This window comes from Cupressus sempervirens, chromosome 7, assembly GCF_028749045.1.
Source record: "Cupressus sempervirens isolate cs-2001-9-10 chromosome 7, ASM2874904v1, whole genome shotgun sequence".
Classification (NCBI taxonomy): domain Eukaryota; kingdom Viridiplantae; phylum Streptophyta; class Pinopsida; order Cupressales; family Cupressaceae; genus Cupressus; species Cupressus sempervirens.
In genome coordinates, this window is record NC_143124.1 from 415,501,357 (window position 1) to 415,573,445 (window position 72,089).

Sequence of the window (72,089 nt, forward strand, 5' to 3'; positions counted from 1 at the left end):
TAGTTTTGAATTTATTTATGAAGATAAGGATAATAAAAAATAAATGATACTTATACATACAATGGGGCTCTCAATGCGAATGGAAATCCTTGATGCTCTACGATGCGAAATCTTTACATGCTCATTGCCAGTAGCCACGCCCTATATAGAATAAAGAATGTAATTAAATGAGATTACCACAAAAATGTTACAAGAATGCATAGATATTTAATCAAATAGAGAGCACCTAGTTACCTTTCCTTTGTCAATGTGGGTTGGCTCACCCTCCGCACTTTGTCCCCCTAGGACAGCTACTACCTGCAAGATAAAAGAAAGTTTAGCAACCATATATGCCACAATATCAAATTTTTTTAAAAAAGTGAACACAACATAATGTACCATAGATGTCTCAAGGCCAAATGAAATGGTCGAGAGCGTGGCATCATCAATCTATCTGATCTCCTCCTCGGTCATCAACTAAACATGAATGAAGATCACATACATATAAAATTCAATATGGCTTAAAAATTAAAATTACTCTATTATAAAAATTAACTTTAAATCGCATATGTCATAACAAAAAAATGTATACATGTACTGACACTAAAGGAGTCCATGCCTCTACATTCTCCCCCTCTCTTGCATCAGGGTCTATAGCCTCTGCACATGTGTTTGGTGTATCCTCGCCTAATACAAAATGATACTCAGGAAGATCACCTATGGGACCCAAGCAAATATTATTGCATGTAATGCAAGTGTGAGGCACACAAACATGTGATGAGCTAGCTGATGATGAACTGGCACTAGCATCATCAAAATGAGGAGGTAGGACTGACCTAGCCTGAGATATCATTAGGCTACTCAACCTATGAATGGCTCTAATGGTCTGAGAGCTAGCCTTTGTCATAATATCTGGATGCTACACTTGAGGAGGAGTGGAGATATCAGTGGGGGGACAAAAATTCTAGCTTTCTTCCACTGGGAAGCGGGTCTATCCTGAGGAGCTCCTAGTCCTAAGCCCACGTTGGGCTTCATGCTCCAATAGCTCACTTTAAGTTTCAACACAAATTTTGCATATAATTTTCTAAGAAAATAAAATGGTATGTCTAAATTTCCATGTGGAGGGATATCAAAGACCATCCACCAACGATCCCAAAAATTTTCACGTATGGCATCATTTGTGCACCATTTAATGGATAGTTTGGATTTTTTTGGGTCGACTAGTAAACCCATTTTTGGGTTTGGAAAAAGGCTAACCAAAACTTCTTTGGTTATGTTGAGGGCCACAATCTCATCATAGTCCAAACCATCATCAAACATCATGTGCATTTCATTATGCCAATGAAGAGCGGCATTTTTTTGGTTTGTAAGGGTTTCAATGTTATCCACTATGGTGTTTAACATGGATAACATAGGAGCCAATGTGGGTACATTATTATATGTTCTATGCAAACCTCTCAAGTTGGTGAGATTCTCATTTATCAAATCCTCAATTCGAGGAGGGTTTTGAGGGGGTAAAGGATCATTTGGTGGATGATTTTGTTGGGGTACTAGATCATTTGGTGGAGGGTTGAGGAATATTATTCTGTGCCTCAGTGTCATCGTTTTGATCAACCATTCCTATTGAATTGCAAAATATAATATATATTTTTTTAAAACCTTAATTTTAACCAATTTTTTCAAAAAAACTCTAGATTCAACTAAAACAAACAAAATTATGCTAAAATCTATTCAATTTAGATTAAAAATGAATTAAAAAAACAAAAAAAAAACTTTCTTAGATATCTAATATCCGATATAGAATCTGATATCTGATGTAGAACCTGATATTGGTCGCGCCTGGCCTCAAAATCTAGAAAATACAAGGCCACAGGTCTGTATTTTTTTTTATATGTGATGGCAGGGATCGAATATCTAATATTATATTGGCTATCTGATTCAATATCAAATATCCAATACATTGGATATGATATTTTATAACGCAAATATCATATTTTATAACACAAATCATTTTACATAACATATGATATTTTATATTACATTATATTATATTATATTTTACATTATGTTAAATTATTATATTATATTTATATATATATATATATAATATATATCATTACTATATATTATAATATTAAATATTATATTATATTATTATAATATAATACATTACAATATAATATTGTTATAATATAATATTATTATTATAGTATAATAATAATATTATATTATATTATAATACATAATGTATTATAATATAATATAATATAATATTATAATGTATTTAATTATAATATAATATTATATTATATTATATTATATTATAATGTATTATATTATATTATACTATTATAAGGTAATATTTTTATATTATTATAATATAATATAATATTATTATTATATTAGACTCCCTGGCATATCGGATTTTTGATATGTTTTCGAATATCCGATAATATCAGATATCTGATCTGTAATCAAATATCCGATAAGGCTTGGCCTTACCTTCCAAGTTTAGTACCTAGATAGGTGGAAAAAAGTCAGAGTAGATTTTGAAGTGATTTTAGACGTCTTCAAACTCTATTTTTTTCACATCACCAATTTTTGGCACACCATGATCTTGCACATACCCACATCAAAGAATAATCATGAGTACAAATCCCTTTAAATAATAATACAGTCACATAAGATGCCACTTGGCATAATTAGAATGCATGATCATTCAATGTACATCAAATCTCTGATAAAATAAATACAATACAACATAATATAACCATCCATTAGAAAGACAAAATCATAAAGAAAGAATCAAGTGCACAAGCACATCCAACAATGGTATCTAGCTATCATGGAACTTAAATGGCCCACTCCCACTATCTTAAGGAGATAAAATCAATTTCCATATAGATATCGATCCACAAGTCATAATGAACATCTAGAACAAGGAAACACTTGATAGAAAATATCTCAAAGGTACTAGGACACAATTATCATCTAATCCTAGAGGCAACAAAGACATGTAGGAAATCTACTATGTAAGTGAGCAAGTGTCATCACATGAGCCAACTCTAAGGTTGTCTTGGTAGCCTCTCTAGACTTCAGCCCCCTATTATCTCTATGTAGCACCATTATCCTTTCATACAAACAAGGCATACTAACAAAGCAAGGTCACAACCAAGCATCCTCTCTACCCCCATCCTAGCCAGTACTAGCACTCAAGGCATGGGTGAGGAAAAACATTGACTCTTATTAATTCATTTAAAACCCACTTAATAAAATGTTATCACTTATTAAAACAACTTACAATGGGTTACCTAGGTAGCCACTCTGGGCTCTGACCTCTATTGCAAGCCACTTCCCAATGTACATATAGATTACCTACCCTAGGCTCATAAAAAGTATAACTCATGAAATGACAATTTTAACCTCTGTCCTTTACAAGAAACTAGAAAGAACCTATAGATAAAACATAGTATTCACCTTAGTTCTTTAGAAGCAACTAGAAAGCACCTAAAGAAAAAACATAACAATCACCTTAGTCCTACACAAGCAACTAGAAAGCACCACAAGAAAAATCACAAAAATCAATGTAGTCTCATGCAAGCAACTGGAAAGCATCAACAAATAACTGATTGAAGACTCAAAGGTTACACTAGAAAAGTCACACCATTCACTTTAGTTCTATACAAGCAATTGGAAAGCATCAACAAACAATAGATCAAATCTCATCATAGAAAACACATGACACATCACCATGTTCGGGTATAATAGATTGTATACATAACATTGTCATAGAACAAACCCCAAGCCTCTAGTAAACATCCTGATTTGGTCAAAGTATTAAGTCAAATCTAAAACCCAAAATAGTAAACCACACATCATATAACACACAAAACAATGCAACTTTCATAAATCATTTGGTTTTGGAAACACTAAAGTTTAATTTTTACTAAAGCTTTTCAAGTTTTCATTTTTGTTTTCAGGTATTATAGTGAACATGGTTTTAGTTTCCATTTCTCATTGCCAGATTTACTATGGTTTCTAAGATTACAATATTCTTAAAAGATCTGGAACAATCCATTAAAAGTCACTTAAATATTTAAAAAAACCCCAAATTTTATATAAAAATGAATTACCATTTGACAACTCCAAACTTTATTAAAATTTCCCAATTTTGATTAAATTTTCAATAATAAGAATATAACCAAAACTTTAAATAAACCATTATTACATAATAATTATATTAATTAATCTATTAATAATAATAATTACTAAAATTAATAATATAGTAATAATTATTATTAATAAGAATAACATTTAATAACATTTAATATTTAATAATTAATAAATTTTGATATGTTTAAATAAAATAAATTAAAATTATTTAAAAATATAATAAAAAATAAATCAAAAAATATAAGTTTATTTAAATACATTTAATGTATGTTGGCCATTTAATAAACTATTGCAATAGTCTGTTCCAACCACAATAGAGTATTGTTGTGTATGCAACCAGTGAAACACCATTAGTGGAGGGGAGAAAAGGAAGGAGGGTGGGTGGAAAGGTGGGTGGTTGCCCTGGCCCACCATGTTTTATATATATATATATATATATATATATATATATATATATATATATATAACAACCACAAACATGCCCCACCCCCATACCACCCTACAAAATAGTAATTTATTTTTTAAAAAAATTATTTAATAATGTAATTACCACAGTAATTACCAATTACTATGGTAATTATATAATTTTATAAATTTTACTTTTAATAAATTTCCAATACATACCTAATAGCAAAAATATGGTTAACCAATCAAATTTCACATCCCAAATTTTGATTTCTTTCTAAACTCTACCCTAAAACACAATTTTCTAAATTGATCCAATTTACCAATTACCAAATTAATCCAACGAGTGTTCTGGATATGAAATTCATTCACAAATGTTCATGAACAATACATTTCGACACACGGGTTTCAAAAAGATGAAATTCATTCATAGACATCTTTGAAAACTGTAACGCCCTACCAAGGGATCCAAAGAATAAACCTAAAGTTTCACAAGTTTAGTAGCATTTTTTTTTTTTTTTTGAAACATGAAAGTAAAACCATTCATAACATACACATAGTAACAGAAGCAATAACAAACCTTCAACTAAAAGTATACAAATTAGGTTACATTCCTTAAGGATCCCTTAATGTTGAATCACATCTAAATTAACTATTAATGATTCTGTCTAACATCACATCCTCGTGAAATAATAATAATAAGACTAATGTTCTTAAACAATGTACTTTGTTCCAAATGTCTATTAATAAATTACATTTTTAGAATGCTCAATCATCCACTGTACATGCCACATGGTATGAAAGGCTTAAAAGAATATACATGCACTAAATAAAGTATTGTAGGGCCCATTTACCGTTGCACCAAAAGCCATGAATGTTAGTGAACATGGAACACCACATAATTAACCACCTATGGGCAGGGGAGCGCATAGTATCACCCAACAATCTCCCCCTCGACACACATACCAGGTGCTTACATGGGTCGGGAAGGCACCGGGGAGATTTGAACCCATGACCAAGCCAAAACCAGGCTCTGATACCAATTGTAAGGAAACTTGGTAACAAAGAATATAACCGTTTCCACATAACCCATAATAGATCTGAAAATGAATACGGAATTAAAATCCACATGCAAGAGAATAGACAACATACCCACAAAATGTGACACAAGATATACCTTGGGAAACCCTCATTGAGGGAAAAACCCAGCCTCCAAAAGCATCCATCACCATGTATTATTCAACAAAAAATACCATTGCCATACAACCATGGAAGCCTTCATGGCCGTAGCCACAACTGAGAAAACTATGTGAACAAGCATGAATCCACACATCCCATGCCATGCTTTCAACCTTCACAAATGCTCCCTTGGCTAACCTGTCAAGCCTTGTCCCACTCGACTCTTGCCTTTTGTCTTCTCCTTGTCACTCTCTTTTTTTCTCTCTCTATCACACTACAACAACTACCCTTGTGGCTGCTTATATAGTAGCAAGTCCCACAAAACCACTAAGTGGTATTACATAAACCATGTGCTAAAACCATGTGCTGCCTAACCCACTGACCCCACATTTAATATTGGGCATTTAATTCTTTTCCCCAATATTAAATAATTACATAAAATATTTTCACAATGTTACAATACAACTCATCAAGAATATTCCATGGGAATCTTTACATGTTGCACGTCCATCTAGGTACAACATTACATAATAAAATAAAATAATAAAATATAACAATATTATGCAATGTGTGCAACAACCATTATCTTCAACAATCTCCCACTTGTTGTATACATTGCATAGGGTCAATCCGTAGCTACATAAAATGAACAAGGGAACAATCCCTCCCAGCACATCCACCATCATGGATCAAAATACACCAAGTGCTCCATCCTGGTACCCTCAACAAAATCAAAGTATCCAACATCTCAAACATGAATGATCTCACCTTCTATTATGCCACTCCCACTGGACATACATAGAAGCCATCCAAAGAGAAAACCACCCAACTTGTCGCATTAGAAGATCATAAAATCCTGTACCAACTGAAATGCCAAGCACAAAAAACTTGATCCAAAGGTAATCGCATGTATCCGTAGTTGTCAAAATATCCATAGCTGAAATAACACCCACAGCAAAGTGTCAAACCCACCCAACTATCCATACCTCAAAGGTATAACAAGTGAATCTTATATCACCAACATATCCAATCTATAACCTGCAATCATAAGCCTCAAGAGCAATACCTGCCACATATATACCAAGAAGCTCCCACTGCAAAAGATAATGTCAAATCTATAACCAATCCACTCAACACATCTCAAAGAAGTGAATCCATGTAGTATCAAGGACATCCATAATACATAAACTAATATCCTGCAAGAACAACTCTCATAACAAGTCTCCAATAGTCTCCCAAAATCTTCACAACCAACAGAAGAAAGAGATAAAGTAATAACCATGTCATCTCTCGCATGACATACATGAGCACAAACTAGTGATCACAATCTCTAACCATTCTCAAATCCAATGTAGGCAAAACTGAACATCCAGGAAGATAACCAAGACCAGAGAAACCATGCAAATCATAACCTATATCATGTCCTTCTACACACACCTCTAGATGTAAACTGTGCAAGTATGATCTCCTCCATAAAATCCCAACAAGAAGCCTCAACAACACCCAAACCATACCATATAACTCATCATGGATGTAAGCCTCTCACAAGAAGATCAAACTCAATAAATCTATTCCTAAATCAAGGAATAACCATTCCTAATCCAAGGAATATGCCCAATATAAAACCATCTCCCAAACTCAACCAGCATAACAACATATGCACATGGAGATAACCAATGCTTAACCATCTCTCAAATGAACCCTCCAGAACTAACTCATGTACCATAGCTCAAGATCCATATCCATGAAAGACAAGCATAAATATAATGCAACTGAGAGAAACAATGGGCTATACCTCTCAAGTAGAAAAACGCCGAGTAGACCAAGAGTGGGGAATGAGAATGCTCATCAAGATACCCAAGTCTCCAACCAAGACTCATCTAAGAACAATCTCCTCTCAAGTCCATATCAGGTGATTGCCCCTCAGATTTCCTGCTGAAACCATCAACCGTCCCAACAAATACTTCTCTAATCCAAGAGAAATCAGCATCACCACCGTCTCTAAGTATCCATGAGCACCTGTAACCAATCAATCCATGCCAACTCCAAATGCAACATAGCAATATCATGAAGTATCCAGCTTATGATCAGTGTACTCAATACCAAGAAACTAAACCAAGATCAATGTCAAAGTTCCAACCATGGCCTCAGGAACATAAACATGACAACATGATCTTACCATCTCAACTAAAGAGATAACATGCTCCATATGAACATACTATAACATGTCACAACTCTAAACGCGTATCAAGAGTATACCATGACATAATAATGAAACCATCCTCATACCAAGGATAACATGCCAAATAAAAATATAAACCACACCTTTACCAAGAACCTTGTGAGTCCTCAAGATGCAACCATCTCCACACACCATGAAGAAAAGCATCTCTACATACCATGAAGAACCATCTCCACACACCATGAAGATAACCAAGAACTCCATGAGTCCTCAAGATCTAACCATCTTCACACACCATGAAGATAACAAGTGCACCATGCAAATGTCAAAGACGCTTCTGCAGCAATAGGATCTAAGACAAACCTCCAACATCTGCAAACACTCAATAAATATATCAATGCCAACAACTCCCACTCAACTGTGGTACCAAGTCACCTATGGCATCATAAAATCCATCTTCTCCAAACCAAGAAGATATAAACCAAACCAGGAACTAATCTTGTATATCCAATCATGTCATGCCAAAATCCATGACACCATGATCACATCCATGAACCGAGCATCTGGCTCTCAAAGTGTCCAACCTGTCAGCATAAAATAGTCAACCACAATCTTCCACCATAATTGTACCTGGTAACAACATCTCATCCCTTCTACATGAAGAAAATAGTAAATCATGTGACTTAGGGCATAGACAACCCAAATCCAATCCACCAATCTAAATATGCATCAATAATGAAAGATCAATGGGCAAAGACAACCCATAACCAAGCTATAAATGCAACCTGTAAGTATAGATCGCTTACAACACTGCACAACTTGTAGACCCAACAAGTCATCATACATATCCAAATCCAAATATTGATAACCATATCATCATAAGACCAATATGAATATGAACTGAGTAAACAATGACATCAAAACTTAAATCTCCAATGCCATAAACTCACAATGTTACCATAGTCAAAATATATCTATAAACTATTCAAATCAATATTTCAACAAATAAATTATGCCAAACCTGCACCAAATCTGAACCAATGTGTAGATCTCTCCAAGAGCTTTCCGTTGACTACTCAAAGTCCAAAATCCGACTCCGTATGCACAAGTTATGCCCTAATCTGTACTCAAAATAAACAACATCTGACTTTAGGGCTCTCAAAACCTGACAAAATGTCAAAATCAGACAACCAAACCTACACCATCTCGTAGTGCTCTGAATTATCTTTCCAACATCTATAAGAACTCTGAAATCCGATATTCTGAGAGAAAGTTATGGCTGTTTTACTAAGACAGTCTTTTTACCATTTTCAGTACGATTTTTCATTTTTTATTTTTTCAGTGACGAAAATTCTGACGGGATTAAATTTGATGGCCATCATGGGCTGAAACCAAAAAACTCTTTCATTTTCTCTTAACATGGCCAAACTAGGGCATATTATATATCAAATTTTATGGAAATGTCGACCCGAATCCAATGGTGAGGTCTGTTTTTTACCCAGGAAGTCATTTATGCAAGCTACCCCCCAAAACCCTCATTTTAAATGAAACATCCGAAAAAATATTTTTGTCCAACAATTTCACATGCCCAAATCTTTTAACATCCCATCATAACAGCATACCCAAAACTCTCAGATCTGCAATAAAACATTCATATATCTTGCCTTTTTCTTTTATCCTCTCATGCATTCCCATGGATTCAATCTAGGGTTACAAGTGCATCACCCAACAAGTACATCATCGTATTTTAATCCATGATGCAAGTGCAATAAAGTAAATGAAATTGTATGTCATACATGATACGTCATCATAGAAGATAAAAACATCCATTGTAAAAGATAACCATAAATCACTACATAATTATCTAACTGCATGGTTCCTCCCAATCATAAATAGTATCATTAGACCATCATGGGTCCTAACCATCCCTTCGTGTGTAACATCCCAAGTTACTAAAGAGATCATCAGTATTATCATATTAGGAATGTCACTCCTAAAACATACTACATCATATGCAAAAAGAAATCTAACATACTACACCATATGCATGAGAAATCTAATCATGCAAAATAAAGCATAAGATAACATCATCTAACATATGCTAATCATCAATATAAGGATACGTGTCCACCATCATAATCCATGAACATAATGAAGATAGATGCCAACAAAGAATGCATCAGCCATGGTGTCTCAAACGGATCTCAAATGGTGAGAGTGAAAAAGCACTACCACTCGATCGCGTGGAACCTAAATGGTCCACTCCCTCTGCACTAAGGAAATAATCTCAAAGGCACAACAAAGATATGTAGGAAACCTACTATGCAAATGGGAAAGTGTCATTGCACGGATCATGCTAGAGTTAGCCTGGTAGTCTCTCTATAGACCTTGGACCCCTAGTGATCCCTATGCGGCCACTAGTATCCTCTCATACTGATGAGGCATACTACAGAATGCAAGGTCACAACCAAGCATTATCTCTACATCCCATCCTAGTATGTACTAGCACTTGAGGCATGGGCAAGAACAAACAGTTATCTTATTAGGTTCATTTAAGTTAGTATTAAGTGTAATGTTTTCACTTATTAAAACAACTTACAATGAGTTACCCTGGCAGCCACTTAGGCCCCAACCCACATTGCAAGCCACTTCCTGACACTACATGTAGATAACCTACCCTAAACTCATAGAATCATAAATCACAAAATCACCACAATCCTATACAAGTGACTGGAAAAATACCGAAAGATAATCCACAATAAGAGTATCAAATCTCCATGAGCAACTAAAAAGCATCCATAGATAATCATGACCACAATAGTTCTCTATTGGCAATTGAAGGTATCATTGATAATCACAATATCCATTGGTTCTCAACAAGCAACCAAAAAGGCATATCCAAAAAATAATACTGATCGAAGACTCCAAAATGGTCAAGTCAAAACATGTCACAACATGACATCATCAAGATCAGATAAATAATTCAATCCCATCAAAGTGACTAGAAAGTAATCCAAATACAATTGATCGATAACTCATAAATGGTTACATATGTCATAGCTTACACAAGAAGACTAGAAAAAATATCAATCAGTAAACCACACACACACCATAGAGCATGCCATCACATAACCATGGTTGTGTCTTAAAAAAAATTGAGATCAAATAACATCAGCAGGACATCACATCTCATAACCCCCAAGCCTTTAGTAGATGTCCTATAACTGGTCAACCAACTAGTCAACCCAAACTCAAAACAAGAAGCATAGAGAAAGCACAAAATACAAGCACATGTTTTAGTTTGCTAAAATAACTTAGTTAAATAAAATATGGGGTTCCAATTTCACTTCGGGTTTAGACGTAAAGTGGAGGAAATTGTACATTTTTTCTAACCCATGTTTTTGTTTGATAGATCAAAGTTTTCCTCCATAGCTCTTTTTTAAAACAAATTTTTAAAATGTTTTAAGAATATTTTACTTAATCACTATATTGATAAACAATTCCTCCTTTTAAAAGATCAATTTCCTCTAAATTATTCTGGGAAGAATTATCTATTTAAATCATTTGTTATTTTTAAATAACTAATTTTATAATCTCAATCATTTAAAAACATCCTCACAATTTATTAAACATCCCCATGTCTCTTAAATAAATTCTAATTTATTTTAATGTTTGATTATAACTACATCTTTATTTGATATCTTAATAATTAAATAAAATATCATTAACAAATTATATAATAATTATTAATTATAAATTATTAATATATAATAATTATTAATTATTAATAATAAAATATTTAATATTTAATATTTAATATTTATTAATATTTAATAATATTAAATATGAAAATTGATATATTAAAAATCAATTTCATATCACATATATAACATAAACATTTTTTTTAAAAACGTAATCAAATAATAAAACTCTGTTGTCGCAGGGCTTGCATTGATAGCAGGTACAAAGTACCCCTATCATCGCAGTACCTATGACGGTAGGTATTCTGCTACTTGCAGAGTGCATGGGGCATGGGTCTCGTCCCTCCCACTGCATTTAATAAATTATTTTTTAAAATATTTTTTAACAAACATCTGGCCCAAATGCGATTTGGAATTTTTATAAAGAATTCCATTAAACGATTTTCCACTAAGTCATTTTTTTTCTTTTAAATGCAACGTTTTTAAATATAAATACATACATACATACATACATACGTACGTATGTACGTACATACATACATACATACATACATGCATGCATACATACATACATACATATATATATATATATATATATATATGCAAGTTTTTAATAGACACCATAGCATTTTTAATTATGCAGATTTGTAAACATATATATATATATATATATATATATATATATATATATATATATATATATATATATATATATAATTTTAACCAAAATGGCTTTCCCAATAAGAATTTTCACCTATAATGATCATTCTTTAGATTCGCCTATTTAATCCTTCTAATAGGTTTGTCCATAAGCATTACAACCCTAATCCCCATATATTCCTCAGATCTACGCATGTGGGGTTTCTCATATAGGAATTTAAATATCCAAGACAAGAATGAATATAACTAGTACATTCATGCATAAAATCTTCAGAAAGTATTCAAAAAACACGAAGAAGACAGGAAGTACAAGAAGCAAAAATAACATAGGCAGAATCACAAGTGTCTATCTAGACACTGATGCTAATTCACTTCTCCTTAGATTCTGCAAAACAAGCTCCTTCCTTCTCCAACATTCCTAGATCCAGCAAACATTCTCTCCAAGCTTCTAGGAGTGCTTGAATATAAAGAACTCTTAGGAAGCACCTAGAATGTCTCTAGAAACAACCAAAAGATGAGATAAGCGTTGACAACTAAGCATGCATCATTTCCAACCATTTAGGTGAGTCACAAGGTTGTAGACACCATGTGCTTAATTTGTGCACTAACTCTTGCGTTATAGACATACGTGCCAATCAAGGGGTGTGCTTACTCCTAGGTAGACTTATAACTTTTAATTTAATTCTTTTATTATTTCTATTATTATTATTTATTTATTATTTATTATTATTTTTATTATTATTATTAACTTTAAATTTCTTTTATTTAATTATTTTCTCAATTAATTCCATTTAATTAATTAAAATCAAAATATCAAAATATCATAACATTATATTAATTTTTTCCAAAAAAACTAAATTATTAATTAAATCTTTTAATTTTAGACTTAATTAATAGAATATTCTCCAAATACCTCCAAAATAAAATATGAAAACCCATCATAGAACAATTCACACAAAATTAGTCTAAGGGGTTAAAAATCATGAATTATGTCATCCAATGCATTCGGTGGGTAAAGCATCTTAGATACTTGTCCTACCTCTCTAGGGCAATTGGATTAAGGGTTTAAGATTTGGACTTGAGAATTTATCTCCCCTCTCTTACCATTGAGATAGTGCGATAGGGTACGCTCATCTTGGCAATTTAGGAAAGTCGATACCCGGTACCTACAACCTACATAAAATACCATGCATGTACATACTATATATATATATATATATATATATATGCTAAGCTAAACAAGCAATGGCAGGAAGTGGTGCATCGTGTAGATCCCGACAAGTAGGTGACTATGACTCCCTTCCTTAACCACATCAGAAACATCATACATAAGAAACAAACATGCACACCATACACATGCAAGTATGGGGTAACTATATGTAAGAAAACACATGTGATAATAAACCATCTAACTAATCATCATCAATACTGAGAATAATGTAATAATCATCGTGCATACATGAAATGTAGAGTCTAAGTAATCTCATCATATGTAAACTGAATCCATAGCACAATATCTGATAGTCTCAAAACAATGCTACTAACCATAAATATATAACTAGTCTAACAGAGTTCGACCATGATAGCAACAATGTATCTAGAAAGATGTAAACGAGTGTGGGCACTACAAAATCAAAAAATAATAGGTTCACAAAGAAATGTTTCAACCCAAAATTAAAATTCTCAAAACAATTGCATTCAGACACAGAGAAGAAAAATATATTTAATGAAAGAACTATTGAGCAAAATCCACAAGATCCTACCTAGATTTGATGTTAAAACAACAAATGCATAGAGCTCGTGAGCGAATCCCTTTTTCTTTCGGAAACCCTCTCCTCAAAAAATTGCTCCTCCAAACCTATGTGTGGAGAAATGAACTCTAAATTCCTAATAAAGTGTTTTCCTCAAATTAGGGCTTCAATTGTGCTATCATGCAAAACCCCTTTTCTTTTATTTTTATTATTATTTTGATTTCATGTGCAACCTTTTTAGAACTTTATTAAATTATTTTTTCTCTTTTATTAAATCACAAGACATTTTAATAATATATTTATTAATTTAACTAACAATTTTATTTAGAGTTTATTATTAAAATGAAACTACTAGATAATTATAATTAAATTTAATTACTCCAAAATTAGAAGTTTAACTATATCCTTAAATTTCATTCCTTTATTTAATTAATTTCTCAATTAATCAAATATAATTAAATATTGAATTTTCTTTATAAAATTTTCATTAAATTAAATCATTGAATACTCTTTTAATTTGATTTAGCTATAACTGAAAATCACAACAGACCCACATAACTAAATATGAACACTCAACTAAAGGACAAAGCACAAAACCAACTCCAGGGTCAAAATCATGAATTCATGTCACTTGAAAAATTCGGATGGATAAACAACTCAGATATTTGTCCTACTTTCTAAGACAATTGGTTTAGATTAGGATTTGGACTCAAGAATTATCTCCCCACTTATACCATTGAGATACTATGATAGGGTACGCTCATCTTGGTAATTCAGGAATACTCATACCTAGTACCTGCAATCTTCATAAAATTGAAACTTGTACATACACATATAATCTAAACTAAATAGGTTATGATGAGGAGTGGTGAATCATGTAGACCCTGACTAGCAGGTGACTATGACTCCCTCCCTTAACTACATTAGATACATCAATCATAAAGTAAAACATACAAGTACACCATATACATGCAAGTACGGGGCAAGTATCTATAGAACCACATATAAATTATTCATCTAACAAATCATCATGAGATAATTATATTCATTATATGAACATACATGTATCATCATAGAAATAATCATAAACAAATGAAATAAAATAACTAAGTAACTCATTACATAAATCAACTAAGTATGAAATAACATCTAAACAAATCTGGTAACCAAGTACTGATAATCATAAAATTGGCCTAAAAGAATCCAACAATAAAACCAAAAAGTCAACTAGGGGTAGGCATTATAGCTTCTGTACCAATGGTTTAAGAATGAGTAGGGGATTTATGTTCTAAATTGTCTCAGATGTTAATAATTCCTTATGGAAAATAGGTTTCTAGCTTAGGTGTTTGATGTAGGAGCATCCTTAAGCTGTTGGTAATCTTGCATCCCCAAAATGATTTATGCTTGTTTTCTATTATCTAGTTATCTATCTATTAGTTTGACTCAAATAAAACATGTTTCTCCTTTCTAGATTTTTTGAGATTATTTTAATATTGTGGACTTGTCATAGATCATTATCCATGTGCACAAAATTTAAAACTACATTTCGTAGAATCTATGCTTCATTTTCCTAGGTGTCAATTTCCTATGTTGTTCTACATGCAATGCCTAGGATTTAATCGAGTGGGAATGTAAAATAAATATTTATCTTATGCACTCTTTGATCTAAACAAGTGGTTAATGTGTGGACCTATATCTAAGCCAGGAGAATTTTTTATGACATATTTTGTATTTGGTTATTAATTCATTAAGATTTATTCCTACATTGTATAACACGTTTCTTATATTGGATATTGTGAACCCAAAGCTGACTTGTGTGTCTTGACAAATATTTATGTAATGTAATTGAGTCCAGTAAAGTATCATGAGATGAGATGTAAGACACAAAGGATAACTTGAGAGTTTAGAGTGTAGCCTGTAATCTAGAATGTATTGGTAGTGATCAGCAAGGCCTTACAACCTGACATGCATGTGGTTTCTTTGACATAATTCAAGGTTTTTTTCAAAAAAAAAAACATTTTCAATTGTATTCTTTTTTACTTCCAGGTGTTAGGTCAGCTCCTAGGAGAGTATGCCCTGCATTTTACTACAACATGATAACACATAGAAATATGTGCAATTAAAATATATTTTAAGTTATCAAATGAACTATGTATACATTTCCCAAAAAATCAAAATTAATTAAACTACATGTAATTACGTTCTTCAAGAAAAATTAATTAATATATTGAAATATATAAATGCACAGATAAATTGAAAATAAAATACTACATTTTAAAATACTAGCGACATAAACAATGATATTGATTTGTGATAAACAATAATCTTGTATATAAATTCTTTTTGAAATGTACAAATAGAAAAAAGATGACTTCCCTTGTTATAGATTTTCAATAGCTACATCTCTATTTGCATTTTCTATGCATTTACTCAGTGCTTAAAAAATACCTGAAATTTATTCCAGGCCCATCTCCCCAATTCAATGTCTCATCATTAAAGTATGAACAAGAAGTATTGACAATAAATACAAGCTCTTAACTATTACATTATCTAATTCTAAAATGGTTTCATGTTTCAATATTTGATTTAGTAATATTTTCCAACAGTAATTCCTTCGCATTCTGAATTGTCACCATCAAGCACATCGAATCATCGAGTTAGAGTCTCTAACATCAACATGCCAATTCCATAGCTATCTTCATCACCTTGAACTCATTCCCACCTACATATTTACACCATCAGCTATCTTCATTTGTCTTCGCACATATTTTGGTCAAAAATGGAATATGATTTTTGAATTATTCTCTGACTTCTGTGGCATTTTCTTTTCCTATTTTGAAGCTAAATCTAACTTTTAATACAACCCCAATTCTTTTCCAAATTAATTAGTATTTTATTTTGCTAATTTATTTATGATTAGAGATTCTAAAATTAGAAATATATTTTTGGATAGTCTCTACATTTTTTTCATTAAATTAAAATAGCATAAATGTTTTAAGACATATTTTTCCTTATGAAGGGTTCAGATCTGTTAGGGCCTTACACTCAGCAAGACTAGATCCTAGATCCCTCGTAGGCTCTTTGTGAGCCATTCAATTTCACCAGTAGATTAAAGTAGATAAAAGAATGAATTGACTAAAAGGCACATATTTGGTATATTCTTCTAGAGAAAAATTGAATACATATTCAAAGAAATGATCCAATGAAAATAATAGTCTAAATGACACATGTCAGATGGTATAATGCAAACAAGGATAAGCATTACGCATGAGGAGATTTACATCCAACTAAGCATAATTTGATGTTCTAATGCAGTGGCTATAGATAGTTTGAGAGATTATATCTTTTTTAGAATGAAATACGTTCCATTTAAGATTTTTGGAGTTGGTTATATGATGAGGAAAGCTATAAAAAAGCTGTGATGTGAATATCAGGATTTAAGTGTGTGATTTTTGAGTCAAACTCGATGACCCATGTTTCATGAGTAGTGATTCAACATGAATCCATCTCTCATGAGAATAAATGGAACACTTAGCACTCATTGGATCTAGGTGATGCTCATAGGGGTGAAGCACCGGGACTTCCCCCCTGTGAGCATCACCTAGATCCAATGAGTGCTAAGTGTTCCATTTATTCTCATGAGAGATGGATTCATGTTGAATCACTACTCATGAAACATGGGTTATCGAGTTTGACTCAAAAATCACACAGTTAAATCTTGATATTCACGTCACAATTTGACTAGCTGTGGAAATCATCTCCTACTTATAAAAAAGCTTTCTGTGGTTTTTCTGTTCATAGTCCTCTTCGTCTCTAGTATTAGTGATTAACTGATCCTAATTTGAAAGCTATGTATACAGTATAATTAAGAATATAGGTATCTGAGAGTATCAAAACTATAGTTACTAATTATTGTTGTATTTGGTTAATGATTCAAAAAGAAAAGCAATTAATGTTTGGATTACTTATAGCATTTCTGATTATTGTCCTGTGGAACCGAACTGATGGCGTCTCTAATGGGATCGGAAAGACCCCTCCAATGGGGTATGTCTTTTGCATTGACTGTTCTAATTATTGTTTTGAAATTCTAACAATGGTTACACTTTCACTGTTTGTTTAAGGTTGGGTCCTATGGGCACCAGCCTCCTTAAAAATACAGTGGGTGTTGAGATATTTAAAAAGGGAAGTCATCTTATGGATTTATATGAGAATCTATTTTTAAAAATGGCAAATGGCAAAATTCTTCCCTAAGCTAGTGGGGCTAAATCTAGTTTCACCCCTTTTTCACTGCCTCTCAAAGTTGAAAATTCGGCAGTGGCTAATCTCCCTACACTAAAGATTTAAAAAAAGTCAAACATAACACAATGAATTTTTCACAAAATTTTCAGATCATGAAGATCAAATGCTGAAACTTTTTTAAAAATTTGGTCAATTGTTCATTTTGTATGGAGGATAGGGCCACCCTTAAACATCACACACTAAGGAAGAATTAAGCTTGTGAAAAAAAGTCAACTTTGACTATTTAACACTTTTGGTCTAGGAATTAAGCCATTCCAAAGGATGGCATCCTAAAACTTTGGCCTTCCTATTTTGTAGGAAAAAAATTCAATTAAACCTTTAACCCCTGTAAAATATTATCATGGCATCTGTTCGACAAATATTGAACCAACCCCTTGTTAGAATATTTATTGTTGATAGATGTTTGTCCCTAGAGCTAAACATCAACCTACCACCTGACAGACTCCAGAACAAATAGAAACATTAAATGCTGATAGGTGAGTTTGAAAAATGGGGGGAAAATTTTTTGCCAGTAAGACAAAAGGAATGTCTAGCATTCATTCATTCAGACAGAGAGTGAGAGCCAGTGGAAGAGCAAGAAGTGGAAGAAAAGGAAGATCAACAGATCCAGTCGTCAGAGTGCAGAGAGGGAAGTTCATTTTGTGCTTGCAGTTGCACATGTTTCTTCTCTATTCATTCTATAAGTTTTTTATTGTTGGTTTTTTCCTGTTGAAGTAGTGATTGCTCTAGGCACCATTGTATGTAGTCATTAGAGCTGTAAGTTTAAATATTGAAGTTATTTAAAGTTTTAGGGTTATTTTAGGGTTTTTTGGTTGAAGCTGAATGCTCCCAGATTTTGTAATACTTTAAATCTCAATTGAATAGAAAAAAAAGCACACATACTTGAATCTATTGTTCTTTCTCTTCTATTCATTGCATTTGAGAAATTTGGTTGAAAAGTTAAAGCTTGGCTTTCTGGCTTTAATGGTGAAAGCATTCACGTTAGAATTTTTCTAAGTTATATTTTCTCAGTTGGAATCGAGCTTACTTGACATCCATTGTTGCTGAGCATTTTTTCTGAGTGCCGAGCTAACTGGGCACCTACTGCATTCTTCTTCAAGTGTTGAGCATTGCCTTTTGCGTGCCAAGCTTACTTGGCTTCCTTGTGCCGAGCTAACTTGGCACTTATTTTATGTCTGTCACTCGGCACTTGTTTTCTTTCTGGCACTCGGCAACTTCATGTGCCGACCAAAATTGACACTCGACACCTTCATGTGCCGAGCAAATATTTAAGTGCTGAGTGAAATTTTTTGTTTAAAGGTTTACATTTTTTACTTTTTTTTTCTCTCACATGGTATCAGAGCTTTGAGGCCGCACATCTACAGTGAGTTAGGGCATTTTTTTTTTTGAGATATTTGACATGGCAAGAAATGCAAGAAAGATATGGTAGCAGCCACCACCATTCAATGGAAAAAATTATGATGCATGGGCAAAGAAGATGAAAACCTTAATGGTTGCAAGTGATTTGTGGGAGTTTGTAGTTAATGGGTTCAATGATGTAACAAACCCAACTTAGTATGTTGCTCTCACAAATGTACAGAAGACTCATTTGAAGGAGTTAAGGAGGAAGGACACTAAGGCATTAAGTCTTATTGAAGAACCAATGATAGAGACTATATTCCCTAAGATTGCAACAACAAATTATGCAAAAGAAGCATGGGATATCCTTAATACAAACTTCAAGGGGACTGATAAAGTCTGTACAGTAAAGCTACAAAATATAAAGAGGGAGTTTGAGAACTTTCAGATAAAGGAAAATGAATTAGTTGCAGACTTCAATTCAAGTACTTCCAGTGTGATTAACCAACTAAAGTCAAATGGAGAAGACTATCAAGAGGAGAGGATAGTGGAAAAGATATTGAGGAGTTTACCTCATAAATATGAGAATTTGGTCATGACCATAGAAGAGGGAAAAGACCTCACTATTTTGACAATGGATGAGTTGATGGGTACTCTTCAAACCCATGAGCATAGGATCAATATATTTACTTCTTCATCTTCCCAAGAGCAAGCATTCAAGGCTTAGTCAAATTCAAGAGGAAGGAGGAGAGGAAGAAATGGCTTAGGCAGAAACTCCAGAGGCAGAGGCTAAGGTAATGGAGGACAAAGAAATGTTGCAACAAAAAGCTCAGGAAGAGCAGATGGAGCAAGTAGCTCACAAAATACTTCAAAAGGAGGTAAGAAAAACTACAACTCAAATAAGAGTAATTTAGAATGCTACTACTATCATAAATATGGGCATTATGCAAATGAATGCTAGAAGAAGCAAAAAGATCAGTCAAGACAAGAAAATGTGGCTAACATGAATATGGGAAGTGAAAACATTGCCTTCATGAAGAAGGAAGTCCTAAGGTTTGTACCTCGACAGTGGATGTAGAAACCATAGGAGTGGCAATGAAACCTTGTTTTCATTCATTGACAAGAGTTTCAAATCTAAGATTAAGATGGGTAACAATGGAACCCTACTAGTTGTGGGCAAAGGATCTATTATGGTCCACACCAAGAAAGGTGAGAAGAAAGCAATACAAAATGTGTATTTTGACCCTGGTATGAAGCACAACTTGATGAGCATTGGTTAGCTTATTAAAAATGGATACAATGTGTTGATGGAGAATGACACGTGTCAGACATGATTCTCATCTCAAGTTGGTGTTGCACCACACACAATCAGCTCTAAGGAGTGTGATTGAAAACCCCTCACGGCTATGACACCTCAGGTATGGTCATCTTGGCTATGCTGGTTTAAATTTATTATCAAATAAAAGAATGGTAGAAGGTTTTCCATGCATAGAAAATTCATGTGACAGGTGTGAGGCTTTTATTTTGGGTAAGCAACATAGGCTTCCCTTTAATTCTAAAAATTCTAGGAGGGCTAGATATCCATTAGAGTTAGTGCATACTGACCTAGTCGGTCCTATGCAAGTTACTTCTATTGGGGGGAGTACTTATTTTATGACATTCATAGATGATTTCAGTCATAGGACATGGGTGTATTTCTTAAAGAATAAATTTGAAGCATTTGAAAAATTTGTAGAATTTAAAGCCTAGGCTGAAAGAGAATGTGGACACTATATTAAGGTCCTTAGATCAGATAGAGGAGGGGAGTATACCTTCAATTATTTTGTAAATTTTTGTAGAAAAAATGATATAAAGAAAGAGCTCACGGCCAGCTATACACCACAACAGAATGGAGTGGCTGAAAGAAAGAACATGACCATTGTTGAAATGGCAAGGAGCATGATGAAAGAGAAAGGTCTAAAACAGAATGGAGTGGCTGAAAGAAAGAACATGACCATTGTTGAAATGGCAAGGAGCATGATGAAAGAGAAGGGTCTCGCAACTGAATTTTGGAGAGAGGCTATGACAACAACAGTTTACCTAATTAATAGGTGTACCACAAAGGCAGTCCGTGATAGAATTCCAATGGAAGTATGGTCACAAGGAAGATGGACAGTTCAACACCTAAGGGTGTTTGGATGTGTTGCATATGCACATGTGCCTAAAGAGCAAAGGCAAAAATTGGATGACAAAGATCTGAAATGTATTTTTATAGGATACAACCCAGAATCTAAGGCATACAGATTGTATGATCCATTAAACAAAAAGATGATTCTCTTAAGAGATGTGGAATTTCTTGAAAATCAGTCTTGGTATGGTCCAACTGATGAGTCATCGAGCACTTCAAGTAAAGTGTCAATTATGAATGAAGAGGATGATGATGAACAACAAGAAGAAGGAGTAGATAGAAGAATAGGCAAGCAACCTCAGTCATTGCCAAGCTCCTTTAGGCATGATTGAGTGTCAGTGTTGAGTAATAGTGAAGACCGAGCTGGTCGCCAAAGTAGCAGCAGTGAAGATTATGATCCCACACTTTCCTCCCTATTACCAAGAAAGACCAAGAGTCTTAGGGAGATATACCAAGATGAAAGGTATGAAGATTATGATGAGAGTGTTAATTTTGCATTATTTTCTCATAGTGATCCAGTATATTTTGAAGAAGCTATTAAAGAGAAGAAATGGTGTAATGCTATGGATGTGGAAATAGATGCTATAGAAAGAAATGAGACATGGGAGCTAACTAAATTACCTTCCAAGAAGCAAGTGATTGGAGTGAAATAGGTCTATAAGACCAAATGCAATGCTAAAGGCAAGATTGATAGGCATAAGGCAAGGCTGGTAGTCAAGGGCTACAAACACCAGTATGGAAGAGACTATGATGAGACCTATGCCCCTATTGCAAGAATGGAAACTGTGCATGTTGTCATAGTAATAGCAGCTCAGCACAAGTGAAACGTATTTCAAATAGATGTGAAGTCTGCCTTCCTAAATGGTGTATTGAAAGAAGAAGTATATGTGGAGCAGCCACCTGGTTATAAAATTGCAGGTGAAGAGAACAAAGTATATAGATTGAAGAGAGCTCTTTATGGGCTCAAGCAAGCTCCGTGGGCATTGTATAGTAGGATTGAATCATATTTCATGAGCAATGGCTTTAGCAAAAGCAATGGTGAGCCCACTCTTTACATCAAGGCAACAAATGGCAATGTATTGATTATTGTCTTGTATGTAAATGACTTAATTTTTACTGAAAATGACAAGGCTCTAATTGGTGAGTTTAAAGAGGCCATGAAAAGTGAATTTGAAATGACAAACCTAGGTCTCTTGAAATATTTTCTAGGCATAGATGTAAAATAAATGCATGATGGCATCTTTATCTCTCAAGAAAAATATGCAAGGCAGATCTTGGAGAGATTCAAAATGCAGAACAGTAAGGTAGCCCCCACACCAACAGCAGTAGGTCTGAAGTTGAGCAAAGAAGACAATAGCAAAAGAGTGGATCCAACACTATACAAGAGTATGGTTGGAAGTTTAATTTATTTGACTGGAACTCGGCCAAACCTAATGCATGCAGTAAGTTTGATTTCCAGATTTATGGAAACACCAAAAGATTCCCATTGGCAAGTGGGAAAGAGGATCCTAAGGTATGTGAAAGGTACCAAGGGATTTGGAATTTTGTATACTGCAGCAAATGAATTCAAGTTGGTAGGTTATACAAATAGTGATTGGGTTAGAAGTATAGATGATAGGAAGAACACTTCTAGATACATGTTTCATATGGGATCAGGTGCAATTTCATGGGCATCCAAGAAGCAACCTATTATTGCTCAATCTACAGTAGAGGTTGAATACATAGCAGCAAATGCAGCAGCATGTCAATCAATTTGGCTAAGGAGGATCTTGATAGATTTGAATGAAAGGAAAGGGGATGGAACCACAATCTATTGTGACAACATCTCATCAATTGCATTGTCCAAGAATCCAGTCTTCCATGGTAGAAGCAAACACATTGAGATTAGATATCACTTCATCAAAGAGTTGGTGGAAAATGGGGATATCAAAATAGAATTTTGTAAGTCTGAGCAGTAGCTAGCAGACATATTTACTAAGCCATTAGGCATTGGAAGCTTTGTACACCTAAGAGAGTGTCTTGGTGTAGTTGATGTGGATCAGCGATCCTTTTTTTTGTTTGGCTCGAGACAAAGAGGGAGTGTTGGAATATTTATTGCTGATAGACATTTGTCCTTGGAGCCAAATGTCCACCTACCACCTGACGGACTCCAGAATAGATAAAAACATTAAATGCCGGTAGGTGAGTTTGAAAAATGTGGGGAAAATTTTTTGCTAGTAAGACAAATGGATTGTCTAGCATTCATTTGTTTAGACAGAGACTAGATAAAGAGTGAGAGCTAGTGGAAGAGCAAGAAGTGGCAAAGAAGGAAGATCAACAGATCCAATTGTCAGAGTGTAGAGAGGGAACTTCATTTTGTGCTTGCAGTTGCACGTGTTTCTTCTCTGTTCATTTTGTAAGTTCGTTATTGTTGATTTTGTCCTATTGAAGCAGTGATTGCTCCAGGCACCATTGTATGCAGCCATTAGAGCTACAAGTTTAAAGTTTGAAGTTGTTTAAAGTTTTAAGGTTATTTTAAGATTTTCTGGTTGAAGCTAAATGCTTCCAGATTTTGTAATACTTTAAATCTCAATTGAATAGAAAAGAAAGCATGCATACTTGAATCTATTGTTCTTCCTCTTTTATTCATTGCATTTGAAAAATTTGGTTGAAAAGTTAAAGCTTGGCTCTCTGGTTTTAATGGTGAAAGCATTCACATTAGAATTTTTCTAAGTTATATTTTTTCAGTTGGAATCGAGCTTACTCAGCATTCATTGTTGCCAAGCATTTTCTCTGAGTGTTGAGCTAACTCGGCACCTACTGCGTTCTTCTTCAAGTGCTGAGCATTTCCTTTTGTGTGCCGAGCTTACTCAGCTTCCTTGTGCCAAGCTAACTCGGCACTTATTTTCTATTTGTCACTTGGCACCTATTTTCATTCTGGCACTTGGCAACTTCACGTGCTGACCAAAACTAGCACTCGGCACCTTCATATGCCGAGCAAATATTTAAGTGCCGAGTGAAATTTTTTGTTTAAGGGTTTACATTTGTTTTTTATTATTTCTCTCACACCCCTGCCTAAGTGATTGGATAGGATTATTATATATTTCCAAAATTTTCTAACTTATGTAAATCAATTTATTGTATGGCAGTATTATTGTTGGGAAACAGGTGAATTTAGTTTTTTTTTGAAGATGAGATTTAAAGAAAAACAAATCTAACAGATATCCATGCTCATTCATCTTGTTATTTGATTTTTTTCTGAATTCAGATGGAACAGCTAGAATCATTTCGCTTGTTCAATTAATGAAAGCATCATTCATGGAACAGGTAACTATAGAAGTAGTTATTTCTCTAGTGCAGCATTCAATGAAGTGACATTACCTGTCCATGAAAGATCAGTATTTAGTTTGTATTTGTATCTATTAAGGTTACATTCGAGTAGTTTTAACTCTCAGGAATACGTGTCTAAGTGATCAAATTGTTTGATCCATGTTCAGCGTTTTCCAAATTTTAGTGATTATTTGAAATGGAATTTAATACATTTAAAAAAAAATTTAAAAATACACAATGCAGTTGATGCACTGATTTCCACTGGATTATCCAAGGTTGGATATGATTATGTAAACATAGGTAAGGAGTGTAGCGTTCTCTGTTAATTCAATAGCTAAAACTTTACATTAAGGCTAACTCGTTTTGTCCATGAAATACCAGATGATTGTTGGGGTGAGAAAAACAGAGATGTTTAGGTATGTTATAAAATAATTAGTAAATGATATGAGAATAAGAATTCGCATTATTCTTTATTTGTAATATAGTATGGAATTACGAACATTTGTTGAATAACTGTAGTCAGAATAAATTTCTTATCTGTGATTTAGTCATATCTATCGTATAAGTAATTTAGTCATTTATGGGTTTGTGCATTTGAGTTTCTTCTGAAAATATTTGACCAGCATTGATAATTAAAGCAAGCTTCCTGAGGAATTCGGAATGTTCTTATTCGTTCGCATGGCAATCTGGTTCCTCGAGCTACAACATTTCCTTCGGGCATCAAGGCTTTGTCAGATTATGTTCATTCTAAGAGTCTCAAATTTGGAATATATTCTGATGCAGGTTGAGCATCAGAATATGTCCCAATTCAGAAATGTCTATATATATATATTACTCTTTTGCTTAATATGATTTTTTTGATTTGCCTATTTCACCAGATATTACACGTGCAGTAAAACCATGCCAGGCTCCATTTTACATGAGAAACAGGATGCTAAAACATTTGCTTCACGGGTAACCTTTATTTAATATGATTCTCTTTTCCAGTAATCAGATTCTACTATGTATACTAAATGCCACTATCAAAGTTGAAATAGTGATATGCTGAATGTTCACTTGCAGGGGGTGGACTACTTGAAATATGATAACTGCAACAATGGTCATATAAAACCTCAACAAAGGTTCATACATTTGTTCGCTCGTTGGCCAATTGCTACTAATTTGGGTCTACTCTTTGCTTGGATAAATTATTTGAATGCTTACACAAATTCACAGGTACCCAATAATGAGTAAAGCACTGATCGAATCTGGCCGTCCTATTTTCTATTCAATGTGTGAAGGGTAAGAAAGCTTTGCAAACAGGAATCTCCAACAATGGAATAATCAAGGACCCTGATGATCCCTTCTAATATAACTTTAGAATGATATCATTAGCTTTTATTTGACAAGCAGGGGTGATCAAAATCCTGCCACATGGGCACCTGCCATTGCAAATAGTTGGAGAACAACAAAAGACATTAAAGACAAATGGGAAAGGTAGTATTGGAACATATATTCTTTTCAAATTGAAAAAGTATTGAATGAGGATAAAAATTCCTATTTACGTTTTCTTCTTTCAGCATCACATCTAGAGCTGATCAGAACGATAAGTGGGCATCTTATGCAGGTCCTGGTGGATGGAATGGTCAGTTTCTTGCTCCAATCATAACGCTTCCGTTAATTTTTGCATCAAATTCAAACTGCATGTCCTGACATGTTGGAGATTGGAAATGGTGGGATGACCGCGGATGAATATAGATCACATTTCAACATATGGGCTTTAATAAAGGTGGGTACGTAACACAAGCCTAAAAACAATTTAGAAATTAGGAAATCTCTGCTTGAGTTTTAGTTTGAAAACACACATCTATTAATGAGGAGTTATCCTAGTATCTAGTTTTATTTCCTCTAGGCACCATTGTTGATTTGTTGTGACCTAAGGACTGCTGGCAATGAGACTTTAGGGATTCTGAGTAATAAAGAAGCTATTGCTATCAATCAAGGTCAGTTGATTGAATCTGATAAAATCAGATCAATTTATTTCGGTAGTCATGTTTTGGTTTGATTTTATCTGAATCTTCAACTCTTCTGGCTATGTCCAGATCCATTAGGAGTTCAGGGGAAGAAAGTCAGCAAACAAAAAGAGCTTGAAGTATGAGTTTCTAATGGATTGATGATTTAATTTAATATGAAACGAATTCATTATCTGTAATCCAATTCTTTTCAGGATATAAGATCGGCTTTTGTATTTACAATGCGCCTATATTTGGTAATGCTTAGGTTTGGGCTGGGCCGCTATCCAACAAAAGAGTTGCCGTAGTCTTATGCAACAGAAGTTGATCGACATCGTTTATCACTGCAAAATGGGAAGACATTGGTCTTGCGAGAAATATTCTCGTTCAACCATATGAGCAAACATTTGGCGGTATTACGCGAGCTTAACGTCAAGGATTTCAGTGCAGCAGTCATTGAGGTACACTACTTGTAACTAAATTTGAATGAGAGCAGTGATATGTTTCTGGTTGCAAATTATGTTTAATGTCACATTGCATTTATATTTCGCTCTCTTTCCTCGCTTCAAAGCAATCCTTCTCTTGAGGCCTCATGGCTTGATATTACGGGAAGCATATTAGTTTCTGTCCATTTAATATTCTAAAATCTTCTAAATGGTATATTAGATTTGGATGAATTTTTTTATTCTTTAGAATTTAAGTTTCTTTTGAACATCAAAGGAATTCTTTGTAGTGATGGTCAAAAGGTCATTTATTCAAAAAATTAGTTCCAGACTAAAATGTTTAGTACTTATGAGCAAATGTTCTAATAGGTGTAGACAAATCTCCCAATACCAATGCACAAAAGGACTAATTGCCAACCAAAATAACTAAAAAATGATCGACTATTAGTACATGTTTGATAACTTTTGAGGCTCCTTTGAAATTAGTAACTAGAGATTCATGTGGACAAAAACATAATGATTAGCCCCATGTTAGTTTATGAGTGTTCTTCCCCTAATCAATATTAAAGATTTTTTGAAGAGTCTTAGAATAGAAAGTGATTCTCAATTTCTCTAAAGCCAAAAGTTGGTCAAGACTTTGACTATATCCAAGACCAATTTAAATTTATAATATAATTGTAGACTCTCTCTTCAACATTAATGGTTGGGCTCACAATGATTTCATCTTTGAGTAGAATTTTTTAATAAAATTAGAAATTCTACATGTTCATCTTACACCATGAATTATTTACACTTTATAACAATTATTAATATATTTGAATTTTAATCCTTATTTTATCTCATTGTCATCTATAAAATCAAGGTTACAAAATTGAGTTCCCATAGAGATATGTGAAATTGAATTTAGATGTTTCATTGGCTAAAAATGGGTAGAGTTCACAAGAAATTTTACAAAAACATATCATAGCATATATTTTTAGAAAGAAACAAGCCATAACCCAATTAAATGGGTCTATTTTCTATTAAAAAAAATGAAAATCCCTAAATTACCCTTTCATCACAATTTGACTCCAAACATTGTAGTTAACTTAATTGTATTTAGGACTTTTAGTTTGAAAATAGAAAAATTGTGGTTGAGGTTCCTACTATTGAAAGACAGTTATCTCATCTTGTGATTAAGAGCATAGGAAGAAGAAAGAAAATTTCTAATAAGATGAAGGCTTGCAACAAGTATGATTCATTTGATCCTGGTAGTTGTAGTAGCAAGAGAAGAGCTGATTTAATTCTCCTATTAGTACTCTTACTATTTCTTCTCTACTTGTGAGTGTTCCACTTGCTTCATTTCCTATCTCACAACCTTCATACAATAGTGTTCCTTACACTGGTTCCTAATATCCCACCTATAGCACCCTCTATTCCAACCAATTTTTACACTCTTCATAGTGTGTCAAATGTGTCATTGCTACCTATTTCCTCTATTGATTTGGCTATCAAATTAGTATTTCTCAAATTATTTCTTCCTTTCAATAACAACTTGCTTCCCTTGGTCAATTCAAGTTTAATGTGTCTACATGTGATATGGGTACTCCTGCACAAAAATAATGAATACCAGGAAAAATGGGCAAAGTTGGCAAGAAATTTTACAAAAACATACCATAATAGATATGTTTAGAAAGAAACAAGTCATAACCTAGTTAAATTGGTCTAGTTGTTGATTAGTTGGGTTGATTATAAATTCCTGTAGAATTGTCATCATATTAGGTACAATAAAATGAACAATTAGTTATTCCCAACTAGTAGGATCAAATACAACTTTCTAAGGTGATAAAATTGCATATGCATATGAATCACTTACATGCTAGGCATGAAGCGCATTCCCAAATTTATAATGAATGGTTGGGTATGAAGGATCCATACATTGACCCAAAAATGGAAGCCAAGGATATAACCATGCATGTATTAGCACAGTCTCCTTGTGGGGATCCCAACTATCTACTATTGTTAATTTGGGCTTCACTATACGATTCAGAATGTTATGATGTACTAAAGCTTGTAGTAACTTCTCCCCTGTCTCCAGAAAATGTAGCATAGGTTCAAGATCCCTTGGCTCCTTGGAATTATTTGTAGCTATTCTCACTGCTGGAAGAATAAATTAAGTGAAGAGTTGAGTATAAGGAGTTGTCAAGAAAAAAGTTCTACTTCTATGTAAATGTTATAATCATGAGGCTTATTCCCTTGTAGAAGCCTCGTTCCCAATCTTGAAACACTATATATATATATATATCTCGAGAGAGAGAGAGGTCATTTTAAGGTGCTCATTAAATATTAAAAAAATAGAAAAATTGATCCAATTGCATACATATTCCAAAATCCAAATAATAAAACAATAAAACTCACTCAACCTGTATTAAGTGGCTTAGCTCAAGATCTTACACAAAAATAATGCAAACTAGGAAAAATCGGCAAAGTTCACAAGAAATTTTATAAAAACATACCATAGAAGATATTTTTATAAAGAAATAGGCCATCACATAGTTAAATTGGTCTAGTTGTTGATTAGCTAGGTTGATTACAATTTTTTGTAGAACTGTCATCAGATTAGGTATAATGAAATAAACAATTAGTTGTTCCCATCTAGTAGGATCAAATAAAATTTTCCAAGGTGTTAAAATTGTATATGCAGATGCATCACTTGCATGCCATGTATGAAGCATAGTCCCCAACTTATAACAGTTGGTTGGATATAAAAGTTCCATAGGTTGACCCAACTATGGAAGCCAAGGATGTAACCATGCATGTATTGGCATAGTCTCCCTATGAGAATCCCAAGTATCTATTGTTGCTATTAATTTGGCCATCACTATATGATCCAAAATGTTATGAAGTACTATATCTAGTAGTAACTTCTCCCATGTCTCTAGAAAATGTAGCATACATTCAGGGTCCATTGGCTACCAAGAATTTGTAGCAATTATTCTCACTGATGGAAGAATAACTTTAGTGAAGAGTTGATTGTAAGGAATTGAAGAGGCAAAGTCTGCTTCTATGTAAATGCCATAATCACGAGGCTCATTCCCATATAGAATCCTTTGTCACAATCACATTACCTCTAAACCATGCAAAAGATGTTTAAGTAGTTCCCAACCTTGAAACACTCTTATAATCAATGGCAAAGAAAATGCAGATGCAATACATATATTACTATTATTGATGTATATGTATGTATGTATGTATATATGTATGCATGTATGTATATAAATATATACATATATACATGTATATACATATATACATATATACATGTATGCATGTATATACATATACATGTATATATGTATATACATGTATATATGTATATACATATATATATGTATATATGTATATACATATATATATATACATACACACACACACACACACACACACACACACACACACACACACACACACACACACACGTGTGTGCCTATGTATGTATATATAGAGAGATCTTGGCACAACAAAAAATTGATCCAACCACATACAGATTTTAGAATCAAAATAATAAAACAATAAAATTCATTTAAACCATGCTAAGTGACTTACCTCATGATCCTACACAAAAATAATGCAGTCTAGGAAAAATGGGTAGAGTTTGCAAGAAATTTTACAAAAAACATATAATAGCAAGAACAATCAGTCGTTCCTAGCTAGAAGGATCAAAGACAATTTTCCAAGGTGAAAAAATTGCATATGTAGATGTATGTATGTATGTATGTATGTATACAAATCTTGTGGATTCTAGAGAGTAGTGTAGATCTATGATTTTATTGTCATGTCCTTGTGATCATTGCATTTCATTCTTGTGCCCTTGTGATCTCTACATCTCATTGTCATGGCCTTGCACGATCTATATATATGTATGTGTGTATATACATATGTGTATATGTTTATACATGCACACAAATATGTATGTGTCTATGTATATATGTATGTATATCAACAAAGAGATCTTGGCACAACTAAAAAACAATAAAACTCACTCAACAGGTAGCATGGCCATAGATGCAATGGCAATGCCTAATGGTAAGTAAATTCCTCTTTTGTTTTTCATTTTTTGTGTGTTTATTTGACTTGAACTATTATTTCATTCTATAATACCACACACTCATGTGATCTCACACACACACTCCCACAATCACACAAACACACACATGTGAAAATTTATGGAATCAAATGTGATAGAACTTAGATTAAATGGTATATGAAAAGTTGTATTCTTCCTAACGAGGTTTTGGAACATATGATGAGGTGGACCACAAAACTTTTTGTGTCCATGATTGTAAAACTCCTTATAGCTGAGGACTTGTTGAGCATTAAAATAGACTTCAAAATTGAAAGCTTCATTGTCATCTTTTTCAATTTTGAAGACTTATTCTACGTTTAAATGAAGATAATTATTTTCTACTTCTAACATGTATAAAGTCAATTAAATTATTCTTGATCTAAGAGTTGTAGTGATGATATGATTCTCTCTCTTTCCTAAGTGCATGTTGTCTCTATTAGCATTAATTTTATTCCTAGATCTAGGGACTTTGCATGCATAGATGGTTGACTCTTTCAACCTTAAAAGCTAATAGATTGTAATATTTGTGTGGATGTAACAAAGTTTAGTTTCTATATTGGATAATCTAAAGTTATTATAGTTGTCTCAACATATTTGTACTTTGTCAATATAGATCAATGTATGATAGAAAGAGTATCTATTAACTAGTTTATTTCCTTTTATTAAATTCAACTAAGACTATCAAAAGGGAGCTCACTTGAGCTATATCTCCATCTTATTTCCTTTTATGCATTATAGTTTAGTGGTTGATATTTTAAGTGTGTTTTATTCCTTTTATAAAATATGTTGAAGATTGTTGTATAAGTTATAAGACTCTATTCTTGTGACTTCAAATGGTATCAATGGACTAGCTAATATAGATATTTATTTTTATTTTCTAGTGTTTAGATTTATTTACAATAACATAGAGAAATATTTATTTTAGAATCATGTTTTATTTAAGTAGATTAGGTATAGCTTTAGAAAATTAACAAATAATTTCTTGTTGCATTCCTTTCAATAGTTTGATTGAATTTTAAATATAATGGTGATTCATAGACTGTACCAATCCATCTCAAGTATAAGAATCTGATTTGATAAAATAATAACCATTTCCAAGAAAAGTTACTCCAATATAGTATTTACTTGGAGAATTTAAGATTATAGTCTATTTTATCAAGAATGATTATTGTAACTCTACATATTGTTTTCATTGCCAATGATGGTGCTAAATCATCATTTATTTTCATTGATTTTTCTTCTTTTAAGTACAGTTTTATTTCTTAGTAGAATAGATTTAGAATCAATATTAGAATATGTTCTTGTGGAACTCCAATTCAAGTTAGATCTTTAGGAGATAAAATAAATAATTGGGAAAACAACGCTACTTTTTAAAACAAAGAAGAGGTTAACTAAAATTATCTCATATGTGATACTAAATCTGTTGAAGAGGAAACAATAAGGAACTCAATAAATTGTTGAATTAGACAAGAATATGTAGTACAAATTGATGATGTGCAAGTGGAGCAAGAGAAAGAAAAAGAAGATGAAGAAGAGAAAAAACTCACTAACATTACTCATGTTTATTTTGATTGGGATTTTTGAGGTATACACATTACTATTGATTAGAAGGACACCCAACATTTGTTTTCTCCATATTTTTTCTCCTCTAATCATTTTAATTTCTTCTCCTTTCCCATACAAGTCAAATTTGAATTTTGCATCTTTTTCCTCTTACCCTATGTATCTCCTATGTGGCTCTTATGTAGATGCCCTGTCATTTCTTCTTGAAGCTTCCCAAATCCTACCTAACTTGTTCTTTTTTCCTCTTCAAATTTCTATAAAAGGGATGCTTCATTCCTCATTCGAGCACTAAGCATTTATATTATTGGAGCAATATTAAGACTTTGAGCTCTTTAGCATTCTTAGCATTTTAATTTCATAGTTGTTGCATTTTCATTCATAACTTAGATTTGATTTCATAGCTTATTTTGAATCTTGCATTTCCATTCTTAATTTAACTTTCATTTGAATCTAGTTTGGTAATCTCTTGCACTTTAATTATTTAGAATAGATCTTGCACTATCATTCTACGAAGATTTAGGTAATGTTATTCATACTTGTTTCTTAAATAAATTCACTCATCTACAAGTGCATGAATAATATGATATAATCAAACACTTATATACTAAAAAATAGGACTATAGATGGAATGTAAGATGTAAAAATTAAGAATGATTCATAGAAATGACTTTTGATTAACAAAATTTCAAAATCATATGCTAATCTTATATAAGCACTTGTTAATACCTAGAAGATCAACTTAATTACCCTAAACCCAAAACATAAGAAGAAAAGAGATGAATATATGTTATTTTCACTATTAAAATAACATAACATTTAGTAATCCGAAAAATAATAATCTAACCTCAGATATACCTCAAAAATTATATCATAAAATTGACTCAAAGACTTGAAGTCCTCATATATTAGTTTGAAGGAATTCATAGTTTCCATGACAATGAAATAAGAGTTACAAGAAAATAAAAAATCACGCTGAAATTTTTAGAGCTCTAGAAAAGAATGTTGACATTAGCGCAAAAATCATAGCTTATGAAGAAAGAATTTTAAGGGACAAAAATAGAGGATCTGAATAAGAAGTTGGATTTAGGTATTGGAATTGTAAAACTTAAAAAAATTGATTTTAATTTTGATTATTCAAAGGTGCTAAGGTTTCTCTTCTTTATACTTCTATGAAATGTAAAGGTTTTTTTAAACTATAACCAAATAGTTAATTTTTCCAATTTTACTCTCAGTACCCAAAGAAATTAATTAAAAAGGTGGAAGTTATATCTATTATCATTTATAGTTCATCATATAAATAGTTCATTGTTTCCATAATTTCCATAATTTGTAGTTCAAAAGAAGTAGGTGAGACCTCTTGTAGATGGCATAGAGGATTACTTTTCTTGAATTGATCTTACCTCTTTTAAGCCCTAATATAGCAGGCAACTTATTTTTCTCAATGAAAACACAAAAGAAATGAGGAGCGGAGTAGGGCAATGGAACTGATATAGGAACCAATAGTTGTTATATCCCTTTTGCAATTTTGAATCCAAATCCTTCTCCATTTTTTAAACTAGCTCTTTGTTTTCACCAATATACATAATTTTGGATGAAGAAATGACAAAGGGAGGCAATAGATTATTTAACGAAAATGAGATAGATAAATGCAAATTGATTTATAAGCTATACTACTTATTTTATGAATGTGCGTCTTTGATGGTCCCTTGGTTGTCAGACTAATGAGTACAAGAGATGTTGCTAATTATTGCATATCAATCAAATGTTACTATGTGAGAAAAAAAAATTATATCTTTTGACTAATTAAAAACTTAAATCATCACTAGTACATATCACTCATTATAATTCCAAACCATTCATATTAGCCAAAAACCTATAACAAACAAATCTCCCATTTTCTAGTTTTGTATAATATTGATCTTATACCATGTAATCGATTGCACTCATTATACACTTGTTAATTACATTCTAACATATTGAGAGCTGGAAATAGCAATATGAGTTGAGAGGAATAGTGCTTGTATATCAGCAACAACGATGGTCATGGAACCCTAGTTGGTAACTAACATTAATGTCCATTGTGAATAGATATAAGTAGCAATGATGGTTGTGGAATCCTAGCCACGTGAATGGACAAGAATGTTGCCCCAAAAAGAGCTGTAAAATACCTAGTCGAGCTATGAAAGAAAACAATGTAGAGGTGATATATGGAGTGCATACTTGTTTAGGGGCAAAAATAGAATGTTTCCCAAAACCGTGTCAAAATGTCAATGTGAAAGAACCTACAGGCAAATGATTCAAGGCAAACATCGAGGCAAAAGGTAAATGTGTTCAATGGCCTCATGAAAATCAATGGTCTTAAAAAACTCGCTCACCTCAACTAGCTCTCGTGCGCGCAGACCTCCAAACCTCCCATCCACAATACCTAAACAATGAAATGATCTTAATTTTTGTTTTGTTTTGTTTATGAGTCTAATTTGGTCAAAATTTGGACCAAATCAGTCTAAATTTTGAACAAATGAGGCTCATAATTTTTATTTTCTTTTAACAATGCAAAAAAGGCCATGCTTGAAATTAAAGGTCAAAAATTGACCTCAAATGTATTAGTGCTTTGACATATTAGTCGAGAGATTGTATGTTCTAAATTTATTTTTCACTTCTCTTATTATTAGTTTTTTTAGATAGTTGTTTCTTATCATTGCAAAATGATTTTTTTAGAATCATCATTGGGAAATAAGGTTTTTGGAATGATATTTGTTACACAAATTTCATCCTAAGTGATTCATCGTCTGAATATAGATGCTATCATTTGCATCTTTCTCATGTTCGTGCTCTCATATTTATAAGATAGTGCCAATTCTTTGATAAATTTGTAATGAATATATACATTTTAATATTGTGACATTGCACCACTAAAATTTGTAACTAACTTATTATGATTGTGATATTATTTTGTAGGTCAAGTCAAACCAATTCTATTATTGTTTTGAGTTTTTATTTGTTGATCTTAGCATGTACTACGTCTACACTTTTGAAACACTCACAACTACAACATATGTTGAATTTTCAGATTTTTAGGAAGAATTAAATAAATAAAAAATGACTTAAAATTTACAACCTTATCCATACTTCTTAAACAGTAATTTTATAATTAAATATTTTGATTCAAACTTTAATGAATATTTTGTGTTGCATGTATCACAAAAATTAGTGTTATTTTGCATTTGTAACATTGTGATATATACATTCAATTTTAGTTTTTATCGATTTTCTTAATAATTTATTTAGATTCATATGTCAAATTATTTTCAAATTTTATAGTCTTTCCTTAGAAGATTAAATGGTATTTTTTTGTTTCATCTATCATTTATTATGTTATATACTAGTAAAAAATTTGACATATATCTAATCAAATACAAAAATGTAAAAAAATTTATAAACTTAAGATTGTTAAAGATATTTATAAAATCAAATCACTTATAGACCCATTATTGAAGGCTCTTCTAATGTCAAATAAAATTAAATACAAAACTTGTTAAAACTTATTTTTATAAATAACACTCATCATTTAATTAAAAATAAAATCTATTTATACACATCTATTTGAAGTTTAATTTATATTGTTATTTTCGAAAGAATTCCAACTTTGTTAGGAAGAAAGAAGCTTACCCATAGTTGTGATATTTCTTCCAAATATTAGGTTAGTTAACTCGATCAAAGTTAAAATCAAAGTTAAATTTTATGACATACGTCATTCAAATTGCACTTTTTCCCACATTATAAAGTTGGGTGGAAACCTAAATTCTACGTTTTGAAAGAGGTGTTAAAAGCAAGCATTAAAGCATGAATAATGAAAGTAGCGAGAATATTGAGAGAAGCGTTCAAAACAAGCATCAACATTGCTTTAGATGTGCCTGCCTCACTTTACTTTAATCTCACATGGTGCTCATTATTATATTATTATTGTATTCAAAACAAATGAATGTATTCCGAGCCAGAACAAACCAAATTCAGGATAGTTGTTGCATTTTATCTGTGCATACCATTTAATTATTGCGATTTTAAACCATCTTGCTAGGGACCTGTGGGCTGTAAGTCCTGGTTTTTCCCATATGGTGTATTTTCCTTTTAACAACAAAGACAACTAGTGGATGTTTTCACCTTCACTGGCTTACAATGAACATATACACAGATCTGCTACTAAAAATTGTGTTAAGGAGTTTAAAATAACAACTTTGATTCAACTCCTCAATGATTTTATATAATCATTTCACATTTCATATTTGTTGGTCTACAAAGGGTATAATCCAAAATGAGTAGTTATAATCTGTAACACAGTTTTTCCCCTAAAGAACAGTTATTACTGCTAAAATGACAAGAGTTTTCAGAACGTTGATAGATTACATTTGGGGTTTTCTTAAGTTTTCAATTGAGCTATTCTAACGTTTGATGATGAACTATATATATATATATGTATATATATATGTGTGTGCTCTTTTTCATATAGCAGTATTTGCATGTGACGATGAATTATGCTCTTTTTCATATTGCAGTATTCAGAGGTTTCAACAAGTTTACAAGGCAACTTGACATCAAATGTTGATTCACATGCTTGCAAGATGTATATTCTAACGGCAATCGCTTCCTAAATTCTGCATCAGAACGTGTATGAAGCTACAAAACTGTTCCAGTATTCGTATGACATGAATTCATCAGCTCGAAAAGTAAAATGCCAAACAAACATATAGGTAGTGGAGGGGGTATTATAATTGTTGTTCACAACCATAAAGAAGATTATGATTACTGTTACACAAAATTTGGAGGATATCAATTGCAGAGTACAGAATACATATTTCCAAATTTTACAAAAATTGAGAGCATCGATTGTTTTAAAAAGTTTGATGAAGTTATTAAATTAGTGGAGAAAAATTGTTTTTCTATTCAAAATTGAAGCGTCGGTGTATTAATATTTTGATTTACACTCAATAGAGAACAATATAAAAAAGGGGAAAGAGATGGAAGGAAAGACAAACAATATAGAAGAGAATGACAAGTGACAATAAAATGATAACATTAATAATAAACAAAGTTACAGATTATAATCAAACAAATTAGTACAAATGCCTCTACATTACTTTATTGTCATTAATACTATGGGAATTATGAAAGGAGAAAAAAAATATTTTTTTTTTCCTTAAAAAGAAAATGGAGTAGCAAAGTATTGCAAATAATAATGAGACTCCTATAGTAGGGCTGGTTGATAGTGGACCTATTCAAAAAGTTTTAAATAAATAAAGTTAAGTATATCTAGGATGATAAAATAAAGAAATAGTATGGAGTTTTGCACCCTATTTTATTTGCAAAGAGAGTGATCTAAGTAGTACTAGTGGATATCGATATATAAGGATACCACTAAAAGAAGAATGGTTGAAACTCAACTTAGAAAGTTCTTCTGGAGTTTTATTATAAATCTAGTAACATAAATGGATATACATTGGATTAGGACACTAATAGCATTGTAAAATTTATAACCCTAATATAAGGATTACCATTATGTTTAGAGTTCTAATTATTTTATTTTTAGGGGTAGAAGGTGTTAGGATTGTTAAGTACTGGTAGCAGGTATGGTGAATTAGTATAAATAGGTAATTAAAATGTTCTCTCACCATTGTTCTAACTTGAAATACTAACTTCAAAATAGTAAAAAATATAATTGATGCTAATAAATAAAATATAATAATAGTAAACCGCCACACAATCATCACACATAACATCGTGATTGTGGTATTGCAAAAAACCTTATTAGAAGGTAAAAAACATAGTGGAGATGATACTCACAAGATCACTATTGTATTAAATAAGTCGCCTAGTTAGGAGCATATAATTACCCTTTTTGAGGGTTCACTCTCTTAGTCCAGTTATTTACATGTCTTATTAGAAGTACAAAAAAATATGCTACAATATACCATGTTAATGGATTTCAACTACTTTTTCAAGAGCTTATCTAGTTTAGCAATTTACAACCTAAACTTGTTACCTAATTTATGGATTTAACTATTGTAACTATTAGGAAATAAATAAATCATTGATTTGGATATACCACTCTTTTCCTGTCAAATCCAATTAGTTCAGTGATCTTATACAACTATTCCCTACTCTCTATCTTGATTGGTATATTTATACACTTCACTAATCTTGTTTCACATCATTATTTTTCTGTATTGCAAATATTATTTTTGAACTATTAGATAAGGAACAAATTTTTACTCGTGATCCTAAGTATACATTCAAACCTTAGCTTCCTACTCAATGTACTTAAGCATATAACATACTTCAATGTCTTGAGATAATTTATCCTTAATTCTTCACCCTTCAATCAGATTTTCCTTTCAACCACTTAGAATAGTCAAAATGTATTACCTTTCGCAATTTACTTCATGTTGTTGTCTTATATTGATCCAACAAACTAACTCATGTCAAAACATCATCATGTAACATTCATCTTGATTACCACAATATCCAATATAGTTGGGCATATTATACCTTTCAATGATCTTGAATGCTTTAACTTTGTTCAAGTGTTCTTCATTTGCTTGACATCTATTAGAATTCAAATTGTTTACATCACTCAACCAATTTGGTTGTGATTTTAAATATCAAATGGGATAATAACTCTAATTCTATATATATGATCACAACTCTTTATTCCTTTTTTACATGGACTAATGTAAAACTACTATGAAAAATGTTAATTTCTTATCTTTAGTCATTGATCATAGGAATATTTACTAATCATTATACCTTCATCGATCATGGATTTTGTCATATTTTTATCATATTTTCCACAATGACAACTAGGTAAAAGCACAAATTTGTGTCGCCGTTTAGGATACCAAAACTTGTTTTGGTCAAATCTCATTTCTCCATCAAAAACTTAGTTTTTCTCAAAAACTAATAATACCCTTTTATAGATCTCATATTCAATATCATCATTATATAAATCTTTTAGTGTTTTTATTAGTTATAATATGTTATAATTTCAAAATATTATAAGTTGATATTTCAACATTTTAGAAGATGCTCCCTCAAAAAGAGAAAAGAAATAGTAAATCATATCACAAAAATGAAAAAATTATATTTATCTCTAGAGGACAAAGTCCTCTTCATGAATATGTAAATTTTTTTCAAGAATGTGTAGATTTGATAGGGAATTTTTTATGGGAGGCAAAAATTATTGGATTATGATAAAGTCGATCTTGAGTACTTATAACAACGAAAATATACATCAAAAATAATTATTTCTCTTTTTTTCCCCTATCTATACATGTCATCTATAAGATATTTTCAAATTAGAACAAAAAAAGATGATTTGCATATACATGTTTGATGGGAACTACACCCTATATTTTTTATAGTTAAAAAATAGACTTCAAAATAAAAGAAAATGAATAAATTCTTACACAAAAAATTATAAAAATTATAGGCATAAAATTCATCCAATTCTACACATGACAACTATATATTGTCATTATGCTTTGCCACTCTTTCATCATAATGCCTACTATCTCTCCCTTTGGCATTGATGGAAAATAGCTAAGCAAACTATGTTTCTCTCCCTCTTTGTAGTGTATTCCATATTTTCTCATACTTTCTAAGATTGTCCCTCTTTTTCATTTCTCCCCATGTATTGTTTAATGAACTTTCTCTTATTTCTTCTCCTCCTTTCTCAAAAATACCAAATGTGTAATGCATAATGTTTTGTAAAGAATTTAGACCTTGTCAAAGATTACCTTGTAGGTCATCTTTGTTGCCTCCATAGATGTCTCACATGCCCTTTGTACATGAAATAGAGATATAATTTTCTCATGCAATTTGGTTTATGTCTCATACAATATGTTTATGGGCTCAATGTCTAGTAATGCAAGTATTACTTGTTCCTTGTTCAACTTGAGTTGCATCACCTAGAAGATAAAGGATAGATAGAATTATAGCTATTATAAATTCATCAATTTGTTGTGTTGATCTTGTTTGTGATGTCCCCAATTTTAATTGTAATAATTTAATTAATTAATTTGTTCCATAAATTAAATAAAATAATAAATATGCTTTAATTAATTATTTTCATTAATAAATATGGGGCCCAAATTAATAATAACAAAATAATTGATATTGTCAACATGTACTTGTAAATTTCTAGATGCTTTTTTGAGGCCCTTATAATGTGATGGTTGGGCATTGTAATTCATCATGGATTGAATATGATTCTTCTTTCTATTTTCAAAGGCTAAAGGATGAGGGATCATTGAGTGTAGTTTTGGAGGTGGAAGATTCTCCTTACTCTACCTATTATAGTTTCAGTGGTCCAATGCCACCTTATTTTGTCATTGTATGTATCAGTTGAATATCTTATCATGTGTACCATATCTATTAGTCACTAAGATTTTTCCACTACTTGTATCCATTAGATCTTATCTGATGAATTTGTAACTTTTTATTATTATTATATTTGTGAATATTATTAAGGTTGTCGATATTTGGCATCCATTGGTGAAGTCTAATGTGTGCTGAAAAATATTGCCATTATTATTTGTAACTATTATTGAGTAAAAGCACAAACCTATGTCACCTTTTATAAAGGAGAAGTGATATCAAAATTTAAAGTCTTCAACTTTAACAACATAAAAGTGGCATTTGTGCTTAGAATTTGAAGATGATGTAAACTAATGAAATGTGTAAAATTGGATGAAGTTTATGTCTATAATTCTTTTTTTTTAAATTGAGTGAAATTTTTATTTATTTTTTAATTTTTTAAAACGCTAAAAATGTAGAGTTCTTTTCCCATCAAACAAATATATGCAAATGTTCATATTTTGGTTTGATTTTGGAATATGTTAGAGTTGACATGTATACCTAGTGCACCAAAAAAGAAAAATTAAAATTCGGCTAATAGTTTTGAAGTTATAACTGGTTAAAGTCAAAGTTATCATAAATCGATAGTTTTTTTTTCTCCCATCAAACTCTTTCCATCAAATCTACATAAAAAAAAAAAAAAAATACCTATTCTTGAAGAAGACTCTCTCCTCTAATGCAGCATTAAAAATAATAATTTTTTAACATGATTTACTATTTTTTTCTTATTTTTGAATAGACATCTTCCTTACTCTTAAGATACCTAGTAATATTTTCAAATTATAACATATTATTCATAATCAAAATTTCAAAAATATTATATGATCATAATCGTGACTCCGAGAACTAGAAAAGTATATTTTTAGTTTTAAAAAAAACTTTAATTTGGTCGGTCAAATTGGCCTTCAAAGTGAGATGTTTATAGAAGTTCTGATTTTTTCTTATTTGGCTGCCACATAGGATGCCACACAGACTGTTTCGGCTGGAACTATTTCGGCTGGAACTATTTTCGTCGAAATAGTTTCGGCTGGAACTGTTTTGGTCGAAATAGTTTCAGCCAAAACCCTTGTCGCTAGATTAAACTACTAGCGATTAATGTCACTGTTTGATATAAAATAAAATTGTTTCTTTCTTTTAAAAAAAATTAAATATACAAAACAACAAAAATTGGAAGAGGATTTTCAAAAGACAATTAATTTTGAAGCAATTTTCAACAACTATTCTACGGATTTAATCAATATTGCAAAGGATCGAATATTTTGAAGGTGCTTTTTTTCTCGTCTACTTATTTTTATTTTTATGTATTCTATATTGAACCATTAGCTGATATTTAGTGAAATCTAAATTTATTTATTTATTTTTCTATGGATTGAAATATTCAATGGGCAGTAAAAGGAAAAGATCAAGGAAATATGATATTAAGAGATGACAACATGAAAGGCCATACAAAACATAATCAAAACTAACCTACTGAAATTCCTAAATAGGATGAGATTCATGAAGAAAATGAAAGTAATGAAGAGGAAGAAATTGGCAGTTCTATTGATAAAGACAAATTAGAAAGCATAAAAAATTTGATGGATTTGGATGAAGAACTACTTTTTAACCAAATTCCATCTAAAGATATGATAAATGATAACACTATCAGAAACCATTGTTAGAACATGTGGGATGAATATTTGAAGGATAAAAGTATATTTGGACAGGTACAATTATTTGTCAAGTTATTTAGGAGAAAAGATATGAGACCTATTTTGGAGTTGTTGGGTGTTGATAACAGGAAAAGCCATGCGCATAATATTAATAAAACAATAGTTGAAAATTTGCAAAATGCTTATAACAAAATTGACAACGCAACTCGAGGAGGTGATTTGAGTAATGCACGTAGAGCATTGATGACTACTATATCTAGTAGAAAATTGACAAATAGAAAATAGGTACGTACAATTTTTGATGTACTACATATATCTAGAAGAATTGTCTAGAGATACATCAAGAGTAGAAATATGCTAGATGATAACACTGAGAATAACTGGGTGAGTATTTGTAGAGTTCATCAAAAAGATATGATTTTTGAAGATGTAAAAAGACAAGTTATTGAATTTTGGACCACACATTCTCATGTTTCTTCCAATAGGTGTGATACTATACAAATTAAAGATCAAGAAATAGGGGCCAAAATTGAACATCCAAAACATTTCATAGATATAACTCAAAGTGAATTATTTCAAGCATTCAAACAAGAATTTTCAAATGTCAAAATATGTTAGAGAATGTTTGAGAGTTTACGTCATTCCTTTGTACACATAAATAAGATGCGTGAAACTTGTTGTTGTAGAAATCATGTTGAATTTGGTCTACACTTTCAATCATTTAAAAAAGTTATGGCAGTACTTGATCCTAATTTGGTCATCCCTAGCAGTACAACACAATTTGTGAGGTCCATATTATGTGATAAATTAGAAGATTTAGATGAATTCAAAGTGCAATGCATTGAAAATCAGTGTGAAGATTGTGGAGATTTACACAAATTTTTTGAAATTATACAAGTTGAGAATATTAATGAATCCACACTAGTTTCATGGATGAGATATGAATATGAGACATACCAAAATAAGAGAGGCGATGAATCCAGAAAAATTGTATTGAAGGAGAGTGAATTGCATTATGATGAATTCATGACCAAGTTCCGTCCATTGAAAATAAATACGAGGATATTAATGTGAAGCTACAAGAGTGATAAATATCTAGAGATCTGCACATGCATATATATAGAAATATAAACATACAAGTTTATTTAAATTAAAATAATTAAAAGTTAAATTTAATTTGAAACACACCTACATATAAATACACAACATTAAATGTATGCTGCTAAATTCAATCATGTAACATGTATGTATTTTTAAACAAATTATCTTAGAGACCATATCTAATGTACATTGTAACGTGCTCATGCAAGTGTGAAAAATAAATATTCATACATGTACAGGTGTATATGCGATAAAAAAAAAAAAAAAATTCTTGATTAAATGATAACTAAGTGTACACATGTATATGCAATAAAAAAATATAATTCTTGACTAAATTCTAGATTTTGATGTAAATGCTTTGATGATTATGGGGAGTGTAGATGAGAGTTAGGACATAGGGATAGAAAAAATTGTTACTAGATAAGTAAATGAGTTTAGTTAGCAAATGTTAGTTTACAATTTAGAACTCATGACTTAATTTAGTAGTTTGAATTAGAGTTAAGAATGTTAATAAAGTAAATGGGATATAGTTTTATTAAGGTTGATAGTAAGGTCAGTCTATTATGTGCTAGTAAACATATGAATACCTATTAGAATCTACAACAGACATAATGACCTAGTCTAGGAGTCCCTAGGTCCCCTTAACATATATATGGATAAAAATACCTAGAAATGTATCATAAGAGGTTGTTATGTGTCATTTGGTAATGTAAGAATCATCATTACCTAATAAGACCTATTATATCCTAATAATAAATATTAAGACTTATTAGAACCTATAAAAAATAGTATGACCTATTACGACTCCTATGTCCCCTTAAGACACACATGTATGGATAATGTATCATAAGTGATCTTAATATGTTGTTTGGTAATGTAAGACTCATTATTACCTGAAAATACCTATTATGTGCTAGTAAACATATGAATACCTATTAGAACCTATAACAAATGTAATGACCTAGTAGGAGTCCCTAGGTCCCCTTAATATATATATGGATAAAAATACCTAGAAATGTATCATAAGAGGTCGTTATGTGTCACTTGGTAATGTAAGAATCATCATTACATAATAAGACCTATTATATCCTAATAATACATATTAAGACTTATTAGAACCTATAAAAAATAGTATGACCTATTACGACTCCTATGTCCCCTTAAGACACACATGCATGGATAACGTACCTAAAAACATATCATTTAACTGATCTTAATGTGTTTTTTGGTAATGTAAGACTCATTATTATCTAACAATAACTAGTTGTTAAAATGAACATCATGAATATCTAAGTGTGGTTCATTTGGTCAGTAAAGTGCCTATGTTATGGTTAGAATGTGGTATAGGTTATGATTGTAGTTAATATAGGGTTATGTTAGAAGGTGTATTTAATGTCAAAATTAATTTCACCATAAGAGATTATTATTTCACCTAGATCCATCAGGTTATGTTAGAAACTGAACAATGTCCCCTAAAGTTTTGCTACATTTTTAACTAATGTTTCTCTACATTTTTACCTCATGTTTCTCTATATTTTTTAACTAATTTTTTTGACATTTTTACATAATGTTTTTCTATATTTTTACCTAATATTTCTCTACTCTTTTAACTAATGTTTTTCTATGTTTTTATCTCATGTTTAACTACATTTTTGCTAACAAATTAATTTAAATACCATTCTAAAACAATCTAAAATAATTTAAAACAATTTCATTAATTAAAATTATTAAAATATATTAAAAAATAAACAATTCTAAATATTTCACTCACAAAATAGGTAAAAAACAACTACTTTAAGTTACAATTAACATTTACTAATAAAAAAAACGTTAAATTTTTTTTAAAGAAAAGGGAGAAAAAAACCAGTAACCCGTTACGGCCGAAACACTTGAGTTGTTCTCTAGGAACCTAAGAACCACAACAGTAAGAATGATAGCCTCAAGAGGTTTACGACAATTTTATTATGTCAGTAGGTTTCAATCGAAACTGTTTCAGCCAAAATAGTAAAGGCCATGTAGGCACGAGAAACTGCCACATATGTTCGGCCCAATCTATTTCGGCTATAACTATTTCGGCTAGAACAGTTACGGTCGAAATACCCTATGGTATCACAAACGGTGACACAGCTTTGTGCTTCCATCCTATTTCTACCCTTAAAATATTTAGCATATCTTTTTGATGTACATATTATTTGTATCATAGTGAATCATATAAATTTATCATATACAATTGTTTGGAGAATAACATAGATCCAATTAAGTATTCTCTATACCAAAGAGCCTTTTTTTTCTAATACAATAGTAGACACTAAAACCATACCCCATCATCCATACTCCTTTCTATGAAATAACACTTTATAACTTACAAAATCCAATTCCCACCACCATCCATAATTTATGGCCTACTCTCTTCCACTAGCCCATCATATGATTACCATTACTCAACCATATGCACTCACACCCTCCTTCCCCACTGACTATTATATGGAGCCCACATGTTTCCCCTATACACTATATGGTACTCCTACTCCAATCATGGACGTCACTATGTACGTCTCCCTCCTTGCCTCCCCATCACCATATGGTCAACCACATTATCTCCCTTGCCCAAAAACATGTCATACAACTAGTCCTCACACCATATGTAGGAAAATGGTACATTATATTGTTGTAGTTATCCAATCTTTTGTAAAAAAAGGAAATTGAATTTTTTAGTGTCTGAAGTAACTAAGGGTGAGATTGGATCAAGTTGAATACTTATATTCTCCAACACTTTTTGTTCTTCTTCTTTCTATTGTTCTAAGTCCTTGACAATTTGTTAGTAGTCTTCTACATCATAGCTTAATTTAATTTTCTTTTGGTGTCCATTCCCATTAATTATATATTTTCTTAGTCTTTAGAAACATTTTCCATCATTTTACCTTTAAATTTTTTCTCCAAAGCTTCCTCAACAATGTTAATTCTAGTTGTCAGAAAATCTTGAACTTGATCATAAATTTATTTGACCAAACTATTTAGTTTATCTATTACTGTGTCTCCTTAGTTAAGGAGCATATCAGGGAATTGTTCTGATAAAACATTGATGGCTTACATAATGACTCCAACCTTCTTCTTAAGTCTTTACTTGTTGAGATTATTTATTTCCTCTCCTATTCTAAATATTGAAATAGTTCATTAAGCTTCAACTTATATATATATATATATATATATATATATATATATATATATATATATATATATATATATATATATATATATATATATATATATATATATATATATATATATATATATATATATATATATATATATATATATATATATATATATATATATATATATATATATATATATATATTTCAAAATATTCCACTTACCTTAGAAAGTGCACATTCATGTTGTAGACAACTTTGTTTTGTTTTCTATTTTAAATTAGAAATTCCTTTTTCTCATATGCAAATAGAATAAAAGGGATTTTATTTAATTAAAAGGGGACCCTTTTTCTAATTAAACTAAACTTAGATTAAGTTGGTCAAACCGTAGAAAAAAAAATTAAAAATTATAATGCATTGATTTGATCAAGGATTAATGGTTGATAAATTATTTCAAATTGATTAAGTGCGTAGTATGGTCTAACATATAGATTTAAAATGTTGGAAATGAGGCTTATAGTTTACTAGAACAATTTTGGGTGATGATAATATGATCATCAAGAGAAACTCAAAGATATTAATTTTCATATTATTTATGTACTCTAATTCTTTAGCCTAGGTTTTACTTTCCAAAATGTTGAGCATGAAGGCTATGCAATCTTATATTTCAATGCTAATTTCCTATTCTTCCTTTCCAATATCATTAGGTAGATGATGCCATTATATTAAATCAAAGTTATTTTGTAGATCATATAAGAAATTTGTTAAGTTATTAGATATTATGTATTTTAGATATTTTCCCTAATGGATTGGATCAAAGAGACATGTTACTCTTAATAAATCAACTTGAATTAAAGAATTCTCACATTGCCCTATCACTAGTACTAAACTTGGTTTGGGTTCTATAGTGATTAAACTAATTATGGCTATTATTTTGAATGATAACATTCTTTGAATCTCCCTCACCAATTAATATTTATCATTTTAAGATGACATTGGAAGGCTTGCACAAATGATAACTAAGAAAGGAAGGAATTAAAAAGAATATGAGAAATGTTTGGATAGTGGCTCTCAAATCGGAAACAAACCTATTGTAGGGTTTTTATAACTAATATTTATATTATAATAATTTTTTACCTAATTACAAAATTGACTAATATTAGAATGTGAGAATTTTTTTACATGATGTCCATGCAATGAGTATTATTTTTTTCACAATTGTGATAATATTTTTCATTGTTCTCTTTTATTGTGTTCTATTGTAGTTTTTTTTATTCTGATATTGTTTTTATAAATTTTACCATATTGTAACCTACACTTAACAAAGTTTCCAATAAAGATGCATTACATCTAAGTATGTGTCTACTTCTTATGTCTAGAATCTTTAGAAAATTTATTTTCACTTAATTGTGATTATGGTGGTCAAACATACACTTAGTTTTTCCTAAATTTTTGGTACTTTTACATTGTCATTCCAAATTTTGAACAATTAAATTACATTTTCTTTAGAAAAGTTATTGTATTTTAGAAATTAGATTCAATTTAATATACATTCTATTCTTCCAAAAAATATATATATATAAGGTTCATAAATAGTTCAAGATTTCACATCAAGTTGGCTAACACTTATGTCTAGGTCTTAAATTGCCACTTAAGGTCATAGTTTGGCCCACCATGATATTGCACATATCCATCAAGCTTAATTTTTTAATTGAATTAGGGGAATCCAATTCTAGTTCAGCAATAATTCTTTTCCCCTTACCCCTTTTACTACTAGATTGTAATGATGGGGCATTCTTCTTTGAAATAAATGGATAGACAGGATCAAAGACATTTTTCTTAATAAAATATGAAATGAATAGAATAGAATAATATCTTCATGCAGAATGGGCTTATGACGTTTTTCTTGTGGGAATTAATACTTTGGGTCATAAAGCATAAGAGATAAAAAGCAGAAACACATAATCGGTTTGTGCTTAAAATGATTAACAACCATCACAAAATAGTAGGAATGGACTCTATCATAGTGGTCACCAAGGTCAATGTACTCAATAAAATCAATTAACACTTTCTCCCAAATAAGTTTCAAATACTCAACAACATACCCCCTAAGAATCCTTACAATTCTACCATTTTCTTCTCTAGTCTTAGGAAAATATTGAATAGAAAATCTAGAAACTTTCTTGTCACAAAAGATGTTCATACCTCAGGGTTGAGGTCTATAATCTCAGCAATAATGTTGAATTTCAGCTACAACTATCTCCCTGCTAACATCACAGAACCATCATTTCATCCCTTAATAAACTTTGCAGTGACTTCTAGCTTCAATCCTATCAATTTCTTCACTTATGGGACCATGTCACCCTTAGAAAACTTTGTCTCATTTTTCTCATTCTTACAATTATTCAGCTCTCTACTTTTTAATTCCCTCCCCATAACCAAAGAGACAAACTTATAAAAATTAAACTTAGCACTAAAACTCAATAATATTCTATAGACTCATTATGCCCCAAAGATTATATTGATTCACAAGAGTAGCTGAGAATGTTTTTGAAAAAAGATATTGCTTCTTCAATTTAGGAGCTTGGGAATTAGTTAAGCAATTTTAGATTTTGGTTGTCTCCAGACCTAGAAAGTGATTAAGTATTTAGCTTTTTCAATTATGGATTATAAACTCCAAGGAAGCCTAGTTGTACCACTTACATAGCTGGCTATACTTGTAGCTTTTATTTTTATTTTTCCATGTAAAGGAATGAGGAAGCAGGGTTTTCTTTCTAGTTCTTTCCCTATGGAGTTTTCGAACGAGTTATTAATAATATTAAATCTCAATGGCTTTGTCCATTTTTTATTCTATATATATATATATATATATATATATATATATATATATATATATATATATATATATATATATATATATATATATATATATATATATATATATATATATATTCTATAGACAATGACAATGAATAGGGTTAAAAAAGAGAATATAACCCACAAAGCATGTTGATATTTCCAAATCTAGGGGTTTACACCTTCTGTAGTATTGTAATAATTAGCTTTTTTCTCCGAAAAGATTTTCATCATAAATAAAAATATATGTTAAATTGATACTTTTGATATGTGTATTGTCCCAATAAATAATGAAATTTAAATCTTCATTTAAATTCTCCCCCCATTCCACAAAATGATTTCATTAGAATAGACTGCCATGTTGGCAATAACGCCAATAACTCCATTTGCTTTCATGTATAGTTCTCAAACTTTGTCACAATAATCTTGGCATCATTGATAATATTTTTGAAAGTCCAAGAGAGAGAGAGCTTTTATTTTTAAAGAAATTAATAATATTCTTTGACTCACACTCAATTCATATATTTTTACAGTGACCTAATGTACAACCAACTTAAGACCATGGAGAAGACCCATGGCTTTGGCCGAATGGTTAGTCTACGACCTAAGAAGACAAGAAATGTTCTTAAAAATATCACCCCTTTCATCTCTTATTATAACATTGCACTCACATTGCCAAGTTTACCCTTAGCCACACCATCAAAATTCAATTTAATCCAACATAGAAGAGGGTACTTCCATCTAGCAATGTCCCTTTTGAAATTTTTGCTTGCTTTTTTAGATAAACACTAACCAAAACCTCTACTGGAATCAAAATCAATCTTAGGACAAACACTTTTTTTCTAATAATTTTCATTAATCCAAGACTTACCTAAGTTGAGGAAATTCTATCTTACATTCCTAAAATTTTCTTATTATAAATCTTCTCAAATACATAAGGTTATTCTCTAATTTACTAATGTACACTCTATTTTTAATCGATATTAAATTTTTAGATCTAGAATATGAAAACAATGGTTAGATGTAAGATAGTTTCACTTTTGATTCATAATTGGTTATTGTCTACAATCTATTATTCTCCAAAAAAATGATTTAATTGCATAAAAATATTTGAATATGTCAAAGTGTGACAATAATGTTTGGATACCAATTTTTACTCACATCACAACATTGTTACTCAACTACGTATTACAAGCAACAACCCTTCCATGTATCTAATTTAATTTTTATCATTATTATCCAAACTCCTTAAAAACCATGGATCCCATCAATTATTTGTTACACTCTTGCAAGAAGAACTACTAGTATACAATTAAGATTTCAAGAAGATTTCAAGGATATTGTTAGGGTTTAGACACGTTAGATGGATGGTAAATTAATTACCATTATCATTTGATTTGGTCTACAATTCACATTTTTGTCAATCTTCATATTTTGGTTTTTGATTTTTTAATGTTGTTTTAGTGTAAAGTAAATAACCTACCAAGAATGAGAGTGTTCTCTTTGATGTACATCTTTTGTGAGTAAATTAAAAAATCCTATTACAATGAGAATCGGCTTTATATACCTCATTTATTTTTTGTCATAAATGGTCACATGAGCTATAACTAATTTTTTATTTTTATATAAGATGTATTGCTAACAAAAAAGTGTCACCAAAGATAGAGGGTAATGAAAAGTCATAATATAATACTTGACATTTAAAATACTTTAGTTAGGGCTTCAATTTCAAATTTGCTAAAAAAAAATTATATTAAAATTGGGTTAGTGCAAAAAGTTGGGTCTCACTTTTGGCCAGAAAGCAGTGATTTTTTTAGTAGAAAATCTTTGCCAATTGACTATTCCATCTCTTTGAGAAATCACAATTTGGCTAATAAAACCTACATATGGGGTCAACCATGTCCTCAAGATATTAAATAATTTGGGTCAAAATTCAAGTCTAATCTCTCATTAGTTTACACATAATTGGTCCAAATCCTGGTCCAATCGCCAATGTAATCTACATTTAGAACACAATTATTTTAATTTTTTTGCCATCATTTCACTAATGCTTTCTTATTGGACAATGTTATTTCACCCATAAAATAAAATAATATTTTCCCTCGGGTTGAGCATCGCCTACCATTTTACCGATGTGTGTCTCCAACTATCCCTATTTAGCCAACTACTTTCTATTTTGGTGTTTGGGACACCTGTCCTAATTCTAGGAAGATTATGACTTTATGGCATGTCATTTAAAATTGGACTCAAAATAGAGTTGAAGCCATTGATCTATATTACAGCAATGGTCCAAATTAATTCCTTTCACCATAAAAAAATGACAACATTAATGTGATGGCAACCAAGTTAACAATAAAAAAGGGCACATTATTAATTAAATTTTAATGGATTGGCATACTACAAGTACATTGTATAGTGTACACTTGGCATATGGGCCATGGACCATTTGAGATTTTATAGATTCACCAAAAAATAAAATGATCTCTCTTTGGAAAATGACACATTATCCAACTAAATTAATATTTTGTGTTAAATGAAATAATTAATTCACCTCTTACATTACGAAAATGTTTATGACCAACAAAAAAAATTGCCTACATTTATTTGCATACCAAAAAAGGAAAATTAATTCGCCACATTTATTATTAAATTTTAATATGAAAAGGAAAATTTCACCAATAGAAAATAATTTTCTCCCTTTCCTTGAATGAAAAAATCATCCTCGATTAGAAATTTCTCTTGCATATTTAATTTTTAATTCACTACCATTTTACATAGTTTTCTAGGAAGGGGTTTCTTAAAGTGATCCTTGTCAAAAAGTGGAAGTGTTTTTCCTATTTTTGGAATATTTTGTCAATTGATACGAAAATTTGAGTCATTTAAAGATTAAATATAAAAAAATTCAAAAATAAAAATTATAGTGCTTGGGATCTTTTTTAATATGTAATTTATTTGTATACCCATACGATAGATTTATTTTTTGGTATGCATATTTAAGAACCATTTTTTCAAAATGTTTGTTTTAGGACCATACCACACTTGTTTATGAACACCATAATTTGACACAACTAAATGAAGTTTTGTGAATCCTTTTAAAAAGAATTACCTGACACACCAAAGATTGATGAGAATGTTTTTCTTTATTTTTTTAATGAATTATTTTTTATTAATTTTTAATTGTCTATAAAGGTAAATTTTAAAACCTCTTGGGTTTAGACACCATAATTTGAACAAAATTTCACTTTTTAAAATTTTTTTTTTAACCTCAAAAGAATCGAATGTAGATTGATGACATAAAAATAATTTAAGTAAAATCATAAAATAAAAAGGTTATTAAAGTTTTAGTGAATGTCACTATTTTACATTTAGGTACCACCTTTGATTAAAAAATAATACAAAAATAATAACTAAAATAATAATACTATAAAATTTATATTTTTGAAATCAGGACAATGAGAACTCTAATGGGTTTTTGTTTCGTAAAAAAAATTATCCTCTAAAAATTATGGCAAAACATGAATGTGTCAATTCAATGCCTTTACTAAATGTTGAGAGGCCAAGAAATAGGCTTGGTCTCACCAAGCATGTCCCAAACCAAAATCCAAGTTAGGAAAAGAAAATCCTACCTCATGTTGTAAGAAATGGGCACTCATTGTTTGAAATTCAAAAAACAAGCATCTATTTTGAAAAACTAAAAGCAGCATGTGAAATCCCCCCAAAACTAAAAAAATGAATTTTTTAGAAACAGTTACCCATTTTTTACTTTAAAAAAAATGGGCACCCATTTTTACTTTTAAAAAACGGGTACTAGTTTCTAAAAAATTCAAATTTTTTTATTTTCTGAGAAACGGGTACCTATTTTTTGAAAATAAAAAATGGGTCCCTGATTTTTAAAAAATGGGTGCTTGTTTTTAAAAATTGGGTACCCGTTTCAAAGAAGTCTCATTTTGCGGATTTGACTTCTGCGGAATTGCAACCCAATTTTGTGCATTCACCCAATTTCAAAGATGTATATGTACACAAAGCAATATTAATGAGACATTATAGAAATGAAATGCTAACCATTGTTTAAAAGCATGTAACAATTTTAATAACAACTTCAATAAGCTATCTTAATGTAAAATATAAAGAAAATATGTAATCATATTTATCTAAATAAATTTGATAAAATAAAAGATAAATATATTGATTGAAAGAAAATAAGGCTAATATTTTTTCACTTAACATGATTGGTGATGTTGGCATGAAATGACTTTTGGCTCCACGTGAAACACTTTTGACTTGGAGCTATGAGCTATTTAACCAAGATACTAAATGTTGAACTCCAAAAAAAAGATTAATGCTATATAATAAATAATTTATAATTTATAAGATTGAATGATATATAAATTAACAAACAAAGAAAAATATATTTAACAATTTCTTTAGTTACAATTACAAGAAGGGACAGGCTAATCTCCCACAAAAATGTACCAAAGACAAAACAAAGCCAAACTATTTTTTTTTCCAGATTCATAAAAACATAGTGATTTTTTTTCCAATTTATTTGTTGTTTTCCACTACAAACTATGCAGATCATAAAGATTGAATGTTGAAATTTTCAAAAAAAATCATGATATTTTCAATCTTTCAAAAATTAATCAACTATACTGTTTTGTAGGAGGATAGCCGCGTCTTGGATAAACGGTGCACTAAACTTTTGACTCCAATCACAAACTTTAATAGTTAAACAAATTATGGTTGAGAAAGTTCTATGACGACAGAAAACATCATTAGAGAGTGACAAGAATGTTTTTCACCTCCCCTGCATCTATGAATGCCTGTTTTGGAAGATACATGTTAAGGTTTTACTAAGTCATTGACTCCACCTTTGAGGCTGAAAATTAAAATTTAATGAACAAAGGATCACCTTGCAGACAACACGGAAGACAGAGAGGTGTGCGAATACTCCAAACGATCAGATCTGGTCGTGAATTGCAATGGATGATTTAAAGGAGAAACTGAGGAAGAGGAAGCCTCCGCCATCCCTTCCAATGCCTTCACAACAATAGACATCGATGGTCTTCTCGCGAAATCTTCGTGTATACAAATCATCCCCAATCAACATTTCCACTGCCTTCTCCGTTGCGTCAATCCCTTCATTTTCAAGTCGCGGGTCTATCATGTCTGACAATCTTCCTTCGTCATTCTTCCTCCTTAAAACTAAAATCAAAGGGCCATCTGAAAGCTCTCGTATCCTCTTTCCACTCACAATTTCTACCAACATAATACCAAAGCTGAATACATCCGCCTTCACAGAGACATTATTATCTAATACCTCGGGTGCCATATATCCTGGCGTTCCTCTGGTCATGGTCATCACTTCACTTTGCTCTCCCTCGATCAACTTTGCCAACCCAAAATCCGAAACCTTGGCGTTAAAACTCTCATCCAGAAGAATGTTTTGGGGTTTGATGTCCAAATGTACAACTCGTCCTTGGCACTGTTCATGTAAGTACGTCAATGCCTTCGCTATATTAAGAACTATTTTGGACCTGGTCTTCAAGTCGAGGACATTTTGATGGGCGTCATTGTGAAATATCCATTTGTCCAGAGATCTATTTGGTAGAAACTCATAGACCAGGATTCGGTAAGACTTCTCAGCACAGAAGCCTTTCAATCTTACCAAATTAGCATGATGAAGGTTGCCTAAAATTTCCACTTCTGCCTTAAATTCCTTTGCTCCTTGTCCTGCTCTGTCAAGCCGCTTCACTGCAATCTTTGTGCCATCTGAAAGAACCCCCTCATAAACTGAACCGAACCCCCCGCCACCGAGCCTTACAGAGAAATCATTTGTAGCATCTCGCAACTCCTGAAATGAGAACCGCTGTGGTAATCTTTTCTGCAAGTTCAGAGAACCATATTCGTCGTCAATCTCATCTCTTTTCTGCTTTTGCTTGGTTTTTCTAGATCTCGTTATCTTGACCCACAATATGAACAACAATACAACCACTCCAGTACCAACAGAAACAGCAATACCTATAGCGAAGCGCTTAGAATGCTTAAAATCTCTCTGAACTTTAATATATGCAATGGAATTGTAGAATGCATCACTAGGACCGTTCATTTTAAGAGAGTAGACATTGGACTCTAGATAACAATGCCCACTAGAATTACTGGCGGAGATATTATACTTGAAAAAAGCAGCTTTACAAGAGCAATTATTTAGGCAAAGATTTTTGCATTCCTCCCTTGACACCAAACTTTTAACGAAGGGATCTCCCCAACGGTAACTAAAATAGGAAGCGTGGTCGAGCTCCAAAAGCTCATAACTTTTTGCGCCGCTCAGTGTGGGTTGATCAGAGCAAACGAGAGGACTGCGTCGACGGCAGCCCTGATCGGGTTTTGATGAATCAATAGGAACGAAAGCATTGGCCTGTTTCGGACAGCTGCACTGACCATCTGTGCAGACACCGTAGATCCCACATTTTATTGGGTAGTCACATGTTCCCAGCCCAGCACTAAATGTTGACAAATAGTCGTGATCAGACACTCCAGTTTTGTGTTCAAATGAATAGAACTGCAGATGCCCATTTGAGGTAATCTTTAAGTACAGCGAATTTAGGGGTATTTGAATACTGCACACATTACGATTGGATGGAAAGCCTTCAGGGTAGCTACTGATTGAATCATTGTCGAACTGCACATATGCTGGGTTGAGTATTTTAGGTGGACAAGAATACCTAAAATACATTTGAGGGGGCGCAGGGGCTGTATACAGGGCAAAACCGTTGACAAGCAATGTTGCATAGAAAATCCCCTGGCTTGTGTTGGTAGGGGATGTGATAGCAGTAAGCTTCTGCCCCACCTTCAATTTCTGGCCTTGTAGCAACACATCAGTGGGATAGTCGAAAGATTGCCACATGGTTTCATTGGAGGTGTTCAAGAGAATCAGATTCCCTGTTTCTTCCATTACCATTCCTTGGAATTCTTGGGTGGAAGTCCTTGTGGACCAGACCAGAGTGCCATCTGAGTCCTTCAACACAAGATTCCCAGTGGAGGTGAGTTCGAGAGTTGCATTGTCTTGCACTAAACGCTCTCTATTTGCACTCCACACCATTTGGAGGTCATCTGGATCGCTATAATTGGCATCGTAGATAACAAAGAAAACTGCGAAAGAGTAGCCCGTGTGACAAGGAATAGAGTAGCAGAAGAATCCGCATCCAAACCGCAAGCTCTCACCGCCATAAGAAATATTGTTGGAGAGAAGAACTGGTCTGACTGTGACTGATCGAGCTGTCCACGACTCTAAAGAATGGATATTATTGATCCACGTTGTTTCTCTGTATCTTTTTGAAGAAGGCAGAGAAAATGGCATTACACAGAGAGAGGATGAAATAAGGAAAAATATGGCAACAAATGAAACAGAAGCAAGAGGAAACAAAATACTCATTTCGCATCCCACAATTGACGGGTCAGTCAGCAGGCAGATATAGAATATAAACAACTGTCGATGATCAGAAAGAATTACAATTGAACGATACTTAGATTTCGGTCACTACCTTTGAATAATTTTGAAGTCTGGATCTAGTTTTATAGTCATGCATGCATGCTGGAAGTTTCAAAACTAATCTAAAATAAACACGGTTCGGACCTCCAATAGTTGTTGCACACATTTTAGTCAAGCACTTGAACGACGTTGTAGCTAAGATAAAAACATTTTACCTTTGGGCATATTTTCTTTGGGCTGTTTCTTCGTTGAAAACACACTGAACTGATGATTAGGCATTTGGCAAAACCTAAGTTTAGCAACATACAATGCACACCAAGCTCGTACGAGTAGATGTGAATATAGAAATAATAGCGAACACCTTTGAAAACTGAGGATGGTGGTCAAGCCCAACACGCTGGAAGTGTACAAGTGACATCGTGATATGTAATTCGTGTGGTGATTTCAAACATGTTTTTTGACTTACGATATTTCATATTTCAAACGTCATGACCGTACCAAAGGGCCAGCGGGAATCATCGGGAAAACCCACTTACATCGAATCGATATTTTCGTGTCAGAAGTTATTTCTACGAAGAGATTTTTATGGAATGGAGTAAGAATATTCTCATGAATTCGACGTAAACGATACAGTTTCCTTTTATGACTTTTAGATCGTTCTGTAGCGGCTCTCACAGTCTATATTTCGTAGTTTAATAGTTGAGCTCATTATAATAATTGTAATAGAATTTCTGTGTGAAGTATTGGATAGCAGTCAAAAGAAAGGGGTTAACTCAAAATAAAAAAAGTTGAAAGTTCAGCTGGAGGTTACCTCCCACTTATCTAACCGATACCAATTTTATACTTTAACAAATAAATAAAGACAAGGTCCAAAACAACATAGTCCTTACCATCAGCCCTATTCCTAATAAGCATATAAAACGGAAAAACATACCAGCAACAAGGAGACATATTGTTTCTATTAGTGCAGTACCTGATCATAAACATACATAAAAAAGCCTCGTAGGGCACCAAGTTTAGTAGGGTCCAAAACATAAAAACCGAAAAAACAAATTAGGGTTGCCCATTTTCTTTCCTCATTCCTCATTATTCTTTTCCTCAGGCTCCTCCCCGTTTAAGTCCATGCCCTCCTCTTTGATAGATTTATCAAGGAGTGTCTAATGTCTAATATTTCTAAAAATACTACATTAACACTTCTAACTTTAATGTTTTCATTGTTGATAATAATTCGATATAATATAAAAAGTATTCCTTACATCTTTACCAAGCAACAAATAAATACACCAATAAAACATGATTTAGATCTGACTTTCTTTTGTGCATTTTTGGACACTTGGCAAACAACATATTGATATGGCATAATATTTGATAATGTTTTTTATTAAGGGCTAAAATTGATTTTAAGAAGACCTAAAACCCCAAATAGTTCTGACAAAAGATATAGCACTTATGTCCCAGAAAACTCCAAACCTAAATAGAACCACCAAACCAACATCCAAAAGCTAACAAACAACAAGAAGCAACCACAACACCCTAACCAACCAAAAAGGTACATAAAATAGAAATGAAAAAATTAGAAAGATCAAAGAGGCCAACACTACTAGGACTTCATAAATCAAGCCATCTCCATGGCATTTACAACTAGCTCCTACATCTTTCAAGCTACATTCTTAATCTCCGTCAGGTCCAGAGAAGGATCCATCTCCTAGTTTTTCTTCATGTTGGATATTGTGCGGTTCCTAGGGCCGACAACATTCTCTACAACATATGAAGCTTCCAAATATAGAACCAACATAGCACCAACCTCTTGGTGTACATTTTTGACCAGCCTATTGAAGCAATATACTGATGCTACATTTTTCTAGGAACTATTAATGACTCCTCTATAGGAGTTTTGTATTTTGTCCATTATGGGCTTCAACTCCTCAAACTCTATGTTAATTTTTAAAAATTCCCCTCTATTTCCTTCTTATTCCCTTCCATCACATCACCTTGGAGTTCTTCCATCTTGGCATTTATTATTGTATAATTCAAGTGAAGGGACTTGATAGACTTGAAGGTCCATTTTTTCATATAGAATGAGTACATTGATATTGGCATTGTCATCTAAAGAACATTGAATGATATGTCAACCTTCATATTTGTCAAATCATACTCAAGAATTTTAATAATGACTTCTTCAAGATCAACTCTCTTAAGAAGTGGGATTCACCTCTCAATATTCTCTTCCTCCTTATGGCCTACAACCTCACCCTCCTCATCCTATTTATTATTTTCCCCATCCTTATCAACTCAATTCTTCGAGGAAATCATTGTTTCGTGCTCCAATGGAACAACATAATCTAAAACAATATTGACCTCTTTTTTGTCCCCCACAACATTCTCTTAAATATTCATTTCAATATTTTCTTCATTCTTCCCAACAACATAAATTTCCTCTTTCCTGCATAAAGCAATGAGATGAGGAAGTACAAGCAGAATAAATAGGTTTAAATAATCTTTTTATAGGTCCATATGATACTACAACCTCCCCTTCCTCCTTTGAGTCCATTCTATTCACTTTTGGGTATACAGAGTTCTCCTTCATCAAATCTTCCATGCTTTCCCCCTCTGAATCCATTTCCATTTCCTTGTTATTCATTATAGACATCCTTTTATATTTTGACCCGTGGGAGCCCTCTTCCATCTCTTCCATGATCTTTTTGCCCTTATTTTTACTACTCCGAGCGCTAGAAGGATTGTTCTTATTTTTTGAGGTATTAGGAGATAAAGAGACTATGACATTTTTCCTTTTGTGCACCATTAGCCCTTCATGCGCAATAACTTTGTTGGGCTTCTCTCATTGAGTCTTAATAGTCTACATTAATTAACATTATAGGTAGAATAGAAAAAACACTGGCCTTTAGTGTCTAAAGTCATTTCACATAACAAAGTGATCTAAATGACCTCTACCATAGCACCCATCAAGCATAGTGTACTCAATAACAACCACACACACTTTTTCCAAAGAAGCTTCAAAGAATCAACCACAAAACTCCTCGCATCATCATTAATGATTATATCATCATCTTTCTTAGGAAAAACTTGAAGTGCTAATTCAAAAATCTTTTTTTCAAATAAGAAGTGTGTACCTTTAAACTTTAGATCGATTATCTTAGGAATCATCTTAATAATCAATTGCAGAGTTCTCCCCACCAGCGTAATTGGCCTATTATCCCAACCATGGTTCAAATACATTAGAATCTATGGTTTAGAATCTTTCATCCTTTGCATGTATGGGAGGAGTCCTCCACTCTCTAGTTTTTCCTAGACATCCTTCTCATTTTTCTATTTCTTGCAATTACTTGATTCTCTTGTTTTCATGTAACTGCCTGTAGTGACTATTGTAGTGGAAATAAGCTTCAACTTTACTTTAAAATTTGTCTCCTAAAAGAAATTTTACAACAAAGAGAAAAACCAATAAAATAATACCCTTAAAGTGTGACAACCTTTCAACTTCTTGGAATTATCGTGCTCTAGATTATAGTAGTTCTTATCTTTTAATTTCAAATACAAGTCCCCTTTGTAATTGTAAAGTGTAGATGCAAAAAAATGGTTCGTGCCTACACTTTCATCACATTTGCATCTTAACTTGTCCCATTTTCTCATTTCACTAACTTTGATCCTTTGGCCAACTTGATCATAATTCAATCAAAATGCAGATAATCTCATAAGTAATTCAAAACAATTTCAATGTCATCTTATTATCATTGATCATTTAAGCATTGTTACATCCTTTAGTGCCTTATCAACATTCATTAATACATGTCATGTGTCCTTGGCAAGTCCTCATGTTTTCATCATTGATCCTTAAGGCATTGTCACATCCTTCAATGCCTTATCAACACCATCAACTCTTCTCATGTGTCCTTAACAAGTCATCAATTTCTGTCATTAATCTAGTATCATTTATTTCATGAATTTAATCATGCCCTTGATCCTTTCCAACATGATTGTATTTATCTATATTTTCATCATATTCCTTCAATAGAGTTATCTTGTATTTATTTTATCATTTGGCCAATAATTTTTATTAATCTTCCTTATAGGAATAAATAACCCATGCTTTATTCCCATGTCTTAATTATTTAATCCATCTTATCTTATTAATCCATCCTCTTGTAGTAATTGTTCCCAATTAATTAGTATTTATTAATTAATTGTTCTATTTCCATGAATTTGGGAAAATTTCTATTTCCTAAATTCTAGTTTTCATTTTGAACTAATTTAAGAGTTCTTAAATAAAAAAATCTTAAACTCTTACACATTTCCACTATTTCTGCTTCACTTCCTCTTTTCTAACCACCACTTCCTCTTTTTTAACATCCACTTTCCCTTTTTCTTCTGTCATAAATTGTCATAGTTTATGACAAATTTCTTTTTCTCTTTTATGATAATTTGTCATAGATCATGATATTTTCTTTTATCCTTTTTCATAGTTGTCATAGTTCATGACAATTTTCTTCTTTTTCCTCTAGTCAGATTTGTCATAGTTTATTACATTTCATTTTTTTAAAACTCTTGAATTTATAATTGCCTAATCTTTTGTCATACTTTATGAAAAATTTTCTCATTCAATTTGTAAACTTTCATATTTCATGATATTTTTCTTTTTGCGCACTAAGATTGCTAATTTGTGATTTCTCTTGCAAATTCTACAAATTCTGATCATTCCTTGCATTTTTGGTTAACCTTCTACTTTCAAATTTTCTCATCATCATATTATCATTTTTCATCTTGCTTTCACTCTATCAATATGGGAGCTACATCCACTCTTTTGGAGAAGCAACAAAGGGCATAATTGTCAAATTGAGGAAGTTTTCTATTTTGCTTACTTTGTCTCAATTTCTTGTGTGTACTTTTAGAGTTTGATGGTTCCTCTTGCATGCATATTTTTCATTTGTTCCTCTCCTACAAAAAGATTTAATAAAATGATACATTTCTACAGTTCTTGTCAAAATCAAAAAGGAATTTTAATTTTTCATTTCCACCTACTCCATTATTCCAAATTATGATAGTATTAAATTGGACAACTACATTGGGAAGCACATCAACTACTACATTAGCTTTTCTATACAGATGAGAAATAAACACTTTCTCAAACTTATTAATTATGCTTCAATAGTAACATTTTTTATGGCCATGGAGGCCAAGGTCTTATTACAAAAAATAGTTTATGATATTTCACGTAAATCTTTGTCTATCCATAGCCTTCTGAAGTGTCACTTTTCCATTAATTTAGGGTCTTGAAGGAGGTCCATAGTCTCTGCCAAATGACTTTTTTTCATCCAAGGCAAACAACAAATTTCATTAAATCACCTTTTGCATCTCTTCATATAGCCCCACATCCCACCTTACCTAGAATACTCTTTAGCCACATCATTGAAATTTAATTTTATCTAGCCCAATAGAGGACACATTTCCTTTGGTTTTGATAGTGGCTTTTTCGGAACCCAAAAGCTAGCACATTTGCTAGCCTAAGAATCAATATCATAATGGATAATACATTGGTAGTTTTTAGTAATAATTTTCTTAATTCCTTCGACTAGGAGGGAGGGAGACAAGAAGAGTCCCCAAAAATCCTCTTATTTCTCTCCTTCCATAAATACCACAACATATGGGGTCAATCATCATCCATAGATTCATTTCTACATGAGCATGATGTGACTTCCACATCATCCAAATATCCTACAACAAGATAGGAATAGCCCAACTGAGGTTCCACTTTTGGAGAATGGAGGTCTAAATAACCCAAGAAAATGTGAAGATAAGAAAAATATGATTGAATGATTCTTAGTTTTCTTTACAAAGAGAACAATAGTTAGGAAATATCATACCTATTTTACTCAAGTTCTCTAAACTTAGGATTTTTTTTTTGGAGAGCCAACCAAAAGAAAATAGTTTTTGTAGGGCTAAGAGACTTATGGCAAATAGAAGCCCAGATAGGGGTATGGGTAATCAAGGCATGAAGATCCCCCACTACATTGGAAACTTAGAAACTACTAGGAGTACCATAAAAAATAAAAGTATCCTTCATAAAAATCCTTAGGACTATAGAGTTAAGTGTTAGTTGCAGAGGATAGGGGGAAGGGTCAAATGATCGAAAGTCAATCCAGTTGCCATTCTTCCTGTAATCCCAGACCTAGCTACCAACTACCTACAAAACCTTTCTCTAAGAGACACAAAGTCCCTGTAGGAAGAAATAGGGTTGAATCAAAAAGTTATTTATCATCCCCAAAATTGATACTCTATTTGTTCTTCACTTTCCATCCAGATTTGAGAAAATTCATCTTCTTCTCATATTGGAGACCATTTTTATTAAATAATCTACTCCATTTGCGAGCAGAATTAAGGATCTCCTCAAAACTCAAATGCTGCAAAAGATACTTACTCTTAAAAATATAGTTCCAATCCCCTCAATCTCAAAATACTTTCCATAATTTATTGCCAAGTTAGACACAATTCATAGACCTATTGATCTAATACCCAACCCTCCCACTTATTTTCCTCACAATCCTTCTTCCAACCCACCAACGATGTCTACCTTTTATCCTCAACACCATACCACAATATTATTTTAATAAAATTTCTCAATAGACTCTATAAATTTACCATGCTTTTTTTAATAGATAGAGGGAATAGATGGGTAGATTTTGCAAGGTATCCTTTAAGAGTTGAAGTTTCCATGCCTTGATAAGAAAAGAGCCTTTCCAGCCAACGAACTTTCTGTTAAACTGATCCACTAGAGATGACCAGAAAGACTTTAGGGGCTTAAGACCAAGAGGGAGACCTAGTTAGGAATTCTAGAGGTTGTTGATAGCACATTCCAAAATATTTGTGATCATATTTTTTGTGATTTATTAGGTATTCATAAAATATAGAGATCTATTCTCCCAGTTGATATGATTGCCAGAGGCCTCAATATAGACCTTGAGAGAATCCTTACATGCATTTTATTCCTTTAAAGATGACTGATGCATAACCATCGCATCATCAACAAATCTGTCTTAGGAGAAAATAAGGCTCATAGAAGATGGTGTGAGCCCCACTATTGTCCCATCCATTACTTTAGACAAAATAAATCTCTTCAAAGTCGTGACCAAAATTACAAAGAGAATAGAGGAAACAGGGTCCCCATAATCTAGGCCTTTAGAAGGTTTAAAAAATCTATAAGAGGAGCCATTCACAATAATTATTGAAGAAGACATGCTTATAAGTTGAATGACTAATTGAATCTCTCTCCACAACCAAAATATCTCAACACTTTATATGAATTACCCAATCGGCCCTATCATAAGCTTTGGGTGGGTCCATTTTAAGAATAAACCCCTGAGAATTGGAGTTGTTCAAATCGATGATTTCATGGACTTTATTGATTGAATCAAGAATTTGTCTCCCTGGAAAAAATCCATTATGTTCGTGGGGAGGTTGAGGGGCAATATTATCAAATGTAGGATCACCAATATGTGCAAACTAAGAACTTAAAAGAAATATATGGCCAATCATTGGACTCTGCAGACCAGAGTGCCATCTGAGTCCTTCAACACAAGATTCCCAGTGGAGGTGAGTTCGAGAGTTGCATTGTCTTGCACTAAACGCTCTCTGTTTGCACTCCACACCATTTGCAGCTCATCTGGATCTCTATAATTGGCATCGTAGATAACAAAGAAAACTGCGAAAGAGTAGCCCGTGTGACAAGGAATAGAGTAGCAGAAGAATCCGCATCGAAACCGCAAGCTCTCACCGCCATAAGAAATATTGTTGGAGAGAAGAACAGGTCTGACTGTGACTGAGCGGGCTGTCCACGACTCTAAAGAATGGATATTATTGATCCACGTTGTTTCTCCGTATCTATTTGAAGAAGGCAGAGAAAATGGCATTACACAGAGAGGGGATGATATAAGGAAAATAATGGCAAGAAATGAAACAAAAGCAAAAGAGGAAACAAAATACTCACTTCTCATCCCACAATTGATGGGTCAGCCAGCAGGCAGATATAAAATATAAACAACTGTCGATGATCAGAAGGAATTAAAATTGAACGATGCTTAGATTTCGGTCACTACCTTTGAATAATTTTGAAGTCTGGATCTAGTTTTACAGTCATGAATGCATGCTGGAAGTTTCAAAACTAATCTAAAATAAACACGGTTCTGACCTCCAATAGTTGCATACATTTTAGTCAAGCACTTGAACTATGTTGTAGCTAAGATAAAAACATTTTACCTTTGGGTATATTTTCTTTGGGCTGTTTCTTCGTTGAAAACACCCTGAACTGATGATTCAGCATTTCACAAAACCTAGTTTGGCAACATACAATGCACACCAAGCTCGTACGAATAGATATGAATATATAGAAATGGTTCTGAACGTAATGTTGTCTAAAATAAGCCAAAAATGTCATGTTTGGCTTCCTTTCCTCGATAAGCACATGGCACATCTAACAGATGTAACGTCTTCAGAAATGATGAATAAATGTTACTCTGTTTTTTCCAAAATAACGGCGAACACCTTTGAAGAGTGATGATGGTGGTCAAGCCCAACACGCTAGAAGTGTATATCATCACCGTACCAAAGGGCCGGCGTGAATCATCAGGAAAACCCACTTACGTCGAATCGATAATTTTGAGTGAGAAGCTATTTCTATGAAGAGATTTTTCTAGAATGGAGTAAGAATATTCTCATGGATTTGACGTAAAACAAAAAGTTTCTTGTTATGACTTTTAGATAGTTCTGTACCGGCCCTCACAGTCTATATTTCTATTTAACGTGGATGTCATAGAGTGAATGGTCGAAGAAAGGAGCTCAAGGAGTACACTTGTGCACCGATATGTTGAATTTCTCTAGTTTTAGTTTATATTTTGAAGATCTGATAAGGGAGATAATCTAATAGTTGAGCTCATTAAAAAAAAATTGTAATAGAGTTTATTTTTTAAGTGTTAGATAGTAGTCAAAAAAAAAGGGGGCTGAGTCCAAAATACAAAAACGCTGAAGACTCAGCTGGATGTTACCTCCCACCTATCTAACTGATACCAGTTTTATACTTCAAAAAATAAATAAAGACAAGTTCCAAAATAGAGCAATCCTTACAATCAGTGCTATCCCTATCATGCATATAAAACAGAAAAACATAGCAGCATCAAGGAGACATATTGCTGCTATTAGTCCGGTACTTAATCATATACATACATAAAAAAGTCCCATAGAGCACCAAGTTCTGTGCGGTCCAAAACATAAAAACCAATAAAAATAGAATCAGGGCTAGTTGCTCACTTTCTTTCTATGTTCCTCATTCTTCTTTTCCTTAGGCTCCTCCATGTTTAAGTCGACCCCCTCCTCTTTGATAGGTATATCAAGGAGAGTCTAGTGTCTAATATTTCTAAAAATATTACATTAACACTTCTAACTTTAATGTTTTTGTTGTTGATAATAATTCCATATAAAATGAAATGTATTCCTTAGATCTTTACCAAGCAACAAATCAATACACCAATAAAACATGATTTAGATCTCACTTTTGTTTGTGCCTTTTTGAACACTTGGCGAACAACATATTGATATGGCATAATATTGATAATGTTTTTGATTTAAGAGCTAAAATCGATTTTAGGAAGACCCAAAACTCCAAATAATTCTGACAAAAGATATAACACTTATGTCCCAGAAAAGTTTAGAGCTAAAAAAAACTACCAAACCAACAACTAAAAGCCAACAAACAACAATAGGCAACCACAAAACCCTAACCTACCAAAAAGGCATAGAAAACATAAATGAAAAAAAAAAAAGACCAGAGAGACCAACACTACTAGGACCTTATAAGTCGACCACCCATAAACATTACACACTAAGGGAAGAATTAAGCTTGGGAAAAAAAAATCAAGTTTGACTATTTAACATTTTTTATTTAAGAATTAAGCTTAGTGTGTGATGTTTAAGCCATTCATTATAAATCAAGCCATCTCCATCGCAGTTACAACTATCTCCTCTTGGAGCTTCTGCATCTTTCAAGCTACATTCTTAATCTCTATCACATCTGGAGAAGGATTAGTCTCTCGGTTTTTCTTCATGCTAGATATTGTGTGGTTGCCAAAGCCAACAAGATTCTCTGCAACATCTTATCCTTCCAAATCTAGAATGAACATAGCACCAACCTCTTGGTGTACATTTCCCACCAACCTATTGAAGCAATATACTGATGCTACCTTTTATTGGCAACTTTTAATGACTCCTCTATAGGAGCTTTCCATTTATTCTATTCTGGGCTTCAACTCCTCAAACTCCATGCCAATTTTTTAAAATTCCCCTCTATTTCCTTCATATTCCATTCCATCACATCACCTTGGATTTATTCCATCTTGACATTTATTATTGTATAATTAAAGTTAAGGGACTTGACAAAGTTGAAGGTCTATTTTTTTTATATAGAATGAGTACATTGATACCAGCTTTATCGTCTAAAGAACACTGAACAATATGTCAACCTTCATATTTGTCAGAGAGTCCTCAATAATCTTAACATTGACTTCTTCAAGAACAAATCTCTTAAGAAGTGGGATTCACCTCTTAATATTCTCTTCCTCCTTATCCCCTGCAACCTTACCCTCCTCATCATTTTTATTATTTTTCTCATCCCTTTCAACTGGATTCTTTAAGAAAATCATGTTGTCATGCTCCAATGACACAACATAGTCTAAAAATATATTGGTCTCTTTTTTAATCTCTTGTGAGATTCTCTTAAATATTTATTTCAATATTTTCTTCATTCTTCCCAAAAAAATAAATTTCCTCTTCCCTGCATAGAGTGATGAGACGAGGGAGTAGGAGTGGAATAAATAGGATTAAATAATCTTTCTATAGATCCATATGATTCTACACACCCCCCCCCCTCCTTCCAGTCCATTCTATTCACTTTCAAGTATATAGAGTTCTTCTTCATCAAGTATTCCATACCTTCCCCATCTAAATCCATTTCCATTTCCTTGTGATTCATTATAGGCTTCCTTTTATTCATCAACCCATGAGAGCCCTCTTCCATCTCTTCCATGATATTTTTTCCCTGATTTTTACTACTCCCAAGTTTAGAAGGATTGTTCTTTTTTTTTTCTTTTTTTGGGTATTAGGATATAAAGAGACTATGATATTTTTCATTATATGTACCATTAACCCTTCATGCAGAATAGCTTTGTTGGGCTTCTCTTGTTGAGTCTTAATAGTCTACATTAATGAACATTATAGGTAGAATAGAAAAAACATTGGCATTTAGTGCCTAAAGTCATTTAACAACACTAAGTGATCGAAATGAGCTCTACCATAGCATCCATCAAGTGTAGCGTACTCAATAACAACCACACACACTATTTCTAAAGAAGCTTCAGAGGATCAACCGCAAAACCCCCCGCATCATTGTTAATGATTATATCATCATCATTCTTAGGAAAACCTTGAAGTGCTAATTCAAAAACCTTCTTGTCAAAGAAGAAGTATGTACCTCTAAAGTTTAGATCAATTATCTTGGGAATCATCTTAAGAATCAATTGCAGAGTTCTCCCCACCTATGTAACTAGCCTATTATCCCAACCATGGATCAAATGCATTGTAATATATGGTTTAGACTCTTTCATCCTTTGCATGTATGGGAGGAGTCCTCTAGTCTCCATTTTTTCCAAGACATCCTTCACAATTTTCCATTTCTTGCAATTACTTGATTCTCTTCTTTTCAAGTAACCACCTATGGTGACCATTGTAGTGGAAATGAGCTTCAACTTTACTTTAAAATTTGTCTCCTCACAAAAATTGTACAAAAAAGAGAACAACCAATAACATAATACCCATACAGTGCAACAACCTTTCAATTTCTTGGAGTTATCATGCTCTAGAGTACAATAATTGTTATCTTTTAATTTTAAATACTTCCTCTTAATAATTTGAAAGTGTGGACACTCAAAAATGGTTTGTGCCTACTCTTTCATCACTTTTACATCTTAACTTGTACTATTTTCTGATTTCACTAACTTTGATCTTTTGGTCAACTTGAACACCATTCAATCAAAATGCAAATAATCTCAGAAGTAATTCAAAACTATGTCAATATCATCTTATCATCATTGATCCTTTAGGAATTGTTATGTCCTTTAGTTCCTTATCAACATTCATTACTATATGTCATATGTCCTTGACATGTCCTCATCTTATCACCATTGATCCTTTAGGCATTGTCACATCCTTCGATGCCATATCAACATAATCAACTCTTCTCATGTGTCCTTGACAAACCATCAATTTCTGTCATTAATATTGTATCACTTATTTCTGTTGAGATAATGGGTGTTGCACACATTGCATAATATTGTTATTTTATTATTTTATTTTTATTACGTAATGTTGTACCTAGATGGACGTGCAACATGTAAAGATTCCCATGGAATATTCTTGATGAGTTGTACTGTAACATTGTGATAATATTTTATGTAATTATTTAATATTGGGAAAAAGAATTAAATGCCCAATATTAAATGTGGGGTTAGTGGGTTAGGTAGCACATGGTTTTAGCATATGGTTTATGTAATACTACTAAGTGGTTTTGTGAGACTTGCTACTATATAAGCAGCCAAGAAGACAAGAAGAAGACAAAAGACAAGAGTCGAGCAGGACAAGGCTTGACAGGTTAGCCAAGGGAGCATTTGTGAAGGTTGAAAGCATGGCATGGGATGTCTGGATTCATGCTTGTTCACATAGTTTGCTCGGTTGTGGCTATGGCCATGAAGGCTTCCATGGTTGTATGGCAATGGTATTTTTGCTGAATAATACATGATGATGGATGCTTTTGGAGGCTAGGTTTTTCCCTCAATGAGGGTTTCCAAGGGTATATCTTGTGTCACAATTTTGTGGGCATGTTGTCTATTCTCTTGCATGTGGATTTTAAGTCCGTGTTTATTTTAGATCTATTATGGGTTATGTGGAAACGGTTATATTCTTTATTGCCAACTTTCCTTACAAGTGGTATCAGAGCTATGGTTTTATTATTTGTAATCCTAGATTGAATCCATGGGAATGCATGAGAAGATAAAATAAAAGACAATATATATGAATGATTTATTGCAGATCTAAGGGTTTTGGATTTGCTGTTATGATGGGATGTTAAAAGATTTGGGCATGTGAAATTGTTGGACAAAAAGACTTTTCAGATGTTTCATTTAAATGAGGGTTTTGGGGGTTAGCTTGCATAAATGACCTCCTGGGTAAAAACAGTTCTCACCATTGGATCCGGGTCGACATTTCCAAAGAACTTGATATATAATATGCCCTAGTTTGGCCATGTTAAGAGAAAATGAAAGAGTTTTTTGGTTTCAGCCCATGATGACCATCAAATTTAAACACCTCGGAATTTTCGTCACTGAAAAAATAAACAATGAAAAATCGTATTGAAACTAGTAAAAAGACTGTCTTAGTAAAATGGCCATAACTTTCTCTCAGAATATCGGATTTTAGAGTTCTTATAGGCGTTGGAAAGATAATTCAGAGCACTAAAAGATGGTGTAGGTTTGGTTCTATGATTTTGAAATTTTGTTAGGTTTTAAGAGCTCTAAAGTCAGATGTTATTTATTTTGAGCACGGATTAGGGCATAACTTGGGCATATGGAGTCGGATTTTGGACTTCGAGTAGTCAACGAAAAGCTCTTGGAGAGCTCTACACATTGGTTCAGATTTGGTGCAGGTTTGGCATGATTTATTTGTTGATATATTTATCTAAACAACTTATAGGTATATTTTGACTATGGTAACATTGTGAGTTTATGGCATTGGAGATTTTAGTTTTGATGTCATTGTATACTCAGTTCATATTTCAGTTTGGTCTCATGATGATATGCTTATCAGTGTTTGGTTTGGATATGTATGATGACTTGTTGGATCTACAAGTTGTGCAGTTTTGTAAGCGGTCTATACTTACAGGTTGCATTTATAGCTTGGTTATGGGTTGTCTTTTTTCATTGATCTTTCATTATTGATGCATATTCAGATTGGTGGCTTGGATTTGGGTTGTCTATGCCCTAAGTCAAATGATTTACTAATTTCTTCATGTAGAAGGGATGAGATGTTGTAACCAGGTATAGTCATGGTGGAGGATTGTGGTTGACTATGCTAACAG

The 72,089-nt window shown here is 32.2% G+C and overlaps 1 protein-coding gene and 2 pseudogenes across 1 annotated transcript; 1 reads left to right on the forward strand and 2 right to left on the reverse strand.

Annotated features, from left to right (window-relative positions):
• Positions 1 to 17,982: 17,982 nt before the first annotated feature.
• Positions 17,983 to 37,894, forward strand: LOC149547300 (alpha-galactosidase-like; annotated as a pseudogene).
• A 17,426-nt stretch (positions 37,895 to 55,320) lies between these two features.
• Positions 55,321 to 61,552, reverse strand: LOC149547301 (G-type lectin S-receptor-like serine/threonine-protein kinase SD2-5; annotated as a pseudogene).
• A 3,893-nt stretch (positions 61,553 to 65,445) lies between these two features.
• Positions 65,446 to 65,823, reverse strand: LOC149547302 (uncharacterized). The gene has a single exon (XM_089794120.1). The coding sequence runs from the start codon at positions 65,821 to 65,823 to the stop codon at positions 65,446 to 65,448; it is 378 nt and encodes a 125-aa protein (XP_089650246.1).
• Positions 65,824 to 72,089: the final 6,266 nt, after the last annotated feature.

Excerpts from the sequence above, each read along its gene's own strand:
- LOC149547302 (XM_089794120.1), bottom strand. The coding sequence starts at position 65,823 with ATGCCATTTTCTCTGCCTTCTTCAAATAGATACGGAGAAACAACGTGG.